The sequence below is a fragment of the Sus scrofa genome, chromosome 2 (assembly GCF_054392235.1).
Source record: "Sus scrofa isolate SSC_HxYL_T2T_F1_AM1 chromosome 2, Sscrofa_HxYL_maternal_Yorkshire_Landrace_v2.0, whole genome shotgun sequence".
Taxonomy (NCBI): domain Eukaryota; kingdom Metazoa; phylum Chordata; class Mammalia; order Artiodactyla; family Suidae; genus Sus; species Sus scrofa.
Window position 1 is genome coordinate 12,074,805 of NC_139384.1, and position 60,948 is coordinate 12,135,752.

General features: G+C 41.0%; 6 protein-coding genes across 6 annotated transcripts; all 6 read left to right on the forward strand.

Annotated features, from left to right (window-relative positions):
* Positions 1 to 15,733: 15,733 nt before the first annotated feature.
* LOC106509341 (olfactory receptor 5AN6-like) lies at positions 15,734 to 16,681 on the forward strand. Its single transcript, XM_013994282.3, has one exon. The coding sequence runs from the start codon at positions 15,737 to 15,739 to the stop codon at positions 16,679 to 16,681; it is 945 nt and encodes a 314-aa protein (XP_013849736.3). The 5' UTR covers positions 15,734 to 15,736.
* Positions 16,682 to 24,745: 8,064 nt separating this feature from the next.
* LOC110259084 (olfactory receptor 5AN1-like) lies at positions 24,746 to 25,684 on the forward strand. The gene has a single exon (XM_021082386.2). The coding sequence runs from the start codon at positions 24,746 to 24,748 to the stop codon at positions 25,682 to 25,684; it is 939 nt and encodes a 312-aa protein (XP_020938045.2).
* Positions 25,685 to 32,469: 6,785 nt separating this feature from the next.
* Positions 32,470 to 38,382, forward strand: LOC110259085 (olfactory receptor 5AN1-like). The gene has a single exon (XM_085015130.1). It carries the CDS (start codon positions 32,791 to 32,793, stop codon positions 33,727 to 33,729), a length of 939 nt encoding a protein of 312 aa, XP_084871256.1. The 5' UTR covers positions 32,470 to 32,790; the 3' UTR covers positions 33,730 to 38,382.
* A 4,061-nt stretch (positions 38,383 to 42,443) lies between these two features.
* LOC146405101 (olfactory receptor 5AN1-like) lies at positions 42,444 to 43,382 on the forward strand. The gene has a single exon (XM_085015126.1). It carries the CDS (start codon positions 42,444 to 42,446, stop codon positions 43,380 to 43,382), a length of 939 nt encoding a protein of 312 aa, XP_084871252.1.
* Positions 43,383 to 50,697: 7,315 nt separating this feature from the next.
* LOC146405102 (olfactory receptor 5AN1-like) lies at positions 50,698 to 51,636 on the forward strand. The gene has a single exon (XM_085015127.1). The coding sequence runs from the start codon at positions 50,698 to 50,700 to the stop codon at positions 51,634 to 51,636; it is 939 nt and encodes a 312-aa protein (XP_084871253.1).
* A 7,275-nt stretch (positions 51,637 to 58,911) lies between these two features.
* Positions 58,912 to 59,850, forward strand: LOC110259714 (olfactory receptor 5AN1-like). The gene has a single exon (XM_021085461.2). It carries the CDS (start codon positions 58,912 to 58,914, stop codon positions 59,848 to 59,850), a length of 939 nt encoding a protein of 312 aa, XP_020941120.2.
* The last annotated feature ends 1,098 nt before the right edge of the window (positions 59,851 to 60,948 follow it).

The following is a 60,948-nucleotide window of genomic DNA, read 5'->3' on the forward strand; positions in this document are numbered from 1 at the left end:
CTCTGATTTGACCCCTAGCCTGGGAACTTCCATATGCCGTAGACATGGCCCCAAAGAGACCAAAAAAAAAAAAAAAAAAAAATTCTCCCTATGCCATTCTCCCTTCTCCCAGAAGCCATTGGGAAAAAAATAAGCCTTATGCTTTGGATTTACTGGGAGTGGTCACTGGTTAATTATTATTTCTATTTTTTTTCATGAGCAAAGATTCTTACTATAATGTCTTTATAAAAATCTCTTTTGTCTGGCTGCGTGTATGTTTGCTAGTACTGGAAACTTTCTCTTTTCATTGAGAAGATATAAGGTGCTTTTGCAGTTTGCCCAACTACCCAGGAGAAAGTAATGCTCATTCATTAATTATCATGAAATCTAGTGCTTAAAGTGGAGATGGGCACAAAGTCTGAATAAAGCTAAAATGATCTGGAGTTTATAGTAAAACACATGTTGAATGAAACGAATGAAACCTCCCAAACAAGTGCATTTATTATGGAGCATATACACAGAAGTACATCAAACAGAGTGTTTTTGGCACTCAGAGGATCAGGTATTTTACAGCTATTTGAAACAGGACGAGTTATAGCTGTTTCCAGGGGGCGGCTAGGCCAGCTTGAAGATGAATTGATCTTAGTAAAATAACGGCCATCCAGGGTGTGGTGCTCATTTTGCCATGTCCGAGAATCTTTTCCAGATGGACTGAAGTTAACCAAGCTCAGAAGAGCTGGCTGCATAAACCAGAATGTCATTTTTAATTTTCAGTGAAGAACCAAGCTGCCAAGCGTGTACTTGTGCCAGTGGCACAATACTTTGTCTCGTTGAAGAAACCGCATGGAAAGGCAAATTTCAATCGAAAGTCTATTTGGAAAGAAAGGAATCAAAGCAAAGTGGATAATGTACACCTGTGCCAGATGGGCCTGGCTACAGGGTCCAGGCAGGCTGAGGCTCTGGGCCAGGCCACCACTAAGTTTTCTCCCCAGGCACTCATTTTCCTCTCTTCCTGGGAGAGTGACCATCTCCCCTGTTAATGAATATGCTCTTTACAGATCAACAGACAGCTTTCCCTTCTTCTGGTCTAAGATATATTTTGTCTCTAAATGGCCTCTTTTAAGCATTTTAATTATCTCTTAGGATCTCATTTTGTGCTTTGATTTTTAGTGTTTACAGAAACTCAATTGTTGTCCATATGGACCATCAACAGTCCCCTAATCTTTTGTAGATATATACGGTTACACACACACACACACACACACACACACACACACACACACACACACACCAATTAGTGACCGATACATTAAACAAGATTTTTTAAGCCTTTTTCTAAAGGTTAATAGTCTCACATTTCCAGTCTTAAATCTAGGCAAACCTAGAGTTGCCTCTTCTGTGATGATCCACATGAGTAAGGAATCATTTGCATTTCACTCCCCTGCATCCAGATAACTGATTTGGAGCACCCTGATCAACACATGAGCAGGGAGAGTCTGAATGTTTTGCATGGAAGGAGACAAACCATGAATCCCATCAGCTTGATCTAGGACTAGCTTCTCTGAATTCTTGGTGTTTCCTTGCCTGTAACATCTTCTGTATCATGGGGAAGAAAAACCAACTGCTTATATCGAAACTTTGCTGCATTTATTCCACTCTCACTCTTCATGCTTCTCTCTCCCTTTCTAATGCTGGCCAAAATCTCCTATGTCCAATACTGCTTATGGTTCTGGTCAAAGATGAAAGTCCTTTCTTTCCTACAAGTAAAGAAATAGCCATAGCTGATGCCATCGTGGCTTGGAACTGATATAATGTGGATGTGGCAGTCTCTCTCATCAGTGTTGCCAGTCCAGAAGGCTGGCACCATCTGGTTGGAAGACAAACAAACCACATACTTTGGTGAGACGACACTCTAGAAATAAACAGACCTCCGGGACCCAGGGAGACCTCATGAAAGAAAAGACATCTCATCGTTCTCAAAACGAACTTCTTCTGAAATAGACTCATGATATCAGATGGGATTTATACACCAACATAAATAGAAAAACTGGCATGCGTGAAGTATCGTGTTGACATTGTGTGGCATGTTTTTGCTATTCTAATACAATCTTTATCTTTTCCTTATGCAAAAAGAAGCTGGGTTTTTTTCATTTTAAGAAATTCTTAAGGAGCCAAACCGACCTATATGGACCAGAGGGAGGAAGTCCGTGTGTCAGACACGCAGTGAAACTCATAGTTCCTTTTCCAACAACCTAGAGCTAAGGAAGTAGCCTCACGGGATCATCTTACCCCTCAATTTGAACCCAAGACTAGAACACAATTGGAAATAACACTCAATCTGGGGTTAAGATGCAGCTGGGTGGTATCCATGAGCCTAATCAAGAAGAGGTGGGTTCTGGAGATCCCGTCGTGGCTCAGCAGAAATGAATCTGACTAGTATCCATGAGCACTCAGGTTCAATCTTTGGCCTTGCTCAGTGGGTTAAGGATCTGGCATTGCTGTGAGCTATGGTATAGATTGCAGATGCAGCTTGGATCTGACATTGCTGCAGCTGTGGTGCAGGCCAGCAGCTACAGCTCTGATTCGACCCCTAGTCTGGGAGCCTCCATATGCAGCAGGTGCAGCCCTAAAAAGACAAAAAAAAAAAAAAAAAGAAGTCCTGTATCTCTACACACCTTCCAGTCCAATAAGTATTAATTCATTAACTTATTTCATGCATGCTGTAACACATGCTGTTTATAATTTGCTGTATTTCTTTTTATTTTTAGGACTGTACTTGCAACATATGGAAGTTCCTAGGCTAGCGGGTCAATCAGAGCTGCAGCAGCTGGCCTACACCACAGCCTTAGCAATGCAGGATCCAAGTCTAGTCTGCCACCTACAACACAGCTCACAGCAACCTTGGATCCTTAACCCACTGAGCAAGACCAGGGATCAAACCTGTATCCACATGGATAATAGTCTGGTTTGTAACCTGCCGAGCCACAACGGGAACTCCTATAATTTTCTGTATTTTCTGCACTATCTGTCTGGGTGACACTCCTCCCCACCCCCACGCAGTCCCTCTTTATTCTAGAAGGCAAAGCAAATATTTCTTCTTTCATGAACACTTTTGGTGTCAGTGGCTTTCAGATCTCTGAAGGTCCTGGAATTGTTTTTCATCATACATGCCATACCTATTAGTTTTTCAACAGCACACCATACATGAGATTTTCCTGCTTTAGCTAGTATAAAAAGCTTTGATAAAGACCCTAGCCTTCTTTATTTACTTGGTTTAATTTTATTTAACACTTACAATTAGATGTAACTCACCACAAAAGGGAAAATATCTGTTTGAAGGGAAAAAACCTTTTCTGTCCTCTGGCATCATTGCTTGAGTAGAATTAGTTTCAACTATGGCTTTCAAGGTTGAACCCTGATCAGTTTAAGACAATTAGAAAATATCCAACATGCAAATCAAACCCACAATGAAGTATCATCTCACACTAGTTAGAAAGGCTGTCATCAAATGTCTACAAATAATAAATGCTGGAGGATGTGTGGAGAAAAGGGAACTCTGTTACATTGTTGGGGGGGCTTTAAACTGGTGCACCTTCTATGGAAAACTATGGAAGTTCCTTAAAAACCCAAAATGAGAACTACCATATGATCTGGCAATCCCATTCTTAGGGATGAAAACTAGACAAGACGAAAACTCTAATTTGAAAAGATACCAGCAACCCAATGCTCACTGCAGCACTGTTTACAATAGCCAAGACACGGAAACGACCCAACTGCCCATTAACAGATGCTTGGTTTAAGAAGATGGAATGTTACTCAGCCATAAAAAACAATGAAATATTACCATTTGGAGCAACATGGATGGACCTAGAGATGATCAAACTAAGTAAAGTAAGTCGGAGAAAGACAAATATCAAAAATATCATTTATATGTAGAGTCTAAAAATAACACAATGAATGTATATACAAAACAGAAATAGACTCACAGACATAGAAAACAAATTTATGGTTACCAAAGGGGGAAGGGGGAGATAAATTAGGAGCATGGGATTAGCAGATACGAACTACCGTACATAAAATGGATAAGCAATAAGGATTTACTGTATAGCACAGGGACCTATATTCAACATCACATAATAATTTATAATGGAAAATGATCTGAAAAACATAACTGAATCGCTTTGCTATACACAAGAAACTAACGCAATATCATAAATCAACTATACTTCAATTAAAAAAAGAAAATATCTGGGAGTCCCTGTTGTGGCTCAGAGGGTTAAGAACTCGGTATAGTGTCCATTAGGATGTGGATTCAATCCCTGGCCTTGCTCAGTGGGTTAGGGATCTGGCAGCTGTAAGCTGCTGTAGTTCACAGATGCATCTTGGCTGTGCTGCAGGCTGGCAGCTGCAGCACCTATTTAACCCCTAGCCTGGGAACTTCCACATGCTGCAGGAGCAGCCCTAAAAAAGGAAAAAAAAATTACAGAAATTTATAGCTTCAGACAAAAAGAGGTATTTATTATTTTATTCAGTTTCTGTGGGTCAGGAATTCAGGGGAATATTGGCTGTGTGGTTCTGGCTCAGGGTCTTTCACCAAGTAGCATTCATGTAGTTAATCAGAGCTCTAGTCTTCTGAAGCTACACTGAGGCTGGAGGATCCACTGTCAAAATGGATCTTTCACAGAGCTGGCAAGTTGATGGCAGAAGATGGGTATTTTTGGTTACATGGGTTGGCCTATTAAATCTAGTAGTGGTATGGGTATACGTTCGTCTACAGATCACTGGGGACCATTTTTTCTTTGTTTTACTTTTTAGGGCTGCACCCACAGCATTTGAAGTTCCCGGGATGTGGGTCAAGTCAGAGTTGTAGCTGCTGGCCAACACCACAGCCACAGCAACACAAGATCTGAGGCTTGTCGGTGACCTACACCCCAGCTCACAGCAATGCCAGATCCTTAACCCACTTAGAAAGGCCAGGGATTGAACCTGCAACCCAAGGATAATAGGTTCATAACCTGCTGAGGCATAACGGGATCTCTCTGGGGACCATTTTGAAGGTTGCCTATCACACCGATAGTTAGAAATGCTTCAGAATAACTATATTAGAAAACATTCATTGAAAATTTGGGAACAATTTATATGCCATGTGAAAAAAACAGTTAAACACATTAAGGGAAATTCAGTTGATCTATGAGAATGTACTTGGAGGAAAATAATACCTATAATGAACTCAAAACATTTTGATAACCAATCCACAAATTTAGGGATTCAAGAAATAATGTTTATTATCTTTCCATAACACTACTTTTCCTTTGCCCTCTCCTTATTTCACTACTGGGAAAAAATTGGTCTATTCAAGTGTCTGTCGTTTTTCTCCTTGCATTTGTGTGTACGTTCTAGAGGGTTTGGATGATGCCAGGGCAGTGGGAGGTCAGGTCCGTGACCTTTCTCCATAGCAGCATCTCCTGGAATATCTATGGCTTCATCAGATCCCCAGCTGTCAAATCACAACTGGAATTCAGCTGCTGAATTTCATTTATCCCCATCACCAAGATTTGTTCGGTCTGATGACTACGCTGCTCATAAGCACTCTTGGTGAAGAGGAACCGTTCTACTTCTACCCTTGACTGTGATAGTCATGGAAACTTTGTAGAACCCAAGCCCTCACCGCCCAGTGGCTCTTTACCTGAACCGCTGTGGTCACATTCTCGTATGTTTCTGCCTGCCAATGCAGACTCTAACCATCTTTTGGTGAGGGCGTCTCTGTTCTTGGTGTCTCTAAACTTAGTTGAGGGATGTATTTTTGCCCTTGGGATCTGTCTATAAGCCATCTGAAGACTTACTCGTATTGTTGACCCCATCAGCTCTGCTTCAAATTTCTTTTCCTGTCACCCCTCTTCTCTGAGGCTCAAGAAGCTGGCAACTTATCTGCTTGGAAGAAGGGAGTGGTCCCATACATGAGGAAGAAAAAATTAAGTAAAGCATTTGAAAAATGTTTCAAAATATTGATTAGCTATTCCATGCAGCTAAGTGAAAAATTTAAAAAGTAGGTTGGATGTGCATAAAACAAGGGATTAAAGACATGTTGCAGAGCGTGAGCAGACCTCATTTTTAATATATTACAATTCATTCATTAGACATAGCTTAGCTTCTTATATCCCCTAAGATGTCCTTCCCATGTAGTGTTTAGGGGAAAAAAGTCAGACTTTGGGGACCAAAGGACAAGGGGTTAGTCCACTTTGCTGTCTCGGCTATAAGAGTTACTTCTCATATATTTGGAGGGAGAAGACAGCAAAGTGGTGTGAAGGGAGGTGGAAGAGTTCCTTCTCGGTGTGTGTTTTGGGGATATTAGTTTATTTACCTTTTCAAAGGTTCCTACCTACTTTGCCCAGTTCCCCCTTATCCCTCCTTGTCTCTACCCTTCTTTGTTCTCTTTCTCTTGTTCTCCCTTTCCTTCTATTTCACCTGTTTAAACCAAACAGCTGGAGCCACAGGAGACAAGAAGAGAGCTGTTTATGTTTCTTCTCCCCTATCCTAAATAGGGAAGGTCTTTCTGAACATTATCCATCTATAGAGTCCCATCTAAAAGTGAAAAACAACCCCCCCCAAAAACTGGTTCAAAATAAGGCAGCAGATAGTTGAGATTCCCTCTACTGCAGAGTCAGACTCAGCATTCCTGGAGGTTTCCTATTTCCTGGTGTTTTTCCCAGGCAGAGGTCTCTGATGACTGTTCCTATGCTTGGGTGACGTATTTTACAGATAACAAGGTTGGAAATGATCTCTAGATAAGCCCCATGTTTCTTCCAGGGTACCTTGCTATCGAAACGTCCCAAAAGATTAACATCACGGAGGGAGATCTTATAATCTAAGCAAGGGACCAATTAACAGAGTTGGTCTTCCTCTATTAATTACCCAGGAGATAGTTCATGTCTAGCTTGTATGGTTTTAATTGCTCCTTCTTCATAGTGGGTCATGCTCCCAAGTCCTCTCTTACCTGTGATGGAGAAAGCTCATAAGCACTTAGGGCTCTCTTCTTCCACAGCTGGATCATTTCTGAAGGAGGCCGAGTGAGTTGTTAACAAGAGGCCATGTGCTCATCCTAGGATATGGATGAGTGGGATAATATCCGAAGTCAGAAGTTGAAATGCATTTTGGGCATTTCTGAGTAGCTGGGCACACCACAAAAGGATCACAGGAGAATAAAGCTTCTCCGAAGTATCAGGTGAGTCACTAGGGGCTCTGATATGGAATGTCAATGGGCTAGGATCCAGGAAAGATTTCAGAGATTTACAAATAGCTCAGTATCATTGTCCATGAATCCTAAGTTTTATAAGGGGTCTTTGTCCCTGGCAGCTTGTGCTTCTGGAAAGGAAATCTGTTGACGGACGACCTAAATATGTGGGCTGTGTCAATACATTTTCGCCAAAAGTGGGGAACAGAAACTCCTCTGACTCACTTGATTAGTGTTTAAAATGAGAGCGTCCAGACCCAAGGGGAAGGCTCATGCAATATTTTTGAGGAGCTTATAAAATCCTATTTGTTGCATTTAAAATGTCCACTTTGACATGATGGAAGATAGTATGAAAAAATGAATCTATGTATATGTATGACTGGGTCACTTTGCTGTGAAAGTGATAGAACATTGTAAATTAACTATACTTTAAATAACAAAATTAAAAAAAATAAAATGTCCACTTTGAGTTGTTTACAGAAGACTCTGTGGAAGGCATTATTCCTGAATTGAGTGAATCCAATGCAGCTTTGATTATTATGTCAGATTCTAGAGGACGGGAGGGACCACCAGTTAAGAATAAATTACTTGGTTTTCTGAGAATAATGTGTCCATATTGCCTTTGATAAACAAGCTCTTCAGGGTTTGTCTCCTGGCCTACAGATATGTTGAACTTTTATAAAGATGATAAGTAAATATCAGGAAGTGTTATCGATGAATTATCTTAAAGGATCATATTGAAGGGGCCACTCTTTCATATTCGCTTTCCATTTCCTTCTTTTTTTCATTTGCTGGGCAGGGTTGAATGGAGGTATATGGTTTGGGGGAGGGATGGTGGACTATGTTATCAAATGCGGTGTGAGAAAAAGTTGAAGGAAGACTGCCAAGATAAACTTTATTCCAAGAGAAATTTAACTCAAAACTAAAGAAGAAAGCTGAATATCCAGCACAAATGAACATCTCCACAGAAAAGAAAATCATGGACTTGGAAAATAGACTTGTGGCTGCCTGATGGGAGAGGGAGGGAGTGGGAGGGATCGGGAGCTTGGGCTTATCAGACACAACCTAGAATAGATTTACAAGGAGATCCTGCTGAGTAGCATTGAGAAATATGTCTAGATACTCATATTGCAACAGAACAAAGGGTGGGGAAAAATGTATACATGTAAGGATAACTTGATCCCCTTGCTGTACAGTGGGAGAAAAAAAAAAAAAAAGAAGAAGAAAGCTGAGGCGTTCCTGATAAAGAGGCAAGAAAAAGTAAGGTCAAATTAGAAATGATACAATCTGGGTGGCTGAGAAAAATGACTTGGCAACCACAAGGTACTCTGAGACTAACAACAGCATCACTGGTTTCACATTGTTCTCTCCGTACAGTAGGGTTCACTGTGGAAATTTAATCTCTTAGGCATCCGTGGACACAAGCTTTGCAGTGGTTACCACCTGAAGACTGAGATTTCCTTCTGTGTCAGCACTACATACCTATGTATTTCATCCTCCTGAGAGAAGATAAATGCGTCTCCAGTTTGTCTCACTTACTTGGCAAACCATCTGCATTCATTACAGCGTTTCTGTTCATTTCCTGTATCTATGTGAAAAGATGTGGTGGTCATGTTATTGACCCCATGTTCAATTACATGGTCATTGCCCTGTCCATTTGTACAACAATGCCTCTGAAATAGTCTCTGCCATTCAAAGATCTTTCGTGAGGAATTCCTGTAAAGAACATGTAGGAACCTTCCCAGATTTCTAACTTCCTGCCCATATCTAGCTGAGGTTTGCCGACAAAATATTATATCTTTCTCATGCCACATAGTATTTCTTGTCTTGTATTATACCTATAAGAGCACATTTCTCATGTCTCTTCCTGAACCGTAAGTTCCTTATTAGGTCATTTACATCATCCAAACCACCAACTACAGTGCTTTGCATACTAAGGTTGTATAGAAATAAGATTAATGTAACAGTTAATATCATTTTAGTGAGCTATTGAATACAGATATTAAGATGTGGCTTTGATGTTAGAGAGCCTGAATTTAAATCCCAGTTTTATCCTTCATGGGTTGTGTAATGTTTGGTTATTTACTGCTCTGAACCACAATTTTCTCATTTGTAAAATGAGAATAAGGAGTACATATCTTATAAGGATGTTGGATAAATTAAAATGAGGTAAAATATAAAAAGATTCAAAATAGCACCTGGTTTTGTGCCCACTCAATCAATGATAGCCACTTAATAGCATGCCTTGATTTGGGGGTAAATTCAATCATAATAGAGTTAAAAAAAAAAGCAAATCAAATAGCTTGGGGTTCTACAAAAACTAGCCAGTTAAAGCTTGCGAAATCAAGGGTTTCATAGAAATAGTATTTGTAAAATTGTTTCTGATAATCTGGTGGGCAGTAGATTCAATAATGTGAGGTAAAATCTAATAGATATATTTTGACTGAGCCAGCAAGACAGCAAATACATTTCTCAAGGTAAAGAAATGACAAGAAAAAGCAAGAACCTTGGAGTGTGTTGCGCTGAGGCCAGCATTTTCCCAGGTAGCATCTACCAATCCCTGATAGCCTAAGTCCTATGGTTTAATGGGCATGTATGAGGGGTTGGAGAAACAGACATTGTGGGAGTTTGGATTAGAAGCAACATCCCCACATCAAGTCACTGAACAGGGACTCAGAAAGGGTGAAACTCTCAGAGAGCAAATTAGGAAAACCTACTCCACAAAATGAGACAGTGATGCACATACCTCTCTCAGCTTTAGTTTGGGAGGTAGAAGAAAAGTAAATGCCTTCTCTGATAATTCTTTCTAAAAAATTATTTTTATTGAGAGAAACTTGACATTAAACATTTGTGTAAGTTTAAGTTGTTCAGTGTGTTGATTTGATATGTTTGCATATTGCCATATGCTTCTCATCCTACCATTTGCTAACACAACTGTCACATCTCATTATCATTTCTTCTTTGTGATGGGAATAACTGTGATCTAGTCTCTTCAGAACTTTGAAGTTTATAAAAGGATATTGTTGTCTATAATCATTATACTATGCATTAGATCTCTAGGACTTAACTAGTAGCTACAGGTGTGTACCCTTAAACCATGTTGTTACAAATGGCAGGATTTCAGCTGAATAGTATTCCATTGCAGATCGATCTGTCTGTCTGTCTGTCTGTCTGTCTGTCTATCTATCTATCTATCTATCTATCTATCTATCATCATCATCATTTCTTTTTAAGTCTTGTGTTCATTATCCATTCATCCCTTTTTCTTTTATCTTTTTGCCATTTCTTGGGCTATTCCCACAGCACATGGAGGTTCCCAGGCTAGGGGTCGAATCGGAGCTGTAGCCACTGGCCTTCGCCAGAGCCACAGCAACACAGGATCTGAGCCGCGTCTGCAACCTACACCATAGCTCATGGCAACGCCGGATCCTTAACCCACTGAGCAAGGCCAGGGATCCAACCTGCGTCCACATGGATACCAGATGGGTTCGTTTCCTGTGAGCTACGATGGGAACTCCAAGATTTTGATTGTTACAGTTTTGTAATATTGTTTTCATTCAGGAAAAGTGATGCTTTAAGTTTTGTTCTTTTTTTCTCAGGATTATATTGTCTATTTAGAGTCTTTTCTGGTTCCATAACATTTAGGATTTTAAAAAATTTCTATAAAAAATGCCATTGGAATTTTGAATGGGATTATGCTGTATCATTAGAGAGCCTTGGGTAAAATGAGCATTTTAGCAATAATAATTCTTCTTATCCATGAATACAGGCTATTTTTCCATTTGTGTTTTTTCAGTTTCTTTCATCAAGGTTTTGTAGTTTTCATTGTACAAATCTTTCACTTCCTTGGTTTTAAATCTTAAATATTTTGTTGTTTTTGATGCTAATGTGAATGGGATAGATTTTTAAGTTCTTTTTCAGATGTTTCATTTTCATTGTATAGAAATGCAACGCATGCTAATTTTATATCCTACAGGTTTACTGATCTCATGGGTTACTTTCGACACTTTAGAATTAAATCTTTAGGATTTTCTACTTATAACTTCATATCATTTACAAATAATGACAATTCTCTCTCTCTCTCGCTCTCTCTCTTTTTTTTTTTTTTTTTGGCCTTTTGGCTTTTCTAGGGCCACACCCGCTGCATATGGAGGTTCCCAAGCTAGGGGTCTAATCGGAGCTGTAGCTGCCAACCTACGCCAGAGCCACAGCAACACAGGATCCGAGCCGCGTCTGTAACCTACACTACAGCTCACGACAATGCCAGATCCTTAACCCACTGAACAAGGCCAGGGATCAAACCCTCAACCTCATGGTTCCTATTCGTTAACCACTGAGCCATGACGGGAACTCCAAATAATGACAGTTTTAATTCTTCCTTTCCAATTTGGATATCTTTTCTTTCATTATCTTGCCCAATTGTTCTAGGTTTCAGTACTATGTGAAAAGTAATGAAAGTAAGTGCCCTTGTCTTGTTGCTAATCATAGAAGAAAAGCTTTCAAATTTTAATGACAAGATTAGCTGGGGACTTGTTTTACGTGTTGCAATATGTTCATTCTATGTTCATTACACTAAGTGTTTAAATCATGAAATAATGTATTTTGTCAACTACTTTTTCTGCATTTGTTGAAATGTATTTATCACTACAAACTTCTCTCTTAGAACTGCTTTGGTAGCATCTCGTTGGCTTTGATACATTAGGTTTTTATTTTCATTTGTTTAGAGATATTTTGATTGCTCTTTTGAGTTCCCATTTGACCCATTGGTTATTCAGGAAAGTCTAGTTTTTTTTCCCACATCCTTGTAGATTTTCCCACTTTCTTGTTGATTTCTAGCTTCATATCATTATGGTTGGAAAAATGCTTATTATTTTAACATTAACTTTTCTAAAACTTATTTAGACTATCGTATAATCTATCCTGGAAATGCTCCTGTGCACTGAGAAGAATGTGATTCTGCTTCTATTGGATGGAATGTTATGTGACTATCTATTAGGCCTATCTGCTGTAGACTATGGCTCAAGTTCAAAGTTTTCGTGGTTTTCTCTCTGGATGATAAATCAGTTGTTGAAAGTAGGGTATTGAAGAACCATAATGTCATTATATTGTTGTCTATATTTTCCTTCAGATCTGTTAGTATTTGCTTATTGTATTTAGGTGACCTGATTTGGTGCATATATATATATTTACTTTTATTATGTCCTCTTGATAAACTGACCCCTGTATCATTATATAATGACTTTTTTTCTTGTTTCTTTATTTGGCTTAATGTCTAATTAAGTATTACCATTCCCACTTTCTTTTGGTTTCCACTTGCATGGACTATTTTTTTTCCATTCCTTCACTTTGAGCCTATGTATGTTCTTAAAGCTGTTTTGAGTCTTTTGTAGGTATAATATAGTAGGATCCTTTTTTAAAATATTAGTGTATTTTTTGTTTTTGTTATTTTGTTTTGTTTTTTCCCTTTTGGCCACCCCGTGGCATATAGAGTTCTTGGGGCAGGGATCAGATTCAAGCTGCAGTTGCCACCCAAGCCACAGCTGCAGGCAACACTGGATCCTCAACCCACTATGCTGGGTTGGGTATCAAACCTGCATCCCAAGACTCCCAAGATGCCGCCAATCCCATTGCACTGCCAGGAGAACTCCCAATCTCTGGATCTTGTTTTTTTTTTTTTTTTTTTTTTTTTAATTGATTGAGTGTTCTGACTTTTTGATGGGTGAACTTAACACGTTTGCATTTAAAGTTATCATAGATATGTAAGAACTAATGCCATTTTATTAATTGCTTTCTGGCTGTTTTGTATTTCTACCATTTCTTTTTCTTTTTTTTCTTCCTTCCTTTCTTCTTCCTTCCTTCCTTCTTTTTTTGATATGCCTGTGACATATGGAAGTTCCTGGGCCAAGGATTGAACCCACACCACAGCAGCAACAACTCCTCCACTCTTTATTTTCTTTTCTTTTTTCTTTTTGTATTTTCTAGGGCTGCACCTGCGGCATATGGAGGTTCCCAGGCTAGGGGTCTAATCAGAGCTGTAGCTGCTGGCCTACACCACAGCCACAGCAACATGGGATCTGAGCTGTGTCTGCGACCCACACCACAGCTCATGGCAACGCTGGATCCTTAACCCACTGAGTGAGGTCAGGGATCGAACCCGCAACCTCAAGATTCCTAATCGGGTTCATTAACCACTGAGCCATGACAGGAACTCCTTCACTGTTTTTTTTTTTAAGCAAAGTGTGCTTTATTTATGTATTTATTCATTTTTAATTTGATTTATTTTATTTTTTAATTTTAACCTTGGTATCTTTTTTTTTTTTTTTTTAAATCACATCTGTAGTTGTATAGTGATCATAACAATCGGACTTCACAGGATTTTCATCCCACAGCCCAAGAACATCTCCCCACCCCCCAAACTGTCTCCTCTGGAGACCAAAAGTTTTTCAATGTCTGTGAGTCAGCATCTGTTCTGCAAAGAAGTTCAGTACGTCCTTTTTTCAGATTCCACATGTCAGTGAAAGCAGTGGATGTTGGTGTCTCATTGTATGGCTGACTTCACTTAGCATGATAGTTTCTAGGTCCATCCATGTTGCTAAAAATGCTGGTATTTCATTCTTTTGATGACTGAGTAATATTCCACTGTGTATATGTACCACCTCTTCTCGAACCACTCCTCTGTCGATGGACATTTGGGTTGTTTCCATGTTTTGGCTATTGTAAAGAGTGCTGCAATGAACACTGGAGTATATGTGTCTTTGCAAGTTGTGGTTTTCTCTGGGTAGATGCTCAGGAGTGGGATGGCTGGATCAAATGGTAGTTCTATGTTTAGTTTTCTGAGGAAACTTCATACTGTTTTCCACAGTGGTTGCGCCAATTTACAATCCCATCAACAGTGTAATAGTGTTCCTTTTTTTCCACACCCTCTCCAGCACTTATTGTTTGTAGACTTTTGGATGATGGCCATTCTGCTCCTTCACTGTTTCTTTTCCATCTGTTTCTGCCTATCTTTCCACATCAGTGATTTTCTATGGTGTTATTTCTTCTGTGAATCTGCTTTAGGTTTTTATTATTTGTGAATCTACTCTTGGTTTTTTCTTTATTGTTTAGAGTCTTATATAAACATATAAGTCTCATAGATAAAACCATCCATTTTAAGCTGATATTCAACTTAATTTCGTCTACAAAAGCAGCACATTTTTACTCTCACCTTGTATAACTATTTACCTATTCTATGTTGTTTATTTACATAAATTATAGTAGATATAGTTATTATTATTATTTTTTGGTCTTTTTAGGGCCACACTGGCAGCATATGGAAGTTCCCAGGCTAGGGGTTAATCTGAGATGCAGCTGCCAGCCTATGCCACAGCCAGGTATAGTTATTTTTAAAAACTGTTCGTTTTTATCCTTTATACTATAGTTAAGTGGTTAAACAATACCCTATTACTGAATTAGCATATTTAAAGTCTTTTTACTTTTATTCCTAAGTTGTTTGCATACTTTCTTATCTTTTCATGTTGCTGAAGTGTCTTTATATATCAGCTTGGAAAACTCCTTTCAGTATTTCTTGTAAGGCAGGTCTAGTGGTGATGAATACCTCAGATTTTGTGTTTCTGAGAAAATCTTCATTTCTCTTTCTTTCTCTTTTCTTTTTTTTTAAGGGCCACACCCCATAGCATATGGAAGTTCCCAGACTAGCAGTTGAATTGGAGCTGTAGCTGCTGGCCTGCGCCATAGCCACAGCAATGTCAGATTTGAGCTGAGTGTCTGCGACCTACACCACAGCTCATGGCAATGCTGGATCCTTAACACACTGAACAAGGCCAGGGATTGAACCTGTGTCCTCATGGATACTAGTCAGTTTCCTTTCCACTGATCCATGATGGGAAATCCCTTCATTTCTCTTTCATATCTCAAGTATAAATTTGCCAGCTACAGTGTTAGTATTCTTGGCTAGGAGTTTTCACTTTCAGCACTGGCTACAGCATTCCACCTGTATTTTTGAACTTTCCACCTGTCTTGATTACAGAATAATGAATGTTAGTTCTCATGTAGATTTTCAAGAATACAGACTCCACCATCCTCACTTTATAGACGAAGCCTAGCATGATTCAGGGATTTCTTCAAGCCTTGAGTTAATATCAAAGTTACTCTTATCAGAATCATTATTTTTACCATATAGAGAGATGACAGATTTTCTTAATTTGGTCCATTTTAAATTCTCATATATTTGTAAAATCTGGAATGGGAAAGCATGAAACTAAGGCATTTAATCAATATATACTAATGATGTTCATTTACTGTCTTTAGGACCCCCAAGAGAATTACAATATATATATTCAAGATAATTTTTCATTTAAGATTGGTGATTATACATGGAAAGGACAGGTTAACTCAACATTGATGATTCAAGGTTGTATATTAATCAGCTGCATGACTGAAAAAAAAAAAAGAAGAGTGTTTTGTTTGTAGAATAAAAGCATTTCCTTCTCATGTTTTTCTCAGCAGATGGCACCAAACAAGTCCATGGATGGGGATAAAAATCTAACTTTCGTGGCCACGTTTGTTTTCCTGGGACTCTCAGATGAAAAAGAGCTGCAACTTGTCCTCTTTCCAATCTTCCTAGGGATCTATCTTGTAACTCTAACCTGGAATCTGGGTCTTATCTGCCTCATCAGAATGGATTCCCACCTCCACATACCTATGTACTTTTTTTTCAGTTTCTTGTCTTTTATTGATATCTCTTACTCGTCTTCTGTCAGCCCAAGGATGCTTTCAGATTTCTTAAAGGTTGAAAAAACAATCTCCTTCATAGCCTGTGCCACCCAGTATTTTGTTGGGTCCTGGATGGCTCAGGCTGAGTGCTGCCTCTTGGCTGCCATGGCCTATGACAGATATGTTGCTATTGGTAGCCCCCTGCACTACTCAGCCATCATGGCTCCTGGCCTCTGTGAGAACATGATTGCTGGGGCTTTTGGGAGTGGTTTCCTTGGTAGCTTAGTTCAAACGGTCCCTTGCTTTCACCTCTACTACTGTGGGCCAAATGTGATTCATCATTTCTTCTGTGACCTTCCTCAGATTATTTCCTTGTCTTGCTCCAATCCCTTCACCAGCCAAATGATACTTTCTTTAGTAGCTATTCTTTTTGGGTTGGGTTCTTTGCTTGTTATCCTCTTATCCTATGGTTTCATAGCAGTTTCCATTCTGAAAATATCCTCCATCAAAGGTAGTGCTAAGGCGTTCAATACCTGTGCCTCCCACCTGGCAGTTGTGACACTCTTCTATGGCACAGGTCTCTCCGTGTACCTGCTTCCTAGCTCTGGCCACCCCAAGAAGCAGGACAAGGTCCTGTCAGTGTTCTATGTTGTCCTTATTCCCATGTTAAACCCTCTTATATATAGTTTGAGGAACAATGAGATCAAAGAAGCCCTCAGGAGAATGATAAAGAGGGAAACACATTTACCTCAGTAAGAATAATATTTGGGAGGAGGGGTGGGGTGGAGGGAGTGGGATGGATTGGGAACATGGGGTTAATAGATGCGGATTATTGCCTTTGGAATGGATAAGCAATGAGTTCCTGCTGTGTAGCACTAGGAACTACATCTAGTCACTTATGATGGAGCATGATAATGTGAGAAAAAAAACCTATACATATGTGTGTACCTGGGTTACCATGCTGTACAGTAGAAAATTGACAGATCACTCTAAACTAGCTATAAAGAAAAAAATAAAAATCATTATAAAAAAATAAAAATCTGTGAATGAAAAAAAAGAATAACATTTGGGTTGGTATTATTACCCGTATAAGGAAGACAGGGGTAAGAACATGCAAGAGACACTTTGTAGAACACAAGAATAGCGAGGTCTTCCTTGTTTTCTGGTGCCATGAATTTCTTTTTAATTTTATCGTCTGTCTGTCTGTCTATCTGTCTATCTATCATCTATCTATCTATCTATCTATCTATCTATCTATCATCTATGTTATAGTTAATGTACAATATTTTATACATTTCAGGTGTACAACATAATGACTCACAATTTTTAAACTTGTTATTCCATTTATAGTTATTGTAAAATTTTGCCTATATTCCCGTATTGGACAGTTTATTCTCATAGCTTATTTAATTTGCACTTAGTAGTTTGTATCGCTTAATCTCCTACCCTTATCATTCCCTTCCCCCTTCCCTCTCCCACTGGCAACAACTAATTTGTTCTCTATTTTGTGAGTCTGTTTCTGATCTCTTATATTCATTAGCTTGTTTTATTTTTAGGTTCTGCATTTAAGTGATATCATACACTATTTTCCTTCTCTATATGACCTATTTTCTTAGCATAGTCCCACTAAGTCCATTCATGTTGCTGCAAATGGAAAATTTTTATTCTTTTTTATGACTGAGTAGTATTACATTGCATGTGTGTGTGTGTATTCCCCCATTTTTTTTTGTCTTTTTGTCTTTTTGCTATTTCTTGGGCTGCTCCCGTGGCATATGGAGGTTCCCAGGCTAGGGGTCGAATCGGAGCTGTAGCCACTGGCCTACGCCAGAGCCACAGCAACGCGGGATCCGAGCCGCATCTGCAACCTACACCACAGCTCACGGCAATGCCGGATCGTAAACCCACCGAGAAAGGGCAGGGACCGAACCTGCAACCTCATGGTTCCTAGTCGGATTCGTTAACCACTGTGCCACAATGGGAACTCCACTCCCCCATTCTTTATCCATTCTTCTCTCTTTTTTGGGGGGGGGCACTACAGTGGCATGTGGAAGTTCCCAGGCCAGGGATCGATTCCATGCCACAGTAGTGACCCAAGACACAGTAGTGATAATGCCAGGTCCTTAACCACTGAGCCACAAGGGAACTCCACATCCACTCACCCTTGATGGACACGTAGGTTGCTTTCATATCTTGGCAATTGTAAATATCACTGCTATGAACATTGAGACTCATGTATCTTTTCTATTTAGCGCTTTCATTTTTTTTCAGATATAAGCTCATGGGTAGAATGGCTGGATCATATGGTATTTCTATATATGGTTTTTTGAAAACTCTTCAACTCTTTCCATACTGGCTACTAGCATCATTATGTTTAACTGCCACCACCAAGTGATCTGTCTGAGGCAGTGCCAGCTGCATTGAATTCAGTTTAAAAAGTCTGTTTCCCTGATTAGACCCAGGTAGACAAAACCCTGTATTTTGATAACAGAGATTCTGATAGATGTTACATATAGTGAAATGACAAGAACCCAGGAAGCCATACACACTAGGCTTTTCTTCACTGATTTTTCTTTATAAAATTAGGTGTTTATTTATACATCAATAAACTAAAAATAAAAAGAAATAAAAAATTAAATATGTGAGAATTAAAAATAGTTTAAAAATGAGCACTTCCTAATCTTAATTTTGAACAGAGATTGTGTGTGTGTGTGTTTGTGTGTGTTTGAGAGAGAGACAGACATACACACAGAACAAGAGAGCAGGAGAGAGAGAGACACAGAGAGACAGAGAGAGAGAGATGGGGGAGAGGAAAAAAAGAAAGCAAAGGAGATGCCAGGAGATGATGGGAGTGGAGAGGGACAAAGGTAGGTCTAGCTTTATTACCAAATAACCTTGTCCCCTAACTTGTCCTCTGAGCCTTTTTTGTGAAGTGTATTGTGAAAAAGAGAAGGGAGAGAGGAATGGTAGAAAGAAAAGACACCTTTAAGGCTCAGAGGATTAAAAAGAAGTCAAAGTCATCAATTGCTGGGCATATGTTGGACTGGTTGCAGCATGCTCTCTGGTAGCTTCCCTGAGACCAGGAAAGACCTCAGAAATAAAGGCTTTTGTTGTGTGTCTAGTGGAGTTGGACATGAACTCCAGTGATATGCATCCCTCGGAGGATCCAGGACTTAAGTTTGACCAGGGAGCAATAGAGCCACCTGACATGGAGTTACCATGGAAACTCAGAGTCCAATCAAGAAAATTTTAAAAAGAGGTTTCTTTTTTCAGACAGAAGATTATGGGCTAAGTTTCAAACATATCATATTAGTGTTTATACTACATTTTATATTTCATAGAGTTACACTGCAAAGATGTGACTTCTTTCTATTAACGTACGGGGTTTGCAGGTTCGAATTACCCCTTTTATAGTTAGAATTTTTAGACATATTGAAATCTGCCATATTCTTCTTAGTGTAGCAACAGTTCATCTTTAATTTCACAAAATGCGGTTTGTGGAACTAAATGGTTCTTTCTAACTGACCAGAAACATATCCTCTACCGCATGTCTGTGAAGCACCAATTCTATGTTTTGGTCTGATATCTGCAACACTGTTTTAAGAATCTTTTCCGTTTTACAGATTAAATTATTATAGTTTTTTACCAGAGGAACATGTAAGTACCAGCCTATTAGCAGGAGTTAAATCATGTAATTCACTCATTGTCCACACACACTTGTTTCTCCCTGGCAGTAAGATTAGCTGAAGTTGATCCAATCAAGAATGAGACCTTCCTGAAACACCCCAATATCCATAGTAATGGCAAGGTACCTGATCTCAATTTAAAAAGGACTAAAAATTGACAAACAATTCTTGGAATGATCTTAGACATTTTAAATGAAGAATTAGTAATGCTGCAGAATATGTTGGATTGAACTCCAATTCAGAACACATAAATTACACTTGGTATTAATAGAAGGCAAAGTGTGTATATTCTGACAATAGCTTAAAAAGGGATCTGAAATTCAATGCCCTTGTCGGTCCTATTTTATAGGTGACAATACCAAGGTTTAGAGAAGTGCATTTGGTCAAGATCATAGAATCCTCAAGTGGAAGAGATGCTACTCAATCCAGATTTTCTGACACGAAAGTGTGTGGTTGTAACCACAATTGTGGCCTTCTCATGAATAGTTTTACTGTAGTCCTTATTGCCTTGATTTGTTCACGTAGCATAGGAAGAAATGCCATGTTTGCCTCATGGCTGCAGTGATGATTGATTTAGGTCAGGTATTTAAGAAGATATGTGTACGGAAATGGAATGCTACTCAGTCATAAAAAGAACAAAATAATGCCACTTGCAACAACATGGATGGAACAAGAGACTCTCGTCCTAAGTGAAGTAAGTTAGAAAGAGCAAGACACACTATGATATCACTTATATCTCAATCTAGTATATGGCACAAATGAATCTTTCCACAGAAAAGAAACTCATGGGCTTGGAGAACAGACTTGTGGTTGCCAAGGGGGAGGGGGAGGGAGTGGGATGAACTGGGAGCTTGGGGTTCATAGATGCAAACTATTGCATTTGGAGTGGACAAGCAATATGATCCTGCTGTATAGCATAGTGAACTATATCTAGTCACTTGTGAAGGAACATGATGGAGGATATGTGAGAAAAAGAATATGTGTGCATGTGTGAGACTGGGTCACTTTGCTATATGGTAGAAAACAGACAGAACACTGTAAACCAACTATAATGGAAAAAATAAAAATCATTAAAACATTAAAAAAGGAGATATGTGTATGGATATATATAAATGAAGGTGCTTTGTAAGCAGGGTGTGTCCACATATCTGATTTAGTATATTCACACTATCACCAGCTAGCTGTGTCATCTTGGGCAAGTCTCTGTTTAAGTCCACTGACCTCAGGTCTCCACCTGGAAATTGAAGGTATTGGCCTAGGTGATCACTATGTCCCTTCCAGCTCAAATGACTCCCAGGGTGTTAAAGGAAAAGCTCTAATTATGAGACCTTGATAGGACCACAGGGGAGTAGAGAACTGAATCAGGAGGGACATGGCAAAGTGGGACATGAAATTAGAAGGGACAAAATCTCCATGACAACCCTGACTCCAGAGAGCAAGTACCTGGAGAGCGTTCTTGCCCAACTGTTTTTTTCCGTTCACTCTGCCCTTGATGACACATAGAAGAGGCTCTCATGTGGGCATCTCTCTGGCTGAGTGGACAGCCAAGTCCATGGTCCAAAGTCTCCATACTGAAGTGCAGCATGCCCACCTGGAAAATCTCTTTTCAAAAGACATCCACAATTTTACCCTTTGTCAAGAACTCTGCCTTCCTGGGCCCTGAGTCAAGGTGAGGGGGCAAGATTCATAGAGATAGTGGATTCTGTGCTATCTCTGTAGCCATGTGATTCTTCCAGCTGGAATTTCATGGAGCCAGGTTTGTCATCCTCAGTCTCTTTCTCCTTCTTCCACTATCCCTTCTCCCTTATGTCCACACCCTCCACTTCGGGCTCTTCCTGGAGTTTTCTGTCTCCCACTTTCCTGGAAAATATGAATCTGTGACCTGAAATGTCAGGTGTCACTCTGGAGTGAGGTTCACATGTTGACGTCTGGTTCTGCAGTGTCTTGGGGATGTAATCTTGACCTCTGCAGCCTTCTGTTTTCCACCTGTAAAATGGGGGTAAGGAATCATTTAGAATCGAAGGACATGTCTGTATAGCTTAATGTATGGTAAAAGCTAACTGAATGTTAAGATAAAGAATGTACTGAATTTCAGGAGAATAAACCAAATTGTGCTTATTTACACTGTTCATCTTTATTCAACCCAAGGACACTTATAATTCAATATGTTTAGTTGCAGATCTGTTTTTATGTACTAATCATTAATCTGATTTTCATTTAAACATACAGCTTTGATTCATAATTTCTGTACAGCTAAGTCAAGCAGGTTGCTGATAAAGATATGAACAAATATGTAGAATTTCATTGACCTCTTAAAGAAATTATCTTTGGAGAACGTGGGTGTCTGGAGACTATAGGGTGGGTAACACAGATATCAGAGAAGCCCCCTTCTGAGCCCAGGTAGTGTTGGTCTAACCGTCCCTTTAAATCTTCTTTTACCTAATATTGTTTATTTTCATCCAGCAACATTCCTGGCTTCCTTGAGCTGCTTTTGTGCCCTGCACGACCTCACAAGTGACCATGTCCTTAGTAGGTCCGATTTGGAAAAGGTTTTGCTAAGGTCTTTCGGTCATTGAGTCCCTGAAACACCACCCCCCTGTGTGGTAGTAAATCTTTGTTTTTTAGGAATGCAGCTGTGGCATATGGAACATCCTGGTCTAGGGCATTGGAGCTGCAGATGTCAGCCTACACCACAGCAATGGCATGTCTGTGACATACACTGCAGCTCTTGGCAACACAGGATCCTTAGCCACTGAGAAGGGCCAAGGATCGAACCCACATCCTCATGGATACCCACATCCTCATGGGTGTGTTATCACTGAGTCTCAGCAGGAACTCCGAGGTGGTAAATCCTATTACGCCTATTGATAAATGAGGCAACGAAGGCACAGAAATGTGAATAACTTGCTAAGGGTCACAGAGCCAGGAGGTAGAAGTCAGGAAGCTTAATGCCTCCAGCTGTGTTCTCTTTCTCAGGATTATTTAGTCTGTTTAGGGTATTTGTGATTCCATGACAATATTTGGATTGTTTAATCTGACAGGTTTTGAGTGGAGTCTTTAAGACTGTCTATATTAAAAAATCATATCATCTGCAAGCAGGAGAAATTTCAATTCTGATGCCATCTATCCCTTCCTTCCTTCCTTCCTTCCTTCCTTCCTTCCTTCCTTCCTTCTTGCTGGATTGGTCTGGCTTGGACTTCTAGTACAATGTTGTGTAGGAATGTGCACAGTGGTCACCCTTGTCTTATCTCCTGTCTTAGGAAGAAAAGCTTTCAATCATTTACCACTGAGTGTGGTGTTAGATGCAGGCATGTTCTCATGGCCTTTACTATGCTGAGGTAAATTCCTCCTACCTCACTTGTTGAGAGTTTTGATCATGATTGCAAGTTGAATTTGTCCAAAGCTTTTAGTGCATTTATTGAGAGGATTTTATGATTTTCTATATTTCATTCTCTTGATGTAATGTGTCACATTTATTGCTTTGTGTATGTTGACCCATTCTTGCATCCCAAGAACGAACCCTACCTGGTCATGGTATGATCCTTTGTATGTGCTGCTGAATTTTGTTTGCTAGTATTTCATTGAGACTTTAAAAATCTGTAGTAACCAAGGATAATGACCCGTAGTTTTCTTCCCTGGTAGTGTCCTTAGCTTGCTTTGCCATCAAAGTAATATTGGCTTTGTAAAATGCCTTTGGAAAGGTTCCTTTCTCTTCAGTTTTTTTGGAAGAGTTTGAAAAGGATTGGCATTAATTCTTCCTTAAATGTTGGGTGCAATTTACGATGAAGCCTTCTTGTCCAGGGCTTTTCTTTGTGGGGAGGTTTCTGATTACTGATTCAGTCTCCTTGCTAGTTATTGTTCTGTTCAGACTTTCTGTTCTGTGTTTTTTTTTTTTTTTTCTGATTCAGTTTTCCTAGGTTGTATGTGTCTAGAAATGTATCTGCTTCTTCTGTGCTGTGCAATGTGATGGAAAAACTTGGGCACTGAGGGGCCACTCTGGTGGAGCCCTGAAGCAGCAGAGGGGAGGGGCAGTGAGGTCAGAGTGTAGCTGCTCCTCTATTCTTTTCATGTGGTCCTTCGTGGACTCTGTGGTCCAGGGGGGATGCTCTACCTTCATCCTTTGTTTTAGAATTTTAACATTCTTATCTTGCCTATGAATAGTTACTAGTTTTTTTTTTTTAATTTTCTGGTGAGGAGGACTGAATTCAGGAATAATCTATCTTGCTATATTGATTATGACAGTGAGAACTTAAAATCCACGCTCTTAACCCTTAACCAGAGTTTGATGCTGCTTCCTAAAATGAAAAATTCCTGCAATTAGGACAAAAGTTGGGGCCAGTAGTGATTTGTACTGGCTTCCCTTTGGGATATTTTTATGAAGTCTTCCCTAAGAAGATGTTTTTCATAACTTATTGGGGCAGACAGTCTGTGTCCCTCCAAAATACTATCAGGATTCGAAATCACGGTGTAAATTCCTAGGCCACGTAGGAGCTGTTTGATTGAATATATTTTCAAAACTCTTGGTAAGGTATAATGAACAGTGCAATTTTTCTTATGAGTAAAAGAAGAGAATATAAGACTATATCTAGATGGTCATTTGGGAGAGAAGAGCTCTTTCAAAATTATTGTGAAATGATGCTACTTATGCAGTACTTTTATAATGCAGCAGTTATCCCCTGAATTATCAGAGGTCATTAAAAACCTCTTAATTATTTAATATTATCATATATTTGAGGTATAATGTGCCAATTTCTGCTGTAAAGCACAGTGACTCTGTCATATGTATGTATGTATATATGTATATACACACTCTTTTTTGAAACCTATAATTTTAATCAATGATAGTCTTTTACATGATAATCACGGAATTCATATTGCTTTCTTAAAACTTTTCAGTCAAACTTTAAAATCTCTTTATAAATGATCATGAGACCTCATGAAATAACGGAGAAGGTTCTTGCTGACAATTCAAGATGAAAACCTGAGGTCTTGACCTGAAGACAGTGAAGCATTTTCTTCTTTTCCAGTTCTCCATGGAGGGAATGCATGGTATGTATTAGCTTTGTAAAGTTACCCTTTCACCTGAGTCAGCAGTGCATTCTCTTGTCTCTTTTCTGACTTCAGGAGTACAAAGCCAATGACAAGGGGAGACAATACTACGAATATCACCGATTTTGTCCTCTTGGGATTCTCAGATTTTCCCCATATCAGAGCAGCCCTCTTTGTGGTGTTCCTGGTGATATATATTTTGACTCTGACTTGGAATCTGTGTCTCATTGTCTTGATAAGGCTGGATTCCCACCTCCACACACCCATGTACTTCTTCCTCAGTAATCTGTCCTTTATAGACATCTGCTATGTGAGCTCTACAGCCCCCAAGATGCTCTACGACTTCTTCCAGGCAAAGCCAACTATCACCGTTGTGGGTTGTGCCATTCAATACTTTGTGTTTTCAACCATGGGACTGAGCGAGTGTGGTCTCATGACAGTCATGGCTTATGACCGCTATGCTGCCATTTGTAACCCACTCCTCTATTCATCAATCATGTCACCCTCTCTCTGTGGTCGGATGGTGCTGGGGTCCTATATGGCTGGACTCTCTGCTACTCTGTCCCAAGTGTGTGCCGTGCTTCAGCTCCACTTCTGTGGGCCTAATGTCATCCACCACTTCTTCTGTGACATGCCCTTGATGTTAGGTCTTTCCTGCTCTGACACGTTCTTTGTTCAAGTCTTGACTGCTATATTTACAGTGATCTTTGGGATAATAAATGCCCTGGTTATCATGATGTCCTATGTCTACGTTGTCATCTCCATCATGAAGATCACTTCCGCAAAAGGCCGGTCCAAGGCTTTCAACACCTGTGCTTCTCACTTGACAGCAGTTACCCTCTTCTACACCTCAGGTATCTTTGTCTATTTAAGTTCCAGCTCTGGTGGGTCCTCTGGCCTTGACAGATTTGCCGCAGTGTTCTACACTGTGGTGATTCCCATGCTGAACCCTTTGATATACAGTCTGAGGAACAAAGACATCAAAGATGCCTTGAAGCGACTGAAAAAGAGGAAAGAGTGTTGCTGAGGTAACAGATTGTGATGTCTGACAGGTTTGTCCTGTTAGAATCACTTTACCACGCAATGATATTCACATGAGTGGAGAATGTCAAAATTCATACTGCCTTGGACAAAAAGGTTGAATTTGACACAGATAATATACGAAAATGGACCCACAGCGGAATCACAGTGCACAATCAAAATATCTTTCAGTCCTTGAGGCCCATTATTTTCATTCTATTTGTGATGTGGCTTCAACATTTACTCATCTGTCAGCAAGTGTTCATGAGTCATTACGATTTAGAACTTTGTTGCTTCCTTTTTACCCCAAAGATGACGTCTGTTCAATCTTAGATATGACCTTAAAGGAGAGCCACGTGACAGAAGTCCCAGGATTGTAGAAGACTTTCCTCCCAAATACTGTGATGCAGCATAACCTAGACATGACTGTGACCAATGTTCATTCTGTGTTTCTGACCAGAATGAGAATGAACCCAGAGAGGGAGTGTACCATTGGACAGAAACAAAGTGTTCAATTGGCCTGATCGTGCCTCCGGTGGAGGTTCCTCTGAGCTAGCCTACATTTGTGTTAAGGGCTCTTTCAGTGGTTATTGTCTGCTAAGTCTCTGGTCACCTCCGAATCTCCACCAGCTGCAGTCTGAGGAAGGAGGAGGAGGTGATCTGAATCATGACGAGGAATGGAATGATATATGCAGTCCCTTCAGGGGTATTTACTTACGAGTTCGCCGGTGTAATTTTTTGCATCTAGTGTCCAGTGGGGATTTCTGTTGGAGATGGTATCCAAATACCCATGTCACAGTCCCTGGTAATCTCTCATATTGTGGGATTCAAGCCTCGCTCCCATTAAATTTGGAATATTTACCGCTGGGGAACATACCCAACAGGAGCATCCTACCAAATTGCTTTGGCCCCTTCAAACATTAACATTTTCCATGTGATGAAATTTGTGTGAGAATTCATGGCCACATGGAGTTATTTCCTTATAGTCCATGTTGCAGAGAAAGAGCTAAGATGGAAAACTAATGCACTTTCCTTCCTAGAGAATGTGGCCAACGTTTTATGTCCTAGAAATTTACGGTGGTATGGGCGTTATATAATGGCTGGAGTAGAATGGTTAGAGATATTGGAATGCTGATGCTTTCCAGGTAACCTGAAGGGGTAGGAGAGGAAACAGACTGTGGGCTCAGCAGTGTTGTCAAGGCTCGCCAATTTTTGTCTTCAGAAAGAGGATGTAAATTTGTGGTCCTTGCTGTTTGGTTAAAAAACAGAGTAAGGTGTGTTCCTGACTGCTGAGTTTCCAGATTTCCCAACTTTGACCCACTGATTCAAGCATATTATTAGCTTACATATTACCCTTTGAGAGCCAGTGGATTCTTAGAGTTGTTTGGGGGTCTCAGTTTCAAGGTCACATGAATTATTCTGTTGAGCAACTGTAACTGGAGAGACATTTGAAGCCTTTTTCAAATTCTCCATGAGTTTGCACGGGGACACAGTTGAGAGAAGAGGAATTGTTGAACACCTGGGAGCGTGTGTGAGGGGTTAGTACCTGCCAAAGAAATAGTGCAATGGGAATGAAAGTCGTGTGCCCACCTCACCCCCACCCAGATATAGGTACATTTTCTTAAGCATTGCTCTTTAACAATGTGTGAGAACGTGTGTGTGTGTGTGTGTAAGAAGCTCTTTGCAGGAAGCGGCCCTCAGCAGGAAGCCCCTTTGTTTCATCCTTGTAGCAGAGATGTATTATAAGTAACCTTAAAGCAGGCCCCTTCCCGTTCTACTCATCTCAGGCCCAAGCACACCTTTCACATCTTTTGATCAAGCAATACCTTGCCTAGCTTGTAGTTTCTTTCCATAGATCAAAGAGGTAGAACTGAAGAAGAAGAACTTAGAAGATGATCAGATGTCTTCCTTAGCTTCCACATTGCAGCAATCTCACGAATCAGCTGTGCGAACGAGATCACATCTAAGGAAAGATCACAAGATGTTGACAAGCCTGAAGGTCAGGAGATGCATGCAGTGGGAGATGGTGAAGAGTCTGGTCTCTGGAGTTCCCTTGTGGTGCAGCAGTTTAAGGATCCAGTGTTGTCACTGCAGTGGCTTGGGTCGCTGCTGTGGTGAGGGTTCAATCCATGGCCAGGGAACGTCCACGTGCCACATGTGTGGCCCTCCCCTGAACCAAAGGAGTCTGATTCCCTATCTGAAGGATTAACTGAGATTACTTCCCTTTTTCCCTTTAAAACCTTTCATGGCCAAGCCAAATCTTCAGAGCTGGTTTTTGGACACACCCAAATCACCGTCTCCCTAAGATGGCTGGCATTTTGATTAAAAGCAGCTACCCTTGGAGTTCCCATCGTGGCTCAGCAGTTAATGAATTCGACTAGGAACCATGAGGTTGAGGGTTCAATCCCTGGCCTTGCTCAGTGGGTTAAGGGTCTGGCGTTGCCATGGCTCGGATCTGGCGTTGCTGGGGCTGTGGCGTAGGCTGGCGACTACAGCTACTATTAGACCCCTAGCCTGGGAACCTCCACATGCAATGGAACACTACTCAGCCATAAAAAGACCAAAATAGTGCCACTTGCAGCACCATGGATGGAACGAGAGACTCTCATCCTAAGTGAAGCAAGTCAGAAAGAGTAAGACAAATACCATATGATATCGCTTATATCTGGGATCTCATATACGACACGAATCTTTCCACAGAAAGGAAACTCATGGGCTTGGAGAATAGACTTGTGGTTGCCAAGGGGGAAGGGAAGGGAGTGGGATGGACTGGGAGCTTGGGGTTCATAGATGCAAACTACTGCATTTGGAGAGGACAAGGAATATGATCCTGCGGTATAGCATAGGAAACAATATTAGTCACCTGTGATGGAACATGATGGAAGAAAATGTGAGAAAAAGACAAAGAATATATATATATATATATATATATATATATATATATATATGAGCATGTGTGAGATTGGTTCAATTTGCTGTACAGTAGGAACTTGACGGAACACTGTAAACCAAGTATAATGGGAAAAAATAAAAATCAATAAAACATTAAAAAAGGAGATATGTGTATGGATATATCTAAAATGAAGGTGCCTTGTAAGCAGGGTGTGTCCACATATCTGATTTAGTATATTCACACTATTCCCAGCTAGCTCTTTCACCTTGGGCAAGTCTCTTTACTCCACTAAGTTCAGGTCCCCACCTGGAAATTGAAGGTATTGGCCGAGGTGATCACTATGTCCCTTCCAGCTCAAATGACTCTCAGGGTGTTAAAGGAAAAGCTCTAATTATCATATCTTGATAGGACCACAGGGGAAGTGGGGAACTGAATCAGGAGGGACATGGCAAAGTGGGACATGAAATTAGAAGGGACAAAATCTCCATGACAACCCTGACTCCAGAGAGCAAGTACCTGGAGAGTGTTCTTGCCCAACTGTTTTTCCGTTCACTCTGCCCTTGATGACACATAGAAGAGGCTCTCATGTGGGCATCTCTCTGGCTGAGTGGACAGCCAAGTCCATGGTCCAAAGTCTCCACACTGAAGTGCAGCATGCCCACCTGGAAAATCTGTTTGCAAAAGACATCCACAATTTTACCCTTTGTCAAGAACTCTGCCTTCCTGGGCCCTGAGTCAAGGTGAGAGGGCAAGATTCATAGAGATAGTGGATTCTGTGCTATCTCTGTAGCCATGTGATTCTTCCAGCTGGACCTTCATGGAGCCAGGTTTGTCGTCCTCAGTCTCTTTCTCCTTCTTCCACTATCCCTTCTCCCTTATGTCCACACCCTCCACTTCGGGCTCTTCCTGGAGTTTTCTGTCTCCCACTTTCCTGGAAACTATGAATCTGTGACCTGAAATGTCAGGTGTCACTCTGGAGTGAGGTTCATATGTTGACGTCTGGTTCTGCAGTGTCTTGGGGATGTAATCTTGACCTCTGCAGCCTTCTGTTTTCCACCTGTAAAATGGGGGTAAGTCATCATTTAGAATCGAAGGACATGTCTGTATAGCTTAATGTATGGTAAAAGCTAACTGAATGTTAAGATAAAGAATTTACTGAATTTCAGGAGAATAAACCAAATTGTGCTTATTTACACTGTTCATCTTTATTCAACCCAAGGACACTTAGAATTCAATATGTTTAGTTGCAGATCTGTTTTTATGTACTAATCATTCATCTGATTTCCATTTAAACATACAGCTTTGATTCATAATTTCTGTACAGCTAAGACACACAGGTTGCTGATAAAGATATGAACAAATATCATATATAATTCCATTGGCCCTTTACAGTAATCATCCTTAGAGAACGTGGGTGTTGCAGACTGTAGGGTGAGTGTCAGAGATATGAGAGAAGCCCCCTTCTGAGCCCAGGTAGTGTTGGTCTAACCGTCCCTTTAAATCTTCTTTTACCTAATATTTTTTATTTTCATCCAGCACCATTCCAGTCTTTCTTCAGCTGATTTTGTGCCCTGCACGACCTCACAAGTGACCATGTCCTTAGTAGGTCCGATTTGGAAAAGGTTTTGCTAAGGTCTTTAGGTCATTGAGTCCCTGAAACACCACCCCCCTGTGTGGTAGTAAATCTTTGTTTTTTCAGGACTGCAGTTGTGGCATATGGAACATCCTGGTCTAGGGCATTGGAGCTGCAGATGTCAGCCTACACCACAGCAATGGCATGTCTGTGACATACACTGCAGCTCTTGGCAACACAGGATCCTTAACCACTGAGAAGGGCCAAGGATCGAACCCACATCCTCGTGGATACCCACATCCTCATGGGTGTGTTATCACTGAGTCTCAGCAGGAACTCCGAGGTGGTAAATCCTATTACGCCTATTGATAAATGAGGCAACGAAGGCACAGAAATGTGAATAACTTGCTAAGGGTCACAGAGCCAGGAGGTAGAAGTCAGGAAGCTTAATGCCTCCAGCTGTGTTCTCTTTCTCAGGATTATTTCGTCTGTTTAGGGTATTTGTGATTCCATGACAATATTTGGATTGTTTAATCTGACAGGTTTTGAGTGGAGTCTTTAAGACTGTCTATATTAAAAAATCATATCATCTGCAAGCAGGAGAAATTTCAATTCTGATGCCATCTATCCCTCCCTTCCTTCCTTCCTTCCTTCCTTCCTTCCTTCCTTCCTTCCTTCCTTCCTTCTTGCTGGATTGGCCTGGCTTGGACTTCTAGTACAATGTTGTGTAGGAATGTGTGCAGTGGTCACCCTTGTCTTATTTCTGGTCTTCGGAGAAAAGCTTTCAATCATTTACCACTGAGTGTGGTGTTAGATGCAGGCATGTTCTCACGGCCTTTACTATGCTGAGGTAAATTCCTCCTACCTCACTTGTTGAGAGTTTTGATCATGATTGCAAGTTGAATTTGTCCAAAGCTTTTAGTGCATTTATTGAGAGGATTTTATGATTTTCTATATTTCATTCTCTTGATGTAATGTGTCACATTTATTGCTTTGCGTATGTTGACCCATTCTTGCATCCCAAGAACGAACCCTACCTGGTCATGGTATGATCCTTTGTACGTGCTGCTGAATTTTGTTTGCCAGTATTTCGTTGAGACTTTAAACTTCTCTAGCAACCAAGGATAATGACCCATAGTTTTCTTCCCTGGTAGTGTCCTTATTTGCTTTGCCGTCAAAGTAATATTGGCTTTGTAAAATGCCTTTGGAAAGGTTCCTTTCTCTTCAGTTTTTTTGGAAGAGTTTGAAAAGGATTGGCATTAATTCTTCCTTAAATGTTGGGTGCAATTTACGATGAAGCCTTCTTGTCCAGGGCTTTTCTTTGTGGGGAGGTTTCTGATTACTGATTCAGTCTCCATGCTAGTTATTGTTCTGTTCAGACTTTCTGTTCTGTTTTTTTTTTCTGATTCAGTTTTCCTAGGTTGTATGTGTCTAGAAATGTATCTGCTTCTTCTGTGCTGTCCAATCTGGTGGAAAACCTTGGGCACTGAGGGGCCACTCTGGTGGAGCCCTGAAGCAGCAGAGGGGAGGGGCAGTGAGGTCAGAGTGTAGCTGCTCCTCTATTCTTTTCATGTGGTCCTTCGTGGACTCTGTGGCCCAGGGGGGATGCTCTACCTTCATCCTTTGTTTTAGAATTTTAACATTGGTATCTTGCCTATGAATAGTTGCTAGAGTTTTTTTTTTTATTTTCTGGTGAGGAGGACTGAATTCAGAAATAGTCTATGTTGCTATATTGATTATGACACTCAGAACCTAAAATCTAAACTCTTAACCCTTAACCAGAGTTTGATGCTGCTTCGTAAAATGAAAAATTCCTGCAATTAGGACAAAAGTTGGGGCTAGTAGTGATTTGTACTGGCTTCCCTTTGCGATATTTTGTATGAAGTCTTCCCTAAGAAGACATTTTTCATAACATATTGGGGCAAACAGACTGTGCCCCTCCAAAATATTATCAGGATTCTAAATCTAGTTGTAATTTCCTAGGCCACGTAGGAGCTGTTTGATTGAATACATTTGCAGGAATCTTGAGAAGGTAGTATAAACAGAGTAATTTTTCTTATGAGTAAAAGAAGAGAATATAAGACTATATCTAGATGGTCATTTGGGAGAGAAGAGCTCTTTCAAAATTATTGTGAAATGATGCTACTTATGGAGTACTTTTATAATGCAGCAGTTATCCCCTGAATTATCAGAGGTCCTTAAAAAATCTCTTAATTATTTAATTTTATCATATCTATGAGGTATAATGTTGTGCCAATTTCTGCTGTACAGCACAGTGACTCAGTCATATGTATATATACACTCTTTTTTGAAACCTATAATTTTAATCAATGATGTAGTCTTTTATATAATAATCACAGAATTCATAATGCTTTCTTCAAACTTTTCAGTCAAACTTTAAAATCTCTTTATAAATGATCATGAGACCTCATGAAATAACGGAGAACCCGAAGCACTGAGAAGGTTCTTGCTGACAATTCAAGATGAAAACCTGAGGTCTTGACCTGAAGACCGTGAAGCATTTTCTTCTTTTCCAGTTCTCCATGGAGGGAATGCATGGTATGTATTAGCTTTGTAAAGTTACCCTTTCACCTGAGTCAGCAGTGCATTCTCTTGTCTCTTTTCCGACTTCAGGAGTACAAAGCCAATGACCAGGGGAGAAAATACTACGAATATCACCGATTTTGTCCTCTTGGGATTCTCAGATTTTCCCCACATCAGAGCAGCCCTCTTTGTGGTGTTCCTGGTGATATATATTTTGACTCTGACTTGGAATCTGTGTCTCATTGTCCTGATAAGGATGGATTCCCATCTCCACATGCCCATGTACTTCTTCCTCAGTAATCTGTCCTTTATAGACATCTGCTATGTGAGCTCTACAGCCCCCAAGATGCTCTACGACTTCTTCCAGGCAAAGCCAACTATCACCGTTGTGGGTTGTGCCATTCAATACTTTGTGTGTTCAACCATGGGACTGAGCGAGTGTTGTCTCATGACAGTCATGGCTTATGACCGCTATGCTGCCATTTGTAACCCACTCCTCTATTCATCAACCATGTCACCCTCTCTCTGTGGTCGGATGGTGCTGGGGTCCTATATGGCTGGACTCTCTGCTTCTCTGTCCCAAGTGTGTGCCATGCTTCAGCTCCACTTCTGTGGGCCTAATGTCATCCACCACTTCTTCTGTGACATGCCTCAGCTATTGGTTCTTTCCTGCTCTGACACGTTCTTCTTACAACTCTTGACTCTTGTATTAACAGTGATCTTTGGGATACTAAATGCCCTGGTTATCATGATGTCCTATGTCTACATTGTCATCTCTGTCACGAAGGTCACTTCCGCAAAAGGCTGGTCCAAGGCTTTCAACACCTGTGCTTCTCACTTGACAGCAGTTACCCTCTTCTACACCTCAATTATCTTTGTCTATTTGAGTTCCAGCTCTGGTGGTTCCTCTGGCCTTGACAGATTTGCCGCAGTCTTCTACACTGTGGTGATTCCTATGTTGAACCCTTTGATATACAGTCTGAGGAACAAAGACATCAAAGATGCCTGGAAGAGACTGAAAAAGAGGAAAGAGTGTTGCTGAGGTAACAGATTGTGATGTCTGACAGGTTTGTCCTGCTAGAACCACTTTACCATGCAATGATATTCATATGAGTGGAGAATATCAAAATTCACACTGCCTTGGAGAAAAAGTTTGAATTTGACACAGATAATATACCAAAATGGACCCACAGCGGAATCACAGTGCACAATCAAAACATCTTTCAGTCCTTGAGGCCCATTATTTTCATTCTATTTGTGGTGTGGCTTCAACATTTACTCATCTGTCAGCAAGTGTTCATGAGTCATTACGATTTAGAACTTTGTTGCTTCCTTTTTACCCCCAAGATGACGTCTGTTCAATCTTAGATATGACCTTAAAGAGAGCCACGTGACAGAAGTCCCAGGATTGTAGAAGACTTTCCTCCCAAATACTGTGATGCAGCATAACCTAGACATGACTGTGACCAATGTTCATTCTGTGTTTCTGACCAGAAAGAGAATGAACCCAGAGAGGGAGTGTACCATTGGACAGAAACAAAGTGTTCAATTGGCCTGATCGTGCCTCCAGTGGAGGTTCCTCTGAGATAGCCTACATTTGTGTTAAGGGCTCTTTCAGTGGTTATTGTCTGCTAAGTCTCTGGTCACCTCCGAATCTCCACCAGCTGCAGTCTGAGGAAGGAGGAGGAGGTGATCTGAATCATGACGAGGAATGGAATGATATATGCAGTCCCTTCAGGGGTATTTACTTATGAGTTCGCCGGTGTAATTTTTTGCCTCTAGTGTCCCGTGGGGATTTCTGTTGGAGATGGTATCCAAATACCCATGTCACAGTCCCTGGTAATCTCTCATGTTGTGGGATTCAAGCCTCGCTCCCATTAAATTTGGAATATTTACCGCTGGGGAACATACCCAACAGGAGCATCCTACCAAATTGCTTTGGCCCCTTCAAACATTAACATTTTTCATGTGATGAAATTTGCATGAGAATTCATGACCACATGGAGTTCTTTACTTATAGTCCATGTTGCAGAGAAAGAGCTAAGATGGAAAACGAATGCACTTTCCTTCCTAGAGAATGTGGCCAATGTTTTATGTCCTAGAAATTGACGGTGGTATGGGCGTTATATAATGGCTTGAGTAGAATGGTTAGAGATATTGGAATGCTGATACTTTCCAGGTAACCTGAAGGGGTAGGAGAGGAAACAGACTGTGGGCTCAGCAGTGTTGTCAAGGCTCGCCAATTTTTGTCTTCAGAAAGAGGATGTAAATTTGTGGTCCTTGCTGTTTGGTTAAAAAACAGAGTAAGGTGTGTTCCTGACTGCTGAGTTTCCAGATTTCCCAACTTTGACCCACTGATTCAAGCATATTATTAGCTTACATATTACCCTTTGAGAGCCATTGGATTCTTAGAGTTGTTTGGGGGTCTCAGTTTCAAGGTCACATGAATTATTCTGTTGAGCAACTGTAACTGGAGAGACATTTGAAGCCTTTTTCAAATTCTCCATGAGTTTGCACGGGGACACAGTTGAGAGAAGAGGAATTGTTGAACACCTGGGAGCGTGTGTGAGGGGTTAGTACCTGCCAAAGAAATAGTGCAATGTGAATGAAAGTCGTGTGCCCACCTCACCCCCACCCAGGTATAGGTACATTTTCTTAAGCATTGCTCTTTAACAATGTGTGAGAATGTGTGTGTGTGTGTGTGTGTGTGTGTGTGTGTGTGTGTGTGTGTAAGAAGCTCTTTGCAGGAAGCGGCCCTCAGCAGGAAGCCCCTTTGTTTCATCCTTGTAGCAGAGATGTATTATAAGTAACCTTAAAGCAGGCCCCTTCCCGTTCTACTCATCTCAGGCCCAAGCACACCTTTCACATCTTTTGATCAAGCAATACCTTGCCTAGCCTGTAGTTTCTTTCCATAGATCAAAGAGGTAGAACTGAAGAAGAAGAACTTAGAAGATGATCAGATCCCTTCCTTAGCTTCCACACTGCAGCAACCTCATGAATCAGCTGTGCGAACGAGATCATATCTAAGGAAAGATCACAAGATGTTGACAAGCCTGAAGGTCAGGAGATGCATGCAGTGGGAGATGGTGAGGAGACTGGTCTCTGGAGTTCCCTTGTGGTGCAGCAGTTTAAGGATCCAGTGTTGTCACTGCAGTGGCTTGGGTCGCTGCTGTGGTGAGGGTTCAATCCATGGCCAGGGAACGTCCACGTGCCACATGTGTGGCCCTCCCCTGAACCAAAGGAGTCTGATTCCGTATCTGAAGGATTAACTGAGATTACCTCCCTTTTTCCCTTTAAAACCTTTCATGGCCAAGCAGAGTCTACAGATCTGGTTTTTGGACACACCCAAATCACCATCTCCCTAAGATGGCTGGCATTCTGTATAAAAGCAGCTACCCTTGGAGTTCCCATCTTTGCTCAGTGGTTAATGAATTTGACTAGGAACCATGAGGTTGAGGGTTCAATCCCTGGCCTTGCTCAGTGTGTTAAGGGTCTGGCATTGCCACGGCTCAGATCTGGTGCTGCTGGGGCTGTGCTGTAGGCCGGCGACTACAGCTCCTATTAGACCCCTAGCCTGGGAACCTCTACATGCCATGGTGTGGCCCTGGAGAAGCCAACAACAACAACAACAGAAAGAGCAGCTATCCCTGCAGCGGGGAGCCAGACCCGATTTTGGCAACATCAGAAATCTGTTTCTAACAGGCGCCGAGTGCTTCAGTTGAAGAGAAGCCTCTGCCGTGTTTTTATAACACCATCTAGTTTGTGATAACTCCTATGCTATGCATTAGACCTCCAGAGCTTATTCATCTTCTAATTGCAAGTTTGTACCCTTTAACCTCATCGCCACATGTCTCAACCTTCAAGGTTGAGATTAGGGGAAATGTTCAGAGGGTTAGAAAGACGTCAAAGTCATCAATTCTTGGGCATACGTTGGACTGGTTGGAGCATGCTCTCTGGTAGCTTCCCAGAGACCAGGCAAGCCCTCGGAAATAAAGGCTCTTGTGGTGTGTCTCGTGGGGTTGGGCCTGAACTCCAGTGATCTGCATCCCTCAGAGGATCCAGGACTTAAGTCTGACCAGGAGGAATAGAGCCACCTGACATGGAATTACCATGGAATCCCAGAGTTCAATCAAGAGAGTTAAAAAAAGAGTTTTAAAGAGAGCTTTCTTTTTTCTTCAGATAGGATATTATGGACTAGATTTCATACATATCATATTGGTATTTATACTACATTTTGTATTTCATAGAGTTACATTGCAAAGATGTGACTTCTTTCTATTAGCATATGGGGTTGGCAGGTTCATATTATCCCTTTTACAGATAGAACTTTTAGGCATATTGATGTCTGCCATATTCTTCTTCGTGTAGCAATAGCTCGTCCTCAATTTCACAAAATGTGATTTGTGGAACTAAATGTTTTTTTCGAACTGACCAGAAACATATCCTCTATGGCTTGCCTGTGAAGCACCACTTCTATGTTTTGGTCTGATATCTGCAACACTATTTTAAGAATCTTTTCCGTTTAACAGATGAAAGTATTAGAGTTTTCATCAGAAGAACATGTAAGTACTAGCCTATTAGCCGGAGTTAAATCATGTAATTCACTCATTGTCCACACACACTTGTTTCTCCCTGGCAGTAAGGTTAGCTGAGGTTGATCCAATCAAGAATGAGACGTTCCTGAAACACCTCAATATCCATAGTAATGGCGGGGTACCTGAGCCCAATTTAAAAAGGACCCCCCAAAATGACAATTTTTGGAATGATCTTAGACATTTTAAATGAAGAATTAGTAATGCTGCAGAATATGTTGGATTGAACTCCAATTCAGAACACATAAATTACACCTGGTATTAATAGAAGGCAAGGCGTGGACTGCATATTCTGACAATAGCCTAAAAAGGGATCTGAAATTCAACCCCATTATTGGTCCTATTTTATAGGTGACAATACCAAGGTTTAGAGAAGTGCATTTGGTCAAGCTCAGAATCCTCAAGTGGAAGAGATACTATTCAATCCAGTTTTTCTAACACAAAAGCACATGGATATAAGCACAATAAATTGTGGCCTTCTCGTGAATAGTTTCACTGTAGTCCTTATTGCCTTGATTTGTTCACGTAGCATAGGAAGTAATGCCATGTTTGCCTCGTGGCTGCAGTGATGATTGATTTAGGTCAGGTATTTAAGAAGATACATGTATGGCAATGGAACACTACTCAGCCATAAAAAGACCAAAATAGTGCCACTTGCAGCACCATGGATGGAACGAGAGACTCTCATCCTAAGTGAAGCAAGTCAGAAAGAGCAAGAAAATTACCATATGATATCGCTTATATCTGGGATCTCATATATGACACAAATGAATCTTTCCACAGAAAGGAAACTCATGGACTTGGAGACCAGACTTGTGGTTGCCAAGGGGGAAGGGAAAGGAGTGGGATGGACTGAGAGCTTGGGGTTCATAGATGCAAACTGCTGCATTTGGAGAGGAGAAGCAATATGATCCTGCTGTATAGCATAGGAAACTATACTAGTCACCTGTGATGGAACATGATGGAAGAAAATGTGAGAAAAAGAACATATATGAGCATGTGTGTGAGATTGGTTCACTTTGCTGTACAGTAGGAACTTGACAGAAGACTGTAAGCCAAGTATAATGGGAAAAAATAAAAATCAATAAAACATTAAAAAAGGAGATATGTGTATGGATATATCTAAAATGAAGGTGCCTTGTAAGCAGGGTGTGTCCACATATCTGATTTAGTATATTCACACTCTCACCAGCTAGCTGTTTCATCTTGGGCAAGTCTCTTAACTCCACTGGCTTTAGGTCTCCACCTGGAAATTGAAGGTATTGGCCTAGGTGATCACTATGTCCCTTCCAGCTCAATTGACTCCCAGGGTGTTAAAGGAAAAGCTCTAATTATGAGACCTTGATAGGACCACAGGGGAAGTGGGGAAGTGAATCAGGAGGGACATGGCAAAGTGGGACATGAAATTAGAAGGGACAAAATCTCCCTTCATGACAACGCTGACTCCAGAGAGCAAGTACCTGGAGAGTATTCTTGCCCAACTGTCTTTTTCCGTTCACTCTGCCCTTGATGACACATAGAAGAGGCTCTCATGTGGGCATCTCTCTGGCTGAGTGGACAGCCAAGTCCATGGTCCAAAGTCTCCATACTGAAGTGCAGCATGCCCACCTGGAAAATCTCTTTGCAAAAGACATCCACAATTTTACCCTTTGTCAAGAACTCTGCCTTCCTGGGCCCCGAGTCAAGGTGAGAGGGCAAGATTCATAGAGATAGTGGATTCTGTGCTATCTCTATAGCCATGTGATTCTTCCAGCTGGACCTTCATGGAGCCAGGTTTCTCATCCTCAGTCTCTTTCTCCTTCTTCCACTATCCCTTCTCCCTTATGTCCACACCCTCCACTTTGGGCTCTTCCTGGAGTTTTCTGTCTCCCACTTTCCTGGAAACTATGAATCTGTGACCTGAAATGTCAGGTGTCACTCTGGAGTGAGGTTCACATGTTGACTTCTGGTTCTGCAGTGTCTTGGGTATGTAATCTTGACCTGTGCAGCCTTCTGTTTTCCACCTGTAAAATGGGGGTAAGTCATTATTTAGAATCGAAGGACATGTCTGTATAGCTTAATGTATGGTGAAAGCTAACTGAATGTTAAGATTAAGAATGTACTGAATTTCAGGAGAATAAACCAAATCATGCTTATTTACACTGTTCATCTTTATTCATCCCAAGGACACTTAGAATTCAATATGTTTAGTTGCAGATCTGTTTTTATGTACTAATCATTCATCTGATTTCCATTTAAACATACAGCTTTGATTCATAATTTCTGTACAGCTAAGCCATGCAGGTTGCTGATAAAGGTATGAACAAATATGTAGAATTTCATTGACCTCTTAAAGAAATTATCTTTGGAGAACGTGGGTGTCTGGAGACTCGAAGGTGGGTGTCAGAGATATCAGAGATGCCCCCGTCCGAGCTCAGGTAGTGTTGGTCTAAGTGTCCCTTTAAATCTTATTTTGCTTAACATTGTTAGTCTTCATCCAGCAACTTTTATGTTTTTCCTGACCTGATTTTGTGTTCCGCACAACATCACAAGTGACCATGTCCTTAGTAGGTCCGATTTGGAAAAGGTTTGGATAAGCTCTTTAGGTCATTGATTCCCTGAAATGTCACGCCCCATGTGGTGGTAAATCTTTGTTTTTTAGGAATGCAGTTGTGGCATATGGAAAATCCTGAGCTAGGGCATCAGAGTTGTAGCTATCAGCCTACAGCACAGCAATGGCATGTCTGTGACATACACTGCAGCTCTTGGCAACACAGGATCCTTAACCACTGAGAAGGGCCAAGGATCAAACCCACATCCTCATGGATACCCACATCCTCATGGGTGTGTTATCACTGAGTCTCAACAGGAACTCCGAGGTGGTAAATCTTATTAGCCCTATTGATAAATGAGGCAACGAAGGCACAGAAATGTGAGTAACTTGCTAAGGGTCACAGAGCCAGGAGGTAGAAGTCAGGAAGCTTAATGCCTCCAGCTGTGTTCTCTTTCTCAGGATTATTTAGTCTGTTTAGGGTATTTGTGATTCCGTGACAATTTTTGGCTTGTTTAATCTGACAGGTTTTGAGTGGAGTCTTTAAGACTGTCTATATTAAAAAATCATATTGATTACAAGCAGGAGAAATTTCAATTCTGATGCCATCTCTCCCTTCCTTCCGTCCTTCCTTCCTTCCTTCCTTCCTTCCTTCCTTCCTTCCTTCCTTCCTTCCTTCTTGCCGGATTGGCCTGGCTTGGACTTCTAGTACAATGTTGTGTAGGAATGTGCACAGTGGTCACCCTTGTCTTATTTCTGGTCTTAGGAGAAAAGCTTTCAATCATTTACCACTGAGTGTGGTGTTAGATGCAGGCATGTTCTCACGGCCTTTACTATGTTGAGGTAAATTCCTCCTACCTCACTTGTTGAGAGTTTTGATCATGATTGCAAGTTGAATTTGTCCAAAGCTTTTAGTGCATTTATTGAGAGGATTTTATGATTTTTTACATTTCATTCTGTTGATGTAATGTGTCACATTTATTGCTTTGTGTATGTTGACCCATTCTTGCATCCCAAGAATGAACCCTACCTGGTCATGGTAGGATCCTTTGTATGTGCTGCTGAATTTTGTTTGCTAGTATTTCGTTGAGACTTTAAAAATCTGTAGTAACCAAGGATAATGACCCGTAGTTTTCTTCCCTGGTAGTGTCCTTATCTTGCTTTGCCGTCAAAGTAATATTGGCTTTGTAAAATGCCTTTGGAAAGGTTCCTTTCTCTTCAGTTTTTTGGGAAGAGTTTGAAAAGGATTGGCATTAATTCTTCCTTAAATGTTGGGTGCAATTTACGATGAAGCCTTCTTGTCCAGGGCTTTTCTTTGTGGGGAGGTTTCTGATTACTGATTCAGTCTCCTTGCTAGTTATTGTTCTGTTCAGACTTTCTGTTCTGTTTTTTTTTTTTTCTGATTCAGTTTTCCTAGGTTGTACATTTCTAGAAATGTATCTGCTTCTTCTGTGCTGTGCAATGTGGTGGAAAACCTTGGGCACTGAGGGGCCACTCTGGTGGGGTGCTGAAGCAGCAGAGGGGAGGGGCAGTGAGGTCAGAGTGTAGCTGCTCCTCTATTCTTTTCATGTGGTCCTTGGTGGTCTCTGTGGCCCAGGGGGGATGCTCTACCTTCATCCTTTGTTTTAGAATTTTAACATTGGTATCTTGCCTATGAATAGTTACTAGTTTTTTTTAAATTTTCTGGTGAGTTGGACAGAAGTCAGGAGAAATCTATGTTGCTATATTGATTATGACACTCTGAACTAAAAACCTAAGTGCTTAACCCTTAACCAGAGTTTGATGCTGCTTCCTAAAATGAAAAATTCCTGCCATTAGGACAAAAGGTGGGGCCAGTAGTGAGTCATACTCACTTCTCTTTGGGATATTTTGTATGAAGTCTTCCCTAAGAGGACTGTTTCTTAACTTAATGGGGCAGACAGACTGTGTCCCTCCAAAATATTATCAGGATTCTAAATCATGGTGTAATTTCCTAGGCCACGTAGGAGCTGTTTGATTGAATATATTTGCAAGAATCTTGAGAAGTTAGTATAAACAGAGTAATTTTTCTTATGAGTAAAAGAAGAGAATATAAGACTATATCTAGATGGTCATTTGGGAGGGAAGATCTCTTTCAAATTATTCTGCAATGATGCTATTTAAGAAAGAGTGTTTTAAAGCAGCAGATATACCTTGAATTTTCATTAAAAAACCTGTTCTTTTATTTTTTTACTTTTAACATAGAGTTGATTAATTATGTTGTGCGAATTTCTGCTGTACAGCAAAGTGACTCAGTCATACATATAGGCACATTCCATTTTCAACCTGTAATTTTAATCAGTGATACAGCCTTTTATGTAATAATCACAGAATTGATATTGCTTTCTTAAAACTTTTCAGTCAAACTTTAAACTATCTTTATAAATTATCATGAGACCTCATGACATAACTGAGAACCTGAAGCACTGAGAAGGTACATGCTGACATTTCAAGATGATAAGCTGAGATATTACCCCAAGACAGTGAAGTGCTTTCCCTTTTCCAGGGTTCAGTGGAGGAAAAATGTGGCATGCATTAGCATTGTAACACTACCATTTCACCTGAGTCAGCAATGCATTCTCTTGTCTCTTATCTGACTTCAGGAGTACAAAGCCAATGACCGGGGGAGACAATATTACAGATAACACCAATTTTGTCCTCTTGGGATTCTCAGATTTTCCCCACATCAGAGCAGCCCTCTTTGTGGTGTTCCTGGTGATATATATTTTGACTCTGACTTGGAATCTGTGTCTCATTGTCCTGATAAGGCTGGATTCCCACCTCCACACACCCATGTACTTCTTCCTCAGTAATCTGTCCTTTATAGACATCTGCTATGTGAGCTCTACAGCCCCCAAGATGCTCTACGACTTCTTCCAGGCAAAGCCAACTATCACCGTTGTGGGTTGTGCCATTCAATACTTTGTGTTTTCAACCATGGGACTGAGTGAGTCTTGTCTCATGACAGTCATGGCTTATGACCGCTATGCTGCCATTTGTAACCCACTCCTCTATTCATCAATCATGTCACCCTCTCTCTGTGGTCGGATGGTGCTGGGGTCCTATATGGCTGGACTCTCTGCTTCTCTGTCCGAATTGTGTGCGATGCTTCAGCTCCACTTCTGTGGGCCTAATGTCATCCACCACTTCTTCTGTGACATGCCCTTGATGTTAGGTCTTTCCTGCTCTGACACGTTCTTTGTTCGAGTCTTGACTTCTATATTTACAGTGATCTTTGGGATACTAAATGCCCTGGTTATCATGATGTCCTATGTCTACATTGTCATCTCCGTCATGAAGATCACTTCTGCTAAAGGCCGGTCCAAAGCTTTCAACACCTGTGCTTCTCACTTGACAGCAGTTACCCTCTTCTACACCTCAAGTATCTTTGTCTATTTGAGTTCCAGCTCTGGTGGTTCCTCTGGCCTTAATAGATTTGCCTCAGTCTTCTACACTGTGGTGATTCCCATGCTGAACCCTTTGATATACAGTCTGAGGAACAAAGACATCAAAGATGCCTTGAAGAGATTGCAAAAGGGGAAAGAGTGTTGCTGAGGTAACAGACTGTGATGTCTGACAGGATTGTCCTGTTAGAATCAGCTTACCACACAATAATATTCACATGAATGGAGAATAACAATATACATACTGCCTTGTACAGTAAAGGTTTAATGTGATAGAGATCATAAGCCAAAATGGACCAACAGCTGAATCCCACCACAGAATCCATGTATCTCTAAGTCCATGTGGCCCATTATTTTCATTCTATTTGTTGTATGTCTTCAACTTTTATTCATCTATGAGCAAGTATTCATGAAACTACAGAATTTAGAATTTTGATGCTTCCTCTGTGCCTCCAGATGAAATCTGTTCAATATTACACTTATAACCCTAAAGGAGGAACACATGTCAAAAGTCCAAGGATTGTAGAAAACTTGTCTCTGAAATACACTGATGCAGCATAATCTAGACCTGGTGGTGACATTTGTTTGTTCTGTGTTACTCCCCAGAATGAGGGTGAACCCAGAGAGGGAATATACCTTTGGACAGAAACAAGGTACACCACTGGACTAGTGGTGCCTCCTATGGAGATTTGACTGTGATATCTTATGTTTGTTTAAGGCCTCTTTCAGTGCTTAATTATCTGAGAAGTCTCTGGCCACATCCGAATCTCCACTCGTTGTAGTGTAAGGAGGGAGGAGGTGATTTGAATCATGAAGAAGAATGGAATGATATATGCAGTCCCTTCAGGGCTATCTACTTATGAATCTGATGGTGTAATTTTTTGCATCCAGTGTCCAGTGGGGATTTCTATTGGAGACGGTATCCAAAAACCCATGTCATGGTCGATAGCAATGTCTTATATTGTGGGATTCAAACCTCTCTCCCATTGTGTTTGGAACATTGACCCTTGGTAAACATAGCCAACATGAATAGCTATCAAGTAGTTTCTGCTCGTTCAAAAATCTGAACATGTTTGGTGTGGTCAGAATTGTGTGAGAATTTGTGGTAATACTGGAGTTATTTACTTACATTTAATATTGCAGAGGAAGATCTTATATGGAAAACTAATAAACTTTCCTTCCTAGTGAATGTGGCCATTTTATGTCCTAGGAATTTATGGTGGTATGGGAATTATATAATGGCTGGAGTAGAATGGTTAGAGATATTGGAATGCTGATACTTTCCAGGTAACCTGAAGGGGTAGGAGAGGAAACAGACTGTGGACTCAGCAGTGTTGTCAAGGCTCGCCAATTTTTGTCTTCAGAAAGAGGATGTAAATTTGTGGTCCTTGCTGTTTGGTTAAAAAACAGAGTAAGGTGTGTTCCTGACTGCTGAGTTTCCAGATTTCCCAACTTTGACCCACTGATTCAAGCATATTATTAGCTTACATATTACCCTTTGAGAACCATTGGATTCTTAGAGTTGTTTGGGGGTCTCAGTTTCAAGGTCACATGAATTATTCTGTTGAGCAACGTAACTGGAGAGACATTTGAAGCCTTTTTCAAATTCTCCATGAGTTTGCACGGGGACACAGTTGAGAGAAGAGGAATTGTTGAACACCTGGGAGAGTGTGTGAGGGGTTAGTACCTGCCAAAGAAATAGTGTAATGTGAATGAAAGTCGTGTGCCCACCTCACCCCCACCCAGGTATAGGTACATTTTCTTAAGCATTGCTCTTTAACAATGTGTGAGAATGTGTGTGTGTGTGTGTGTGTGTGTGTGTGTGTGTGTGTGTGTGTGTGTGTGTGTGTGTGTGTGTAAGAAGCTCTTTGCAGGAAGCGGCCCTCAGCAGGAAGCCCCTTTGTTTCATCCTTGTAGCAGAGATGTATTATAAGTAACCTTAAAGCAGGCCCCTTCCCGTTCTACTCATCTCAGGCCCAAGCACACCTTTCACATCTTTTGATCAAGCAATACCTTGCCTAGCCTGTAGTTTCTTTCCATAGATCAAAGAGGTAGAACTGAAGAAGAAGAACTTAGAAGATGATCAGATCCCTTCCTTAGCTTCCACACTGCAGGAATCTCATGAATCAGCTCTGCGAACGAGATCACATCTAAGGAAAGATCACAAGATGTTGACAAGCCTGAAGGTCAGGAGATGCATGCAGTGGGAGATGGTGAGGAGTCTGGTCTCTGGAGTTCCCTTGTGGTGCAGCAGGTTAAGGATCCAGTGTTGTCACTACAGTGGCTTGGGTCGCTGCTGTGGTGAGGGTTCAATCCATGGCCAGGGATTGTCCACATGCCACATGTGTGGCCCTCCCCTGAACCAAAGGAGTCTGATTCCGTATCTGAAGGATTAACTGAGATTACTTCCCTTTTTCCCTTTAAAACCTTTCATGGCCAAGCCAAATCTTCAGAGCTGGTTTTTGGACACACCCAAATCACCATCTCCCTAAGATGGCTGGCATTCTGAATAAAAGCAGCTACCCTTGGAGTTCCCATCGTGGCTCAGCGGTTAATGAATTTGACTAGGAACCATGAGGTTGGGGGTTCAATCCCTGGCCTTGCTCAGTGGGTTAAGGGTCTGGCGTTGCCATGGCTCGAATCTGGCGTTGTCAAGCTCAGAATCCTCAAGTGGAAGAGATACTATTCAATCCAGTTTTTCTAACGCAAAAGCACATGGATATAAGCACAATAAATTGTGGTCTTCTCATGAATAGTTTCACTGTAGTCCTTATTGCCTTGATTTGTTCACGTAGCATAGGAAGTAATGCCATGTTTGCCTCGTGGCTGCAGTGATGATTGATTTAGATCAGGTATTTAAGAAGATACATGTATGGCAATGGAACACTACTCAGCCATAAAAAGACCAAAATAGTGCCACTTGCAGCACCATGGATGGAACAAGAGACTCTCATCCTAAGTGAAGCAAGTCACAAAGAGCAAGACAAATACCATATGATAACGCTTATATCTTGGATCTCATATACGACACAAATGAATCTTTCCACAGAAAAGAAACTCATGGGCTTGGAGAACAGACTTGTGGTTGCCAAGGGGGAAGGGAAGGGAGTGGGATGGACTGGGAGCTTGGGGTTCATAGATGCAAACACCTGCATTTGGAGAGGAGAAGCAATATGATCCTGCTGTATAGCATAGGAAACTATACTAGTCACCTGTGATGGAACATGATGGAAGAAAATGTGAGAAAAAGAAAAAGAATATATATATATATATATATATATATATATATATATATATATATATGTGAGCGTGTGTGTGAGATTGGTTCAATTTGCTGTACAGTAGGAACTTGACAGAACACTGTAAACCAAGTATAATGGGAAAAAATAAAAATCAATAAAACATTAAAAAAGGAGATATGTGTATTGATATATCTAAAATGAAGGTGCCTTGTAAGCAGGGTGTGTCCACATATCTGATTTAGTATATTCACACTCTCACCAGCTAGCTGTTTCATCTTGGGCAAGTCTCTTAACTCCACTGGCTTTAGGTCTCCACCTGGAAATTGAAGGTATTGGCCTAGGTGATCACTATGTCCCTTCCAGCTCAATTGACTCCCAGGGTATTAAAGGAAAAGCTCTAATTATCAGATCTTGGTAGGACCACAGGGGAGTGGGGAACTGAATCAGGAGGGACATGGCAAAGTGGGACATGAAATTAGAAGGGACAAAATCTCCATGACAACCCTGACTCCAGAGAGCAAGTACCTGGAGAGCATTCTTCCCCAACTGCCTTTTTCCTTTCACTCTGCCCTTGATGACACATAGAAGAGGCTCTCATGTGGGCATCTCTCTGGCTGAGTGGACAGCCAAGTCCATGGTCCAAAGTCTCCATACTGAAGTGCAGCATGCCCACCTGGAAAATCTGTTTGCAAAAGACATCCACAATTTTACCCTTTGTCAAGAACTCTGCCTTCCTGGGCCCTGAGTCAAGGTGAGAGGGCAAGATTCATAGAGATAGTGGATTCTGTGCTATCTCTGTAGCCATGTGATTCTTCCAGCTGGAATTTCATGGAGCCAGGTTTGTCGTCCTCAGTCTCTTTCTCCTTCTTCCACTATCCCTTCTCCCTTATGTCCACACCCTCCACTTCGGGCTCTTCCTGGAGTTTTCTGTCTCCCACTTTCCTGGAAACTATGAATCTGTGACCTGAAATGTCAGGTGTCACTCTGGAGTGAGGGACACCTGTTGACTTCTGGTTCTGCCATGTCTTGGGGATGTAATCTTGACCTGTGCAGCCTTCTGTTTTCCACCTGTAAAATGGGGGTAAATCATCATTTAGAATCGAAGGACATGTCTGTATAGCTTAATGTATGGTAAAAGCTAACTGAATGTTAAGATTAAGAATGTACTGAATTTCAGGAGAATAAACCAAATCATGCTTATTTACACTGTTCATCTTTATTCAACCCAAGGACACTTAGAATTCAATATGTTTAGTTGCAGATCTGTTTTTATGTACTAATCATTCATCTGATTTCCATTTAAACATACAGCTTTGATTCATAATTTCTGTACAGCTAAGCCATGCAGGTTGCTGATAAAGATATGAACAAATATGTAGAATTTCATTGACCTCTTAAAGAAATTATCTTTGGAGAACATGGGTGTCTGGAGACTATAGGGTGGGTAACACAGAGATGAGAGAAGCCCCCTTCTGAGCACAGGTAGTGTTGGTCTAACCATCCCTTTAAATCTTCTTTTACCTAATATTTTTTATTTTCATCCAGCAACATTCCTGGCTTTCTTGAACTGATTTTGAGCCCTGCACGACCTCACAAGTGACCATGACCTTAGTAGGTCCGATTTGGAAAAGGTTTTGCTAAGGTCTTTCGGTCATTGAGTCCCTGAAACACCACCCCCCTGTGTGGTAGTAAATCTTTGTTTTTTCAGGACTGCAGTTGTGGCATATGGAACATCCTGGTCAAGGGCATTGGAGCTGCAGATGTCAGCCTACACCACAGCAATGGCATGTCTGTGACATACACTGCAGCTCTTGGCAACACAGGATCCTTAACCACGGAGAAGGGCCAAGGATCGAACCCACATCCTCATGGATACCCACATCCTCATGGGTGTGTTATCACTGAGTCTCAACAGGAACTCATAGGTGGTAAATGTTATTAGGCCTATTGATAAATGAGGCAACGAAGGCACAGAAATGTGAATAACTTGCTAAGGGTCACAGAGCCAGGAGGTAGAAGTCAGGAAGCTTAATGCCTCCAGCTGTGTTCTCTTTCTCAGGATTATTTTGTCTGTTTAGGGTATTTGTGATTCCGTGACAATTTTTGGCTTGTTTAATCTGACAGGTTTTGAGTGGAGTCTTTAAGACTGTCTATATTAAAAAATCATATTGATTACAAGCAGGAGAAATTTCAATTCTGATGCCATCTCTCCCTTCCTTCCGTCCTTCCTTCCTTCCTTCCTTCCTTCCTTCCTTCCTTATTTCCTTCCTTCCTTCCTTCTTGCCGGATTGGCCTGGCTTGGACTTCTAGTACAATGTTGTGTAGGAATGTGCACAGTGGTCACCCTTGTCTTATTTCTGGTCTTAGGAGAAAAGCTTTCAATCATTTACCACTGAGTGTGGTGTTAGATGCAGGCATGTTCTCACGGCCTTTACTATGTTGAGGTAAATTCCTCCTACCTCACTGCTGAGAGGTTTTATCATGATTGCACTTTGAATTTGTCCAAAGCTTTTAGTGCATTTATTGAGAGGATTTTATGATTTTTTACATTTCATTCTGTTGATGTAATGTGTCACATTTATTGCTTTGTGTATGTTGACCCATTCTTGCATCCCAAGAATGAACCCTACCTGGTCATGGTAGGATCCTTTGTATGTGCTGCTGAATTTTGTTTGCTAATATTTCATTGTGACTTTAAAAATCTGTAGTAACCAAGGATAATGACCCGTAGTTTTCTTCCCTGGTAGTGTCCTTATTTTGCTTTGCCGTCAAAGTAATATTGGCTTTGTAAAATGCCTTTGGAAAGGTTCCTTTCTCTTCAGTTTTTTTGGAAGAGTTTGAAAAGTATTGGCATTAATTCTTCTTTAAATTTTTGATTCAATTTACCATGAAGCCATCTGTTCCTGGAATTTTTTTGTTGGGAGGTTTCTGATTACTGATTCAGTCTCCTTGCTAGTTATTGTTCTGTTCAGACTGTCTATTCTGTTTTTCTGATTCAGTTTTCCTAGGTTGTATGTGTCTAGAAATGTATCTGCTTCTTCTGTTCTGTCCAATGTGGAGGAAAACCATGGGCATGGAGGAGGCATTGTGGTGGGGTGCTGAAGCAGCAGAGGGGAGGGGCAGTGAGGTCAGAGTGTAGCTGCTCCTCTATTCTTTTCATGTGGTCCTTCGTGGACTCTGTGGCCCAGGGGGGATGCTCTACCTTCATCCTTTGTTTTAGAATTTTAACATTCGTATCTTGCCTATGAATAGTTAGTAGTTTTTTAAAATTTTCTGGTGAGTTGGACAGAAGTCAGGAGAAATCTATGTTGCTGTATTGATTATGATACTCTGAGCTAAAAACCTAAACTCTTAACCCTTAACCAGAGTTTGATGCTGCTTCCTAAAATGAAAAATTCCTGCCATTAGGACAAAAGTTGGGGCCAGTAGTGCGTCATACTCACTTCTCTTTGGGATATTTTGTATGAAGTCTTCCCTAAGAGGACTGTTTCTTAACTTATTGGGGCAGACAGACTGTGTCCCTCCAAAATATTATCAGGATTCTAAATCATGGTGTAATTTCCTAGACCACGTAGGAGCTGTTTGATTGAATATATTTGCAAGAATCTTGAGAAGTTAGTATAAACAGAGTAATTTTTCTTATGAGTAAAAGAAGAGAATATAAGACTATATCTAGATGGTCATTTGGGAGGGAAGATCTCTTTCAAATTATTCTGCAATGATGCTATTTAAGAAACAGTGTTTTCAAGCAGCAGATATACCCTGAATTTTCATTAAAAAACCTGTTCTTTTATTTTTTCACTTTTAACATAGAGTTGATTAATTATGTTGTGCGAATTTCTGCTGTACAGCAAAGTGACTCAGTCATACATATAGGCACATTCCATTTTCAACCTGTAATTTTAATCAGTGATACAGCCTTTTATGTAATAATCACAGAATTGATATTGCTTTCTTAAAACTTTTCAGTCAAACTTTAAACTATCTTTATAAATTATCATGAGACCTCATGACATAACTGAGAACCTGAAGCACTGAGAAGGTACATGCTGACATTTCAAGATGATAAGCTGAGATATTACCCCAAGACCGTGAAGCACTTTCCCTTTTCCAGGGTTCAGTGGAGGAAAAATGTGGCATGCATTAGCATTGTAACACTACCATTTCACCTGAGTCAGCAATGCATTCTCTTGTCTCTTTTCTGACTTCAGGAGTACAAAGCCAATGACTGGGGGAGACAATATTACAGATAACACCGATTTTGTCCTCTTGGGATTCTCAGATTTTCCCCACATCAGAGCAGCCCTCTTTGTGGTGTTCCTGGTGATATATATTTTGACTCTGACTTGGAATCTGTGTCTCATTGTCCTGATAAGGCTGGATTCCCACCTCCACACACCCATGTACTTCTTCCTCAGTAATCTGTCCTTTATAGACATCTGCTATGTGAGCTCTACAGCCCCCAAGATGCTCTATGACTTCTTCCAGGCAAAGCCAACTATCACCGTTGTGGGTTGTGCCATTCAATACTTTGTGTTTTCAACCATGGGACTGAGCGAGTGTTGTCTCATGACAGTCATGGCTTATGACCGCTATGCTGCCATTTGTAACCCACTCCTCTATTCATCCATCATGTCACCCTCTCTCTGTGGTCGGATGGTGCTGGGGTCCTATATGGCTGGACTTTCTGCTTCTCTGTCCGAATTGTGTGCGATGCTTCAGCTCCACTTCTGTGGGCCTAATGTCATCCACCACTTCTTCTGTGGCATGCCCTTGATGTTAGGTCTTTCCTGCTCTGACACGTTCTTTGTTCGAGTCTTGACTTCTATATTTACAGTGATCTTTGGGATACTAAATGCCCTGGTTATCATGATGTCCTATGTCTACATTGTCATCTCCGTCATGAAGATCACTTCTGCTAAAGGCCGGTCCAAAGCTTTCAACACCTGTGCTTCTCACTTGACAGCAGTTACCCTCTTCCACACCTCAAGTATCTTTGTCTATTTGAGTTCCAGCTCTGGCGGTTCCTCTGGCCTTAATAGATTTGCCTCAGTCTTCTACACTGTGGTGATTCCCATGCTGAACCCTTTGATATACAGTCTGAGGAACAAAGACATCAAAAATGCCTTGATGAGATTGCAAAAGGGGAAAGAGTGTTGCTGAGGTAACAGACTGTGATGTCTGACAGGATTGTCCTGTTAGAACCACTTCACCACACAATAATATTCACATGAATGGAGAATAACAATATACATACTGCCTTGTACAGTAAAGGTTTAATGTGATAGAGATCATAAGCCAAAATGGACCAACAGCTGAATCCCACCACAGAATCCATGTATCTCTAAGTCCATGTGGCCCATTATTTTCATTCTATTTGTTGTATGTCTTCAACTTTTATTCATCTATGAGCACGTATTCATGAAACTACAGAATTTAGAATTTTGATGCTTCCTCTGTGCCTCCAGATGAAATCTGTTCAATATTACACTTATATCCCTAAAGGAGGAACACATGTCAAAAGTCCAAGGATTGTAGAAAACTTGTCTCTGAAATACACTGATGCAGCATAATCTAGACCTGGTGGTGACATTTGTTTGTTCTGTGTTACTCCCCAGAATGAGGGTGAACCCAGAGAGGGAATATACCTTTGGACAGAAACAAGGTACACCACTGGACTAGTGGTGCCTCCTATGGAAATTTGACTGTGATATCTTATGTTTGTTTAAGGCCTCTTTCAGTGCTTAATTATCTGAGAAGTCTCTGGCCACATCCGAATCTCCACTCATTGTAGTGTGAGGAGGGAGGAGGTGATTTGAATCATGAAGAAGAATGGAATGATATATGCAGTCCCTTCAGGGCTATCTACTTATGAATCTGATGGTGTAATTTTTTGATTCCAGTGTCCAGTGGGGATTTCTATTGGAGACGGTATCCAAAAACCCATGTCATGGTCGATAGCAATGTCTTATATTGTGGGATTCAAACCTCTCTCCCATTGTGTTTGGAACATTGACCCTTGGTAAACATAGCCAACATGAATAGCTATCAAGTAGTTTCTGCTCGTTCAAACATCTGAACATGTTTGGTGTGGTCAGAATTGTGTGAGAATTTGTGGTAATACTGGAGTTATTTACTTACATTTAATATTGCAGAGGAAGATCTTATATGGAAAACTAATAAACTTTCCTTCCTAGTGAATGTGGCCATTTTATGTCCTAGGAATTTATGGTGGTATGGGAATTATATAATGGCTGGAGTAGAATGGTTAGAGATATTGGAATGCTGATACTTTCCAGGTAACCTGAAGGGGTAGGAGAGGAAACAGACTGTGGGCTCAGCAGTGTTGTCAAGGCTCGCCAATTTTTGTCTTCAGAAAGAGGATGTAAATTTGTGGTCCTTGCTGTTTGGTTAAAAAACAGAGTAAGGTGTGTTCCTGACTGCTGAGTTTCCAGATTTCCCAACTTTGACCCACTGATTCAAGCATATTATTAGCTTACATATTACCCTTTGAGAGCCAGTGGATTCTTAGAGTTGTTTGGGGGTCTCAGTTTCAAGGTCGCATGAATTATTCTGTTGAGCAACGTAACTGGAGAGACATTTGAAGCCTTTTTCAAATTCTCCATGAGTTTGCACGGGGACACAGTTGAGAGAAGAGGAATTGTTGAACACCTGGGAGAGTGTGTGAGGGGTTAGTACCTGCCAAAGAAATAGTGCAATGTGAATGAAAGTCGTGTGCCCACCTCACCCCCACCCAGGTATAGGTACATCTTCTTAAGCATTGCTCTTTAACAATGTGTGAGAATGTGTGTGTGTGTGTGTGTGTGTGTGTGTGTGTGTGTGTGTAAGAAGCTCTTTGCAGGAAGCGGCCCTCAGCAGGAAGCCCCTTTGTTTCATCCTTGTAGTAGAGATGTATTATAAGTAACCTTAAAGCAGGCCCCTTCCCGTTCTACTCATCTCAGGCCCAAGCACACCTTTCACATCTTTTGATCAAGCAATACCTTGCCTAGCCTGTAGTTTCTTTCCATAGATCAAAGAGGTAGAACTGAAGAAGAAGAACTTAGAAGATGATCAGATCCCTTCCTTAGCTTCCACACTGCAGGAATCTCACGAATCAGCTGTGCGAACGAGATCACATCTAAGGAAAGATCACAAGATGTTGACAAGCCTGAAGGTCAGGAGATGCATGCAGTGGGAGATGGTGAAGAGTCTGGTCTCTGGAGTTCCCTTGTGGTGCAGCAGGTTAAGGATCCAGTGTTGTCACTACAGTGGCTTGGGTTGCTGCTGTGGTGAGGGTTCAATCCATGGCCAGGGAACGTCCACGTGCCACATGTGTGGCCCTCCCCTGAACTAAAGGAGTCTGATTCCGTATCTGAAGGATTAACTGAGATTACTTCCCTTTTTCCCTTTAAAACCTTTCATGGCCAAGCAGAGTCTACAGAGCTGGTTTTTGGACACACCCAAATCACCATCTCCCTAAGATGGATGGCATTCTGATTAAAAGCAGCTACCCTTGGAGTTCCCATCGTGGCTCAGCGGTTAATGAATTTGACTAGGAACCATGAGGTTGGGGGTTCAATCCCTGGCCTTGCTCAGTGGGTTAAGGGTCTGGCGTTGCCATGGCTCGAATCTGGCGTTGTCAAGCTCAGAATCCTCAAGTGGAAGAGATACTATTCAATCCAGTTTTTCTAACACAAAAGCACATGGATATAAGCACAATAAATTGTGGCCTTCTCATGAATAGTTTCACTGTAGTCCTTATTGCCTTGATTTGTTCACGTAGCATAGGAAGTAATGCCATGTTTGCCTCGTGGCTGCAGTGATGATTGATTTAGGTCAGGTATTTAAGAAGATACATGTATGGCAATGGAACACTACTCAGCCATAAAAAGACCAAAATAGTGCCACTTGCAGCACCATGGATGGAACGAGTGAGTCTCTCCCTAAGTGAAGCAAGTCAGAAAGAGCAAGACAAATACCATATGATATCGCTTATATCTGGGATCTCATATTCGACACAAATGAATCTTTCCACCAAAAGGAAACTCATGGGCTTGGAGAACAGACTTGTGGTTGCCAAGGGGGAAGGGAAGGGAGTGGGATGGACTGGGAGCTTGGGGTTCATAGATGCAAACACTTGCATTTGGAGAGGACAAGAAATATGATCCTGCTGTATAGCATAGGAAACTATATTAGTCACCTGTGATGGAACATGATGGAAGAAAATGTGAGAAAAAGAAAAAGAATATATATATATATATATATATATATATATATATATATATATATGAGCGTGTGTGTGAGATTGGTTCAATTTGCTATACAGTAGGAACTTGACAGAACACTGTAAACCAAGTATAATGGAAAAAATAAAAATCAATAAAACATTAAAAAAGGAGATATGTGTATTGATATATCTAAAATGAAGGTGCCTTGTAAGCAGGGTGTGTCCACATATCTGATTTAGTATATTCACACTCTCACCAGCTAGCTGTTTCATCTTGGGCAAGTCTCTTAACTCCACTGGCTTCAGGTCTCCACCTGGAAATTGAAGGTAGTGGCCTAGGTGATCACTATGTCCCTTCCAGCTCAATTGACTCCCAGGGTATTAAAGGAAAAGCTCTAATTATCAGATCTTGGTAGGACCACAGGGGAAGTGGGGAACTGAATCAGGAGGGACATGGCAAAGTGGGACATGAAATTAGAAGGGACAAAATCTCCATGACAACCCTGACTCCAGAGAGCAAGTACCTGGAGAGCATTCTTCCCCAACTGCCTTTTTCCTTTCACTCTGCCCTTGATGACACATAGAAGAGGCTCTCATGTGGGCATCTCTCTGGCTGAGTGGACAGCCAAGTCCATGGTCCAAAGTCTCCATACTGAAGTGCAGCATGCCCACCTGGAAAATCTGTTTGCAAAAGACATCCACAATTTTACCCTTTGTCAAGAACTCTGCCTTCCTGGGCCCTGAGTTAAGGTGAGAGGGCAAGATTCATAGAGATAGTGGATTCTGTGCTATCTCTATAGCCATGTGATTCTTCCAGCTGGACCTTCATGGAGCCAGGTTTGTCATCCTCAGTCTCTTTCTCCTTCTTCCACTATCCCTTCTCCCTTATGTCCACACCCTCCACTTCGGGCTCTTCCTGGAGTTTTCTGTCTCCCACTTTCCTGGAAACTATGAATCTGTGACCTGAAATGTCAGGTTTCACTCTGGAGTGAGGGACACCTGTTGACTTCTGGTTCTGCCATGTCTTGGGGATGTAATCTTGACCTCTGCAGCCTTCTGTTTTCCACGTGTAAAATGGGGGTAAATCATCATTTAGAATCGAAGGACATGTCTGTATAGCTTAATGTATGGTAAAAGCTAACTGAATGTTAAGATAAAGAATGTACTGAATTTCAGGAGAATAAACCAAATCATGCTTATTTACGCTGTTCATCTTTATTCATCCCAAGGACACTTAGAATTCAATATGTTCAGTTGCAGATCTGTTTTTATGTACTAATCATTCATCTGATTTCCATTTAAACATACAGCTTTGATTCATAATTTCTGTACAGCTAAGCCATGCAGGTTGATGATAAAGATATGAACAAATATGTAGAATTTCATTGACCTCTTAAAGAAATTATCTTTGGAGAACATGGGTGTCTGGAGACTATAGGGTGGGTAACACAGAGATGAGAGAAGCCCCCTTCTGAGCCCAGGTAGTGTTGGTCTAACCATCCCTTTAAATCTTCTTTTACCTAATATTTTTTATTTTCATCCAGCAACATTCCTGGCTTTCTTGAGCTGATTTTGAGCCCTGCACGACCTCACAAGTGACCATGCCCTTAGTAGGTCCGATTTGGAAAAGGTTTTGCTAAGCTCTTTCGGTCATTGAGTCCCTGAAACACCACCCCCTAATGTTGTAGTAAATCTTTGATTTTTTAGGACTGCAGTTGTGGCATATGGACCATCCTGGTCTAGGGCATTGGAGCTGCAGCTGTCAGCCTACACCACAGCAATGGCATGTCTGTGACATACACTGCAGCTCTTGGCAACACAGGATCCTTAACCACTGAGAAGGGCCAAGGATCGAACCCACATCCTCATGGATACCCACATCCTCATGGGTGTGTTATCACTGAGTCTCAACAGGAACTCATAGGTGGTAAATGTTATTAGGCCTATTGATAAATGAGGCAACGAAGGCACAGAAATGTGAATAACTTGCTAAGGGTCACAGAGCCAGGAGGTAGAAGTCAGGAAGCTTAATGCCTCCAGCTGTGTTCTCTTTCTCAGGATTATTTAGTCTGTTTAGGGTATTTGTGATTCCGTGACAATTTTTGGCTTGTTTAATCTGACAGGTTTTGAGTGGAGTCTTTAAGACTGTCTATATTAAAAAATCATATCATCTGCAAGCAGGAGAAATTTCAATTCTGATGCCATCTATCCCTTCCTTCCTTCCTTCCTTCCTTCCTTCCTTCCTTCCTTCCTTCCTTCCTTCCTTCTTGCCGGATTGGCCTGGCTTGGACTTCTAGTACAATGTTGTGTAGGAATGTGCACAGTGGTCACCCTTGTCTTATTTCTGGTCTTCGGAGAAAAGCTTTCAATCATTTACCACTGAGTGTGGTGTTAGATGCAGGCATGTTCTCATGGCCTTTACTATGTTGAGGTAAATTCCTCCTACCTCACTGCTGAGAGTTTTTATCATGATTGCACTTTGAATTTGTCCAAAGCTTTTAGTGCATTTATTGAGAGGATTTTATGATTTTTTATATTTCATTCTGTTGATGTAATGTGTCACATTTATTGCTTTGTGTATGTTGACCTATTCTTGCATCCCAAGAATGAACCCTACCTGGTCATGGTATGATCCTTTGTATGTGCTGCTGCATTTTGTTTGCTGGTATTTCATTGATACTTTAAAATTCTTTAGTAACCAAGGATAATGACCTGTAGTTTTCTTCTCTGGTAGTGTCCTTATCTTGCTTTGCCGTCAAGGTAATATTGGCTCTGTAAAATGCCTTTGGAAAGGTTCCTTTCTCTTCAGTTTTTTTGGAAGAGTTTGAAAAGTATTGGCATTAATTCTTCTTTAAATTTTTGATTCAATTTACCATGAAGCCATCTGGTCCTGGAATTTTTTTGTTGGGAGGTTTCTGATTACTAATTCAGTCTCCTTGCTAGTTATTGTTCTGTTCAGACTGTCTATTCTGTTTTTCTGATTCAGTTTTCCTAGGTTGTATGTGTCTAGAAATTTATCTGCTTCTTCTGTGCTGTCCAATGTGGAGGAAAACCATGGGCATGGAGGAGGCATTGTGGTGGGGTGCTGAAGCAGCAGAGGGGAGGGGCAGTGAGGTCAGAGTGTAGCTGCTCCTCTATTCTTTTCATGTGGTCCTTCGTGGACTCTGTGGCCCAGGGGGGATGCTCTACCTTCATCCTTTGTTTTAGAATTTTAACATTGGTATCTTGCCTATGAATAGTTACTAGTTTTTTAAAATTTTCTGGTGAGTTGGACAGAAGTCAGGAGAAATCTATGTTGCTGTATTGATTATGACACTCTGAGCTAAAAACCTAAACTCTTAACCCTTAACCAGAGTTTGATGCTGCTTCCTAAAATGAAAAATTCCTGCCATTAGGACAAAAGTTGGGGCCAGTAGTGCGTCATACTCACTTCTCTTTGGGATATTTTGTATGAAGTCTTCCCTAAGAGGACTGTTTCTTAACTTATTGGGACAGACAGACTGTGTCCCTCCAAAATATTATCAGGATTCTAAATCATGGTGTAATTTTCTAGACCACGTAGGAGCTGTTTGATTGAATATATTTGCAAGAATCTTGAGAAGTTAGTATAAACAGAGTAATTTTTCTTATGAGTAAAAGAAGAGAATATAAGACTATATCTAGATGGTCATTTGGGAGGGAAGAGCTCTTTCAAATTATTCTGCAATGATGCTATTTAAGAAACAGTGTTTTCAAGCAGCAGATATACCCTGAATTTTCATTAAAAAACCTGTTCTTTTATTTTTTCACTTTTAACATAGAGTTGATTAATTATGTTGTGCGAATTTCTGCTGTACAGCAAAGTGACTCAGTCATGATATAGGCACATTCCTTTTTTCAACCTGTAATTTTAATCAGTGATACAGACTTTTATGTAATAATCACAGAATTGATATTGCTTTCTTAAAACTTTTCAGTCAAACTTTAAACTATCTTTATAAATTATCATGAGACCTCATGACATAACTGAGAACCTGAAGCACTGAGAAGGTTCTTGCTGACATTTCAAGATGATAAGCTGAGATATTACCCCAAGACAGTGAAGCACTTTCCCTTTTCCAGTGTTCAGTGGAGGAAAAATGTGGCATGCATTAGCATTGTAACACTACCATTTCACCTGAGTCAGCAATGCATTCTCTTGTCTCTTTTCTGACTTCAGGAGTACAAAGCCAATGACCGGGGAAGACAATATTACAGATAACACCGATTTTGTCCTCTTGGGATTCTCAGATTTTCCCCACATCAGACCAGCCCTCTTTGTGGTGTTCCTGGTGATATATATTTTGACTCTGACTTGGAATCTGTGTCTCATTGTCCTGATAAGGATGGATTCCCACCTCCACATACCCATGTACTTCTTCCTCAGTAATCTGTCCTTTATAGACATCTGCTATGTGAGCTCTACAGCCCCCAAGATGCTCTACGACTTCTTCCAGGCAAAGCCAACTATCACCGTTGTGGGTTGTGCCATTCAATACTTTGTGTTTTCAACCATGGGACTGAGCGAGTCTTGTCTCATGACAGTCATGGCTTATGACCGCTATGCTGCCATTTGTAACCCACTCCTCTATTCATCAACCATGTCACCCTCTCTCTGTGGCCGGATGGTGCTGGGGTCCTATATGGCTGGACTCTCTGCTTCTCTGTCCCAAGTGTGTGCGATGCTTCAGCTCCACTTCTGTGGGCCTAATGTCATTCAACACTTCTTCTGTGACATGCCCCAGCTGTTGGTTCTTTCCTGCTCTGACACGTTCTTTGTTCGAGTCTTGACTGCTATTTTAGCACTGATCTTTGGGATAATAAATGCCCTGGTTATCATGATGTCCTATGTCTACATTGTCATCTCCATCATGAAGATCACTTCCGCTAAAGGCAGGTTCAAGGCTTTCAACACCTGTGCTTCTCACGTGACAGCAGTTACCCTCTTCTACACCTCAAGTATCTTTGTCTATTTGAGTTCCAGCTCTGGCGGTTCCTCCAACTTTGACAGATTTGCCTCAGTCTTCTACACTGTGGTGATTCCCATGTTGAACCCTTTGATATACAGTCTGAGGAACAAAGACATGAAAGATGCCTGGAAGAGACTGAAAAAGAGGAAAGAGTGTTGCTGAGGTAACAGATTGTGATGTCTGACAGGTTTGTCCTGTTAGAACCACTTCACCACACAATAATATTCACATGAATGGAGAATAACTATATTCATGCTCCCTTGCCCAGTAAAGGTTAAATTTGACTCAGATAATATGCCAAAATGGACCAACAGCTGAATCCCACCACACATGATTCTCTAAGTCCATGTGTCCCATTATTTTCATTCTATTTGTGGTGTGTCTTCAACTTTTATTCATCTATCAGCAAGTGTTCGTGAAACTTTATTTCCTTCCTTCCTTCCTTCCTTCCTTCCTTCCTTCCTTCCTTCCTTCCTTCCTTCCTTCTTTCTTTCTTTCTTTCTTTCTTTCTTTCTTTCTTTCTTTCTTTCTTTCTTTCTTTCTTTCTTTCTTTCTTTCTTTCTTCCCACTGTAAAGCATGGGCATCAGGTTGCTCTTACATGTATACCTTTTTTCCCGACCATTTGTTCTGTTGCAATAGGAGTATCTAGACATAGTTCTCAATGCTACTTAGCAGGATCTCCTTGTAAATCTATTCTAAGTTGTATCTGATAACCCCAAGCTCCCGATCCCTCCCACTCCCTCCCTCTCTTGTTGGGCAGCCACAAGTCTATTTTCCAAGTCCATGATTTTCTTTTCCGTGGAGTCGTTCATTTGTGCTGTATGTTAGATTCCAGTTATAAGTGATATCATATGGTATTTGTCTTTGTCTTTGTGGCTCATTTCACTCAGTATGAGAGTCTCTAGTTCCATCCATGTTGCTGCAAATGGCATTATGTCATTCTTTTTATGGCTGAGTAGTATTCCATTGTGTATATATACCACATCTTCCAAATCCAATCATCTGTCGATGGACATTTGGATTGTTTCCATGTCCTGGCTATTGTGAATAGTGCTGCAATGAACATGCGGGTGCATGTGTCTCTTTTAAGTAGAGCTTTGTCCGGATAGATGCCCAAGAGTGGGATTGCGGGGTCATATGGAAGTTCTATGTATAGATTTCTAAGATATCTCCAAACTGTTCTCCATAGTGGCTGTACCAGTTTACATTCCCACCAATAGTGCAGGAGGGTTCCCTTTTCTCCACAGCCCCTCCAGCAC

What these genes read in the sequence shown, in the direction of transcription:
- LOC106509341 (XM_013994282.3), top strand. Translation starts at nt 15,737, where the DNA reads ATGGATGGGGATAAAAATCTAACTTTCGTGGCCACGTTTGTTTTCCTG.
- LOC110259084 (XM_021082386.2), top strand. Translation starts at nt 24,746, where the DNA reads ATGACAAGGGGAGACAATACTACGAATATCACCGATTTTGTCCTCTTG.
- LOC110259085 (XM_085015130.1), top strand. Translation starts at nt 32,791, where the DNA reads ATGACCAGGGGAGAAAATACTACGAATATCACCGATTTTGTCCTCTTG.
- LOC146405101 (XM_085015126.1), top strand. Translation starts at nt 42,444, where the DNA reads ATGACCGGGGGAGACAATATTACAGATAACACCAATTTTGTCCTCTTG.
- LOC146405102 (XM_085015127.1), top strand. Translation starts at nt 50,698, where the DNA reads ATGACTGGGGGAGACAATATTACAGATAACACCGATTTTGTCCTCTTG.
- LOC110259714 (XM_021085461.2), top strand. Translation starts at nt 58,912, where the DNA reads ATGACCGGGGAAGACAATATTACAGATAACACCGATTTTGTCCTCTTG.